The sequence below is a fragment of the Henckelia pumila genome, chromosome 2 (genome assembly GCF_033568475.1).
Source record: "Henckelia pumila isolate YLH828 chromosome 2, ASM3356847v2, whole genome shotgun sequence".
Taxonomy (NCBI): Eukaryota; Viridiplantae; Streptophyta; class Magnoliopsida; order Lamiales; family Gesneriaceae; genus Henckelia; species Henckelia pumila.
Genome location: NC_133121.1, coordinates 128,579,840 through 128,651,928, shown reverse-complemented (window position 1 = coordinate 128,651,928; position 72,089 = coordinate 128,579,840). Strand labels below are relative to the sequence as shown.

The 72,089-nt window shown below is 35.2% G+C and overlaps 5 protein-coding genes and 1 long non-coding RNA gene across 8 annotated transcripts in view; 4 read left to right on the top strand and 2 right to left on the bottom strand.

The window, feature by feature from the left end:
* LOC140883354 (protein trichome birefringence-like 25) overlaps positions 1 to 140 on the top strand; it is a 3,419-nt gene extending 3,279 nt beyond the window's left edge. Inside the window, exon 3 of the mRNA XM_073289787.1 lies at positions 1 to 140. This exon is cut by the window's left edge and continues 864 nt beyond it. The gene's annotated coding sequence lies outside the window, so the exon portion shown is untranslated.
* Positions 141 to 36,297: 36,157 nt separating this feature from the next.
* Positions 36,298 to 37,901, top strand: LOC140883129 (hydroquinone glucosyltransferase-like). Its single transcript, XM_073289475.1, has one exon. It carries the CDS (start codon positions 36,366 to 36,368, stop codon positions 37,764 to 37,766), a length of 1,401 nt encoding a protein of 466 aa, XP_073145576.1. The 5' UTR covers positions 36,298 to 36,365; the 3' UTR covers positions 37,767 to 37,901.
* A 2,145-nt stretch (positions 37,902 to 40,046) lies between these two features.
* On the top strand, positions 40,047 to 43,593 carry LOC140878388 (protein FAR1-RELATED SEQUENCE 5-like). Its single transcript, XM_073281990.1, has 2 exons — positions 40,047 to 42,211; positions 43,407 to 43,593. The coding sequence occupies exons 1-2, from the start codon at positions 40,047 to 40,049 to the stop codon at positions 43,591 to 43,593; spliced, it is 2,352 nt and encodes a 783-aa protein (XP_073138091.1).
* An 842-nt stretch (positions 43,594 to 44,435) lies between these two features.
* On the bottom strand, positions 44,436 to 46,324 carry LOC140885108 (uncharacterized). 3 transcript variants are annotated; one of them, XR_012150808.1, is made up of 4 exons: positions 46,041 to 46,324; positions 45,869 to 45,933; positions 45,217 to 45,315; positions 44,436 to 44,645 (listed from the first exon to the last, which is right to left on the bottom strand). It is a non-coding gene; the product is annotated as an uncharacterized lncRNA (long non-coding RNA). The 3 variants fall into 3 exon arrangements; XR_012150807.1 differs by having other exon boundaries at positions 45,217 to 45,283; XR_012150809.1 differs by having other exon boundaries at positions 45,217 to 45,283; positions 45,869 to 45,930.
* Positions 46,325 to 54,721: 8,397 nt separating this feature from the next.
* On the top strand, positions 54,722 to 56,476 carry LOC140880946 (NADPH HC-toxin reductase 1-like). Its single transcript, XM_073285849.1, has 5 exons — positions 54,722 to 54,961; positions 55,180 to 55,346; positions 55,421 to 55,639; positions 55,715 to 56,085; positions 56,184 to 56,476. Exons 1-5 carry the CDS (start codon positions 54,844 to 54,846, stop codon positions 56,323 to 56,325), a joined length of 1,017 nt encoding a protein of 338 aa, XP_073141950.1. The 5' UTR covers positions 54,722 to 54,843; the 3' UTR covers positions 56,326 to 56,476.
* A 136-nt stretch (positions 56,477 to 56,612) lies between these two features.
* LOC140880945 (probable WRKY transcription factor 53) lies at positions 56,613 to 58,323 on the bottom strand. Its single transcript, XM_073285848.1, has 3 exons — positions 57,728 to 58,323; positions 57,519 to 57,638; positions 56,613 to 57,396 (listed from the first exon to the last, which is right to left on the bottom strand). The coding sequence occupies exons 1-3, from the start codon at positions 58,048 to 58,050 to the stop codon at positions 56,802 to 56,804; spliced, it is 1,038 nt and encodes a 345-aa protein (XP_073141949.1). The 5' UTR covers positions 58,051 to 58,323; the 3' UTR covers positions 56,613 to 56,801.
* Positions 58,324 to 72,089: the final 13,766 nt, after the last annotated feature.

Sequence of the window (72,089 nt, the reverse complement as noted above, 5' to 3'; positions counted from 1 at the left end):
TATATATGTTTTTTTGCACTAGCCATCTTTCAATTATGAAGTGGAGAGGACTGAGGAGTATCTGTATAGCCTACATATATATGATGATGGCTGCATGGCTGGAGAAACAACAATTGTATACATTTGTAAATGTAATTATTGTTCTGTTAAACGTTACATGAGACTGCGGTTCTAAAAACCTTTGTAGCAAAGAAAACTCGTACAAATCTGTAAAGATAGGTAACTAATTATTACCAATAACGTGAATCGAGCCCCATTTTTCGGCCTGAAAAACTAGTTTACTTCAGAATATAGGAGCAAATCGCCCGGATTTAGGCTAAAATAAATACAAATCACAAATTTTTTTTGTAAAAATATTCATTAATTAGAAGAGTATATCATCTATATATTATTTATACTATATTATTAAACTTGAGACTTTTTGGTGCCATGATTTGTCATCGACTCATCGCAATGTTAAATTGATCATAAATTAATTTAATATTTTTTTGATAGCTTTTTAATTACGAAAATATTATAATTTTTTGTGGATATTTATCTTACTTCTTATTATTATCTTATTAAAGAAGAGTAACTATCTTATTAAAGAAGAGCATCACATAGTAACCAAATTAAAATTAATTTGGTGAAGCCGAAGACGAAATATCTAAAATATCCTTCAAAAAGCAAAAAAAAAAAAACAAAACAAAACAAAAAACAAAATCTCTGTCTCTATTTTAAACTTCATTTGTCCATTATAATCTTGATTTGTGATTTTATTTTATTTTTAAATTTAAATTGATTTGAAACAAAGATATACTACATATATACAATAAATAATATTCATATTTTAATCACACATGCAACTCATTGTATTTTTAAATTTAAATTGATTTGTAATAATATGTATACAATAAATAATATTTATATTTCAATCACACACGCAACAAGTGTGCATACGACTTATATATAGATTTGTCATTTTTGCGTTTCACCATTTATTTTTCTTTTTTTTTTGTTTAAATATTGGCTATACAAGCACGTAATACGTGCATCTGAATATTAGTTACTATTATAAATAAGAGCACTTTATAAAAATTTCTTTTGGTGTACTCTCAAAAATAAAAACAGAAAACTCTTTTGGTGTAAAAATGTGAATTTCGGGAAATACCCTTCAAATTTTATTAAAGAAAAAAGATAATATATATTTTGTTGGCGGACGGGTTTGTTGGGCTTTAATCGTACACTTAGACAGGTTAACTCGGCGGCACATATGCTGGCCCAATTTGTTTTTTCTAGTCCTAGACTTATCATATGATGCTTTCTTGGTTTTTCATCTTGTAACCTTTCATCTTGGTTACAAGATGTTGGCTTTTTTATTAAAATAATATAAAATTTTAAAAAAATATATAAAATTATTGCATTTTTGAAAACTTTATCAATATAGTACAATCCGGGACAGTCTGTCCCAAATTTAGCACAGATTCTGCAATAATTTGCAGACTCTGTTGAATCCGGGATAGTCTGTCTCGGAATCAAATTTGTTTAAATTTTTTTTCCCCGTTGGTAGGCCAGAAAATAGTACTACATCGATAAAGTTTTAAAAAAATGCAATAATTTTATATATTTTTTAAATTTTTATATTATTTTAACGATGTTCAAGATGTTGTAGTTAAAAATTCTGTTATTTAATGAATTTTACTTAAAAAAATATAACATATATTTATTTATAAAATTTATCTTTTAAATTCTCATTCTTATCCATTATTTCAACTATTTTATACAAAAGCTTTTTTTTTTTTTTTAAATAATCTTTCCACTACTTCAAATTGCAACATCAAAATCTTTATCTACTGTTATCCAATATGTCCATTGCTCTTCTTTTTCTTTCCCCCTTATTTTAAAGCAAATTTTGCACAATTTCTTATTTTACAAACAATTTTGGTAACTCATAATTATTATTATTTAATTAAAAAAACCCACGTTACAATTCTTATCGAGGTTCTTGGGAAAAATTTGTGGCAGTGGTGTATTTTTACAAACTTAGGGAAATTCGAATTGACCTTATTTGGTTTGCCGATAAAAAAATCATTAATTTATTACGTTGCTGACACGATAAGTGTGAACAGACGTTAGCAGTGAATGATGTTTGAATCAAACATATAGATATGTAATACCTTGTACAGGGAACCCTAGCTAGTTATCTATTGATGTAAGCAAAGGAAATGAATGAATGAATGAAATTAAACTTTGAATCAAGGTTTGAATTTCGAAACAAGTAGATTGGGCTACTCTATTTAAAAGAAGGCTTACAAGAAAAAGCATGAATGAACTTTAAACTTGGCCCTTGGGCTACTTTTTCAAAGAGAAAAACCCCGATTTCTATTTTAATTTTTTTAAATAAAATTTATTATTAATCAGACCGGCCCTTGTTTTTTATCCTAATCAAACAAAAGCCCTAATCTATGCGGATAGGATTTTCCCCATAATCCAACTATTTAAATAAATTACCTTATGTACCCAAAAATTGATATCACTCGATTGGAGAAAATTTGGATAATACGTGGAGATCCGAGTGTTCAGATTAGTACACGAACAAGTCTAGAGAACAAATTTTGTGGGTTATTATCTGCATCACAAAGCAAAGTGAGAGGCGTCAGGGGTTGCCCGACGAAAACACTCCGACGCTCAAGTAAGTATTTGCCTAATAAAAATTCTAAAGAACTAGAGTATGTGACTATAGAGAGTGTATACCTTAAAAATGAGAGAACTTGAGCTATTTATAGATAGTCGGAGAGTTTCATGAGTTTGAGCCTCTTATGGACTTTTAAGAATTTATAGGCCTTGAAAAAGTGTTCAAATAAATAACTAAATAATATAGGACCGAACTGGATTGAGTCGTTGAACTTGGACCCGCAAGAAAATCAAATTAGGTCATAACTGTTAGGTTTGGACAGTATGAAATCACAAAAACACCAGAAAACTTTTCTAGTGTGTGTTATCTTTCAGTGTTGTCAACACTTCACGATAACACTATGCAGCAGAATAATTAACTAACAGTAAAAGTAAATAACACATATATATTTATGCACAAGTACTAAGTATTTGTACTATGCCTCATGGCGAAATAATCACTAGAAAATTAAATCAGTTTACAAAAAAATAACTAGTGATTGTTTTACGAAAAATCTACTTTTCTCAAAAGATTGAGAAAATAAAAGACTTCCTAAAAACTAGTAAAAACTAGAATAAAACATCAATAGGAAGTTCTAAACCGAAAAATGAAAACCAAAGAAACACTTTTTGAACAACACTTCACTCGTGTGTTCTTCAGTGTTTCAAACACTACTCGGCAACACAGTGTAGTAGCGATGAACACTTCAGAAATTCTTCAACGATTGATCTTCAATACTTTAGAATTTCTGCAGTACTTTCTCTATGTATTTTGCTCTCTATATTCACTCTCTTAATTCTTGATTGTCCTCTTTGATCGATCCTATGCACTCTTTTAAATAGAACTTCAAATTGTTTTCATAAATAAGAACCTACATATCAGGGAAACAAAATATCATTAGATATTGAATATTTCGTATCAGATTTAATCAATATTACCAACTTTAACACTTGTCTAAGAAAGGCAAAACTCCAAAGATAGAAATCGAATGTAATAAAAAAATAATTTAAAAGACATGTGCACAACATGATCTTTCAAACTCCCCCTTTTTGCCTTTCTGAACAAAACACACAAACAAGTGCAAATAGCTCCCCCTATCTTTATGCAACTAATGCTCCCCCTGAATTTAAGCATCTCAGAAACAGTGTTGTGTGGTTATATTGTCAACACCGACTCTCAACACACAAGATCAGAGTATCAGATAGTGCATTAGCATATCAGAGATTAATAAATATTTTCGAACTTAAAGCAAAATAACAAAGTAATAGATAAGGATAAAAAAAATCTTAAAACCAAATATCTAAACAGCTTCCTCTTCAGCTTGATCAGCACTTGATCCTACTCCCCCTTTTTGTCCAGAGGGCCCTGGTAGTCCAAGTTTAAGCCTGTACTCAGCCATTAAGGCTTCATAATACTCGAGATCAGCTTTGGCTTGAGCAATTTTCTGTTCAGCATGAGCCATTTGAGAGCGAATAGCAGTAGAATTCAACATAATCACAGCAGTGTTATGAATGGTCATAGGTGGAACAGACTCAGTGTTGGCGACACTGGGTACAGCACCAGTCCATGGTAGATCAATCATCCTATTTCCTTTCAGCAAACCAGGTGCGATCTTGATAAGCTCATCTCCTCCAATCAGCTCTTCATCATACTCTTTCTGAAAGCCTTGAGATTCCAGCATACCATAGATCAATGAAGGAAACGGAAACTTAGTTGTTTTCCAACCACCTTCTCGAAAGGTCATAATATTTTCAAACACCAAATTACCAAAGTCCAAAGGAGCTTGAGTACCAATGGAAAACAGCGCAAGGGCTTGTGGCTTAGTTACCACTGTTGTATTGGTAGATGGCGTCCAATTCTTGATCGCAATTTTGAGAAGCACAGAAAAGAAAGAAGTGAGCTTTGCAGCTGACAACCTGTCTGGGTGCAGTGGAAATTTTTGAACCATGCCTTCAGTGATCACTTTAGTGACTTGATCAATATCCTCAGTAACTGCATCATCATCGATATCAGGAGTATTGTAGTGCTCATTGATCAAAACAGGAGTAAAATCTTACACCTTTCCTCGGATGTACACTCTTCCAAACTTAAATGATTCTTCATCTCCAGTCTTCATGTTCAGATTGCAGTAAAATTCTAACACAGCTCTTTTTGAAAATGGTTCGGCAGTGGTGACAGTAGAATATAAATTTTGCTGTTTCAAGAAAGTCACCAAGTTCTGCTTTTCGAAAGACACTTCATCAATATTTCTTTCTTCCAAACAGTCCTTTCCAGACAGACTCTCCCATTCGTCAGCGGACTCTTTTGAATAAAACTGAAGATTGTATGCTTTATCAGGATCAATCTCAGAGTCAGATTCGGCTGTAGTGTTGTCATCAGTGTTGGCAACACTATCATCAGCAGCTTGTTCCTCAGAACTTCCAGATTCATCACAAGCAGCATCCTCATAATTTTCTTCTTCAGAACTTGAAGAGGATGGACTATCAAACTCCTGGGGCCGGTTATTCTCAAATTCCTTCATCATTTCATAATCTGGTTCATCATCATCAGATGGAACCTGTGAAGATGCAATGGGTTTAGCCTTGGTCTTTCGAATATTCGCCATGAAAGTGGCCAGTAAAATTTTCTCATCAGTAGACACTGGAACCTCTGTTGTTGTCTTTGTGGTATCATCAACAACAGCAGCAGTTGGCTCTTTGTCACTCGAAGCCCTAACAGTAGAATCTTCTTTAAATGAATCATCACTCGTTGATGATTCCTCATTCTTTGAGTTGGCCTTTGCAGCAACAGAAGGTTTTGGTATGGCAACCACCTCAAAGTCTTGATCTGCAGAATCATCTCCAGATGAAAAATCTGGATCATCTACAATAGGACGAGAAGTCTCCCCCTTTCCACGAAATCTCTTGGTGGTAGTAAAATCGGGGTTGAATCCCGCTTGGCGCTTTGACCTCCTTGCTATTGGCTGTGTTGGAAACACACAATTCAACACTGAGAAATCAGAAGGATTCTCAAGGTCGATTTCGTTCCCTGGTTCTCCTGGAGCAATTTTTGCCAAAGGAATAGGTTGAATGGCAGCATGAACAATCGCGAGAGTGGGGTTTTCAGAATGAACCTCTGAAGGTTTGTCTTCCTCTTGGTATCCCATCTCCGATCGTATATCATGCGAATCAAAAAGCTTTGCCTGCCATTATACACAATTTAGAGAGTAAGGGTTTCAGAAAAGTTTAGCAGAGAGAAAATTAGAGAAGGTTGAAAACGATAAAAGCAATTTCTACAGTAATAGAAATATATAGGGATACGAGGTTCAAACGGTAAAAAAATCAAACGCCCCTATCCCTCAAATCAGACTAGGATTCTCCCCCTAACGGTAATAATCCTCAACGGGTAAAAATTTCTTAATTAAGAAAATTCAATTTGATTAATTAAGAAAACTCTGAAAACTTTTACTTAAGAAAATATCAATAATTTCCCAAAGTAAATAACTCCACATCGAGTTTTAACACCACTGAAACATGTTCAATCACAAACAATTTCAATTTTCAGCAAGTTGGGCAATTTTTTCAATTTTTGTTCGTCTTTGAACTTTTAACCCTGAGCTCGATATGATCACAAAAATGCAAAATGCATGACCTAATTTATGTCTAAACAGAATGTAATGAGATTAGATCAAAAATGTATGCAAAGTGTGTGCAGTACGTGTTAAGCACTAGTGTTGGCAACACCTTCCAACAATACTGTAGTCTTCAAAATACTTTGAACTTTTTCACACTTCCAGAGCCATGTTTTTCTTCTTTTTATTTTGATTCAGAAGTGGTAGCCTGCACACTAAAAGAACGGTCTTCATTGGACTCTTTTAGGTAGCTTTTTCCAATTTTCTTCCGATTTTTGTTTGATTTTCAAGACATTGGTCACTGAAATTTTATCAAACCATGCTTTTAATTTTTAAAACCACTTTTCACATGGGACAAGATCATGGAATACACGAACATCCCTCAACTACTTTGTGGTTTAAAGCACTTTTTCATGGCACGTGTGATCTGAAAATAACTTTGGCAGAAGAACTACAAAGTGTTAGTCAGTATTATCAAACAGTGCAAAACATTGAACATTATGAATATGCAGTATGCCTAAAGTCCTAAAAATGCACATGCATGATTGGTATTGTCCTTCAGTGTTGGAAACACTTCAGGACAGCAACTGTGAGTTCTTATAAAGAACACATGTTGAGAGATTTATTTAAACTGGAGAATCTCTCAAAGTTTAATGCTTTTGTAAAAATATCGGCCAGTTGATTATTGGTCTCGACAAACTCCATTTGGATCATGTCCTTCTCAACTAAATCTCGAATGAAGTGATGTTTTATGTCAATGTGTTTAGTTCGAGAGTGTTGTACTGGGTTTTTTGATATATCTATAGCACTTGAGTTATCACAGTACACAATTGGTGTTTCACTTTTAAGACCATAGTCTTGCAGCATTTGATTCAACCAAATTAATTGAGAACAACAACTTCCCTGTAGTAACCCAGATTCTTTTAAGATAATAATATGATAAACATGATTAAGGGTTGGTAATTAATCAATTTCGGAGTGTTATTGGACTTCGGAAGAGAATATGGGCTTTTGACTTTGGGCCGGATCGGAAGCTCCGATCCCAGCCACTTCGGAAGCTCATCGGAAGCTCCGATCCTGGAACGGACGTTCCGATCTCCGGCTGCCAGCTTTACCCGATGACTCAGCCACGAGTTTTGACAAGTGTTGATCGGAGGCGAGATCGGAAGCTTCGATCGTCGGATCGGATGTTCCGATCCCGGCGTGTCATGCATGCAAGGCGTGAGCTGGATCGGAAGCTCCGATCCCGAGATCGCTGGTTCCGATTCGGGCCGGAAATTTTGCCTATAAATAGGGCTTCCCAGATTCATTTCTAAATATGAATTTCCGAGGTTTCTTTTTCAGTTATATAGTGTGAGATATACACTTGAGGGCCCTATCGGTTATAATAGAGGTTCTGGAATAACCAAGTTGTGGTTATAGTCATCCAGGACTAGCGTCTCCAAAAGGCTATCTACGGACGAAGGTATGGTCCGGGAATCTATTTAAGTTTTGGGAGTACTTATTAGCTTAGTTAAGGCTTATAGAATTTATGTAGTGATACAGTGAACTTTTGAATATAGGCTTGGAACCTAGAATCCTACTATACTTGAACTAGCCTAGAGGTACGTACACATTGACTAAGATTGCCAGTGAGTATACATGTTTATATGTTGCATTTATTTGGCATTATTATATGGCATGGTATATGATTTACCGCTTTCTATATTCATATGTCATGTGCATATACACGTTGAGCCTATACCTTGATATACCTGACTATAGAGCCGCTCAGCTCTATACTCGATAGTCTGTCACGGAGAGTACCGCGACGGCGGGGGCATTTATGTCTGTCTACTCTGGTGTACTAGACGAGTGTGGTAGCACCCAGAGGTTGATCCGTGCGGTGGCAGCACTCATGTGGCGCCGGTACTGAGCATAACTTTTCAGATGACCCTTTACCAGTCATCATGTTGCATGCATCATATTTATACGTATACTCATGTTTATGTACTGGGCGTTAGCGCTCACGTCCTAGTTGTTATCTTGGACACTGATAAGTGCAGTTTGTATGCATTAGTTTGTGATATTTTTATATATATTTTTGTGTGCATTCATATTATTTTTATGTGTTTTTATGTGTTTTAGTTCATGTGTGTGTATTTCACTTCCCCGGTTAATTTTGTAGGAAATTAGATTTTTGAAGAGCGAATAACGGAGCAGCCTTGATCTAAAAATCATATTTAATTTTTGAGAGATCCAAATCTGATCTCCACCAGTCAGAATGAAGTTCAAGATGTTTTGAAGCTACAGTCCAAATTTCAGGTCAATCCGACGGCTAAAACTCAAGATATGAATTTTTCAAAATCGTCGCTCGGAGTAGGTTGAAGGTTGCGCTGATGATGAGAGTTGTTGCGCGTTTGCCCTTGTCTAGGCGCTGATAAGCATGGGAGAAGCGCTAACGCGCTGAGAAACAAGTTGTTAGCACAAGAATTAGCGCTATCGCGCTTTATGGCTGTGGTTGGCGCAAGAAGCAGCGCTATCGCGCATGTTCAGCAAATAAATAACGCGCGCGCGTGAGGGAATTATCTCGCGCGCGCGCACAGAAGAAAATTCCAGAGATTCGTGAGTGGAGCGCGCGCGAGCGGGACTATTTCTCGCGCGCGCGAGAGAGGAAGTTTGGGCCACTGTTTTATATAATTGCGCGCGCGAGGACTCCAAGGCGCACGCGCGCGTGTCGACGGGCCAGAAAATTCCAAAAATTATATTTCAACTAGGAAATTAATTTTTAAGGCTTTCCAAACACTATAAATAAGAGTTTTTATTATTTTACAAGGGTTCCAAAAATTTTCCAGAATTTTAGAAGAGATTTTGAGAGGCGGCTACGGCACAGGCTTGGGAGTTTTTTCTCCTCTCTTTTATTTTATTTTATTTGTCAATTCATGATTAAAACTTGGTTTTGAATTATAAATTGTGAGTAGTTTTTATTTTTCGATCAAGGCCACGTGATTGGGCCAGACAATTTATGTAGAAAACTCGTTTGTTTATTTGAGATTTTTAGACTTGATTTGATTTTATTAATTATCGAATTTATATTTGTCCTATAAATTTTTTGGCCAGTTATTTGTTTGCTTGTTAATCGATTCCAAGTCGACAGAGGAGGTCTCGATTTTGATCACTTCGATAATCAACATAGTGTAAAACTGACTAGAAATAGAATTCGGTTTCATTATGCGGTTTAGGTTTTTACTGAATTTTCACAGCAATTTATGAATTCAAATTTGATTAGAATTACGAAAGATTAGTTCATCAATATTTGAATAGGTTTGATTGTTCTAGAAATAGTCCTTCGAATAAATTAGAAAAATTCCCGTGAATTACGATTAAGTCTGATATCTTAGATTGACTGCTTGTTACACGAATTTTCTGGTACCTACGTGTGTCCTTGATCGAAGTTTTTCCCAAATTTTAAGTAATCCAAAGTTTTCTGCTGCGTTTTTATTTAATTTAATTTTATTTGCAATTTTATTCATTAGTTTAAAATCTGAAATCATCCTTTTTCATTAGTCTAGATTAAGTAGAAATAAATAGATTTTGGTAATCATTTTTATACAGTCCCTGTGGGTTCGACACTTGGACATTTGTCCACTATATTATTACTTGACCTAGTACGCTTGCCAGTTGAATTTATTCACACCGATTAACGCGGTCAAGTTTTTGGCGCCGTTGCCGGGGACTGTTTGATATCAAAATTTTTATTTCTCGAGATTAGACTGTTTTTTTTTATTTATCTACTTTCTGAATTTTTTTTATTTTATTTGTGTTTGTCAGGTACTCATCTGCTAGTGCATGCATCGATCTCGACTATTCAAAAATCTCCTACCACTCGATTTGGAGATAGAACGCACGCTTAGTAGGATTTGGAGAGCTAGGAAAGATCTTAATTTGGAGCTTGATTCTGAGTCTGAGGAAGAAATGGCAGAAGAAGTTGACAACCGCACTGTTTGGGATCTTATTAGGCCTCCGGTTGAAGGTTATGGATCCAGCATCGTTCGCCCCGCTGTTGAGGCGAACAACTTTGAGCTTAAACCCTCAACTATTCAGATGATCCAACTTCAAGCACGATTTGGAGGCACTTCTACTGAGGATCCTTACGCTCATCTGGAGCGATTCTTGTCGATTTGCGACACATTCAAGTTTAATGGGGTAACCTCTGATGCAGTGAGACTGCGGTTATTCCCATTCTCTCTACAGTGCGAAGCCTTGGAGTGGCTTGATGACCTGCCGACTGGTTGTATTACTACTTGGACGGGTCTTGTCCAAGAATTCCTAAAGAAATACTTCCCTCCTACGAAGATGGCTAAGTTATTCTCTGATATTATATCTTTCAAGCAAAAGGAGGGAGAATCTCTACATGAGGCGTGGACCAGGTTCAAAAAGATGTTGAGGACATGTTCTCAGCATAATCTTACTCAAAGCCAGCAGACCCAGACGTTCTACAATGGAGCCGATCAGTCGGTTCGATCTATGCTGGATGCTGCCGCCAATGGATGCTTATTCAGGAAGACGCCAGCTGAAGCTTGGGAGATCATTGGCAACATGGCAGAGAGTAATATTGGGTGGCCGGATGTAAAGAAGGAAAAGAAGGGTGGAATTCTAGAGGTCGATGCTTTGATGGCCCTGAACGCTAAGATCGACTCTCTAACACATCAAGTGGCACTCATGAAAACAGCGCCAACACAAGGGAATCTGAAAGAGGATCTGCAGTTGTTTGAAGTTGATGCTGTAAATTTTATGGGAAATCAAGGACGGCAGCCGTACAACTCCTACAACAATAATTATAATCAGAACTGGCAGTCCAAGCAAGAGGAGAAGAAGCCGAGCTTCGAGGAAATAATGATGAAATATGTGGCGGGTACTGAGGCTCGTTTACAAAATCAAGAAGCTATGATGCAGAGGTTGGAAAGTCAGATGGGTCAAATTGCTTCCCAATTGTCAAATCGTCCTACTGGATCTCTACCGAGCAACACTGAGCTCAATCCCAAAAGCGTGAATGCAATTATGGTAGTGACGAGATCACAATCTGAACAGTCTGAGAAGCAACCGGAAGACGAGAAGGCTGTGGAAGGGCCAAAAATTGATGAAGAAAAAGAGGAGGTGCGTACAAAAAAATCCTCCACGACAGGTAAGAAAGGTAAGACTTCAAAATTTGAAGTTAATAAAAATGTTGATTTATCTACTTTACCTTTCCCTCTTAGAGCTAAGCAACTATTATTTGATTCTCAATTAAGAAGTTTCTTGAAATTTTCAAGAAACTGCATATAAACATACCTTTTGCAGATGCTTTAGCTCAGATGCCGAGATATGCAAAGTTTCTGAAAGACTTGCTGAAAAATAAAAAGAAGCTGAATGATCTTACGCAAGTCACAATGAAGGAAGAGTGCTCGGCGGTGTTGCAAAAGAAGCTTCCAACAAAATCTCAGGATCCAGGGAGTTTTTCTATACCCTGTCATATTGGAAGTTTGTCTTTTGAGAATGTGTTGTGTGATCTTGGGTCGAGCATTAATTTAATGCCTTATTCTATTGCTCAAAAATTAGGAGTTGAAAATATAGAACCTGCTGCTATCTCTCTTAAATTTGCTGATGGTTCTATTAAATATCCAAGAGGAGTAGTGGAAAATATTCTAGTCAAGATAGAACACTTTATATACCCTGTAGATTTTGTTATTCTTGACATGGATGAGGATTGTGAGGTTCCACTGATTTTAGGGCGTCCTTTTCTTGCTGCTAGTAGAGCCCTAGTTGATGTTGAGAAGGGAGAGTTGGTTCTGAGATTGAACGATGAACAAGTAGTTTTTACTATGTCTAAGTCGGCTATTGAGAGCCCAATTTTGAAATCTTGTTCTGTTATTCGTTTGGTTGATGAGATGCATGATGTTGGTGCATGTCTGCAGGTGCAGTTGTCTACAGGAATTAATCCCTTGCACAAGTTTTTTAATGATGTAGCATGCAAGTGCAGGACTGATTCGAGTTTTTCATAGACGGTGGATAAACCACCTTGAATTTCACCACTCAAAGAGGAGTATAGTCGGGCTATAGACTATAAATTTAGCGCTGACTGGGAGGCAACCCAGTGTTTTTGTTTTTTTATTATGTTTTTGGTTTTTATTTTTGTTTTTATGTGATTATTGTTTTTTTTCCATGCCAGTTGATCGTGCCCGCCGATAATCTAGACTACTGATACCGTCCCAGAGGATACTGTCAAGAAGGAAGAGAATGCATCGAAAACAAGGGGAGTGTTATTTTTGTTTTTCATTACATTATGTGTTTGTTTGCATTCTGTTCATTGTTGTGAAGCATTGAGGGCAATGCTTTGGATAAGTATGTGGGGGGGGGGGGGGTAGACTAATTTATAGCATTTGTGTGTTTGTTTTGCATTTGTCGTGTTTCGTTTTTGTTTGCATATAGTGTGTTTTTGTTGTTGTTTGCATTGCATGAGTAGGATGAGTCATGATAGCCAATGATGATGAAATTATGTTGAAAAAAAAAAAATTTTGAAAAATTTTGCTCTTGGCTTGACATGAGAAACTGTAGGTTGAACCGTGAATATTTTTAAGCACTAATGTTAGACCAGTGGACTGTAACGAAAGATTTGATGAAGTTTCTATCTGTTTGACCATTGCACGGCAATAGATGGTTTGTGGATCTTGATTGTGTTCTTTGAATTTTGATGAGGCTCTAGTTTACACTTATGATCTTGGGCGCACCTAGAAAAAATTTATATACAATTCCATCCGGGCCTTGAAAGGATTAAAATCCTAAAAAAAAATAAAAATAAAAATAAAAAAAATTAAATTTAAGGCTAAGTATGCGGATTCAATGGGATTGATGCTCCATCCGGGCTATAGACGAGGGGATTAGAAAGAAAAAATAGAATGATTTTTCGTATCCTAGCCAGTTATAGCTAAGTCAGCGGGTAATTATTGGGGCTAATGCAATACCGGGTGCAAAATCCGGAGGTGTGTAATTCATTATCTCAAGGGAGGTGGGTATGTCTAGAGATCGTTGGAATGAATGGACACTTGAAAAGTGAAACTTGCACTGATTTGGCATAGGTTGCTAAGCAGATTTGAGACGAATTCGGTCTAAGTTGTATGAAACTGGAATGACATTTCACACACACACGTTTACGTAAAACCGAAAGTGTATTATGAAAAGTTGAGAGCATGTCTGTGATTTTTGTTGGTAATTGAACTTCTCAGAGACTGTGCACATTCATGACTTGTCCTTACTTATGTTTTTGTTTGCATTTTGTTTTTGCATGTCTTGCTCGAGGGCGAGCAAGAGTTAAGTATGGGGGTGTTGATAAGTGCAGTTTGTATGCATTAGTTTGTGATATTTTTATATATATTTTTGTGTGCATTCATATTATTTTTATGTGTTTTTATGTGTTTTAGTTCATGTGTGTGTATTTCACTTTCCCGGTTAATTTTGTAGGAAATTAGATTTTTGAAGAGCGAATAACGGAGCAGCCTTGATCTAAAAATTATATTTAATTTTTGATAGATCCAAATCCAATCTTCACCAGTCAGAATGAATTTCAAGATGTTTTGAAGCTACAGTCCAAATTTCAGGTCAATCCGACGGCTAGAACTCAAGATATGAATTTTTCAAAATCGTCGCTCGGAGCAGGTACGCGCCCTTGTATAGGCGCTGATAAGCATGGGAGAAGCGCTAACGCGCTGAGAAACAAGTTGTTAGCACAAGAATTAGCGCTATCGCGCTTTATGGCTGTGGTTGGCGCAAGAAGCAGCGCTATCGCGCATGTTCAGCAAATAAATAACGCGCGCGCGCGAGGGCATTATCTCGCGCGCGCGCAGAAGAAAATTCCAGAGATTCGTGAGAGGAGCGCGCGCGAGCGGGACTATTTCTCGCGCGCGCGCGAGAGAGGAAGTTTGGGCCACTGTTTTATATAATTGCGCGCGCGAGGACTCCAAGGCGCACGCGCGCGTGTCGACGGGCCAGAAAATTCCAAAAATTATATTTCAACTAGGAAATTAATTTTTAAGGCTTTCCAAACACTATAAATAGGAGTTTTTATTATTTTACAAGGGTTCCAAAAATTTTCCAGAATTTTAGAAGAGATTTTGAGAGGCGGCTACGGCACAGGCTTGGGAGTTTTTTCTCTTCTTTTTTATTTTATTTTATTTGTCAATTCATGATTAAAACTTGGTTTTGAATTATGAATTGTGAGTAGTTTTTCTTTTTCGATCAAGGCCACGTGATTGGGCCAGACAATTTATGTAGAAAACTCGTTTGTTTATTTGAGATTTTTAGACTTGATTTGATTTTATTAATTATCGAATTTATATTTATCTTACAAATTTCTTGGCCAGTTATTTGTTTGCTTGTTAATCGATTCCAAGTCGACAGAGGAGGTCTCGATTTTGATCACTTCGATAATCAACATAGTGTAAAACTGACTAGAAATAGAATTCGGTTTCATTATGCGGTTTAGGTTTTTACTGAATTTTCACAGCAATTTATGCATTCAAATTTGATTAGAATTACGAAAGATTAGTTCATCAATATTTGAATAGGTTTGATTGTTCTAGAAATAGTCCTTCGAATAAATTAGGAAAATTCCCGTGAATTACGATTAAGTCTGATATCTTAGATTGACTGCTTGTTACATGAATTGTCTGGTACCTACGTGTGTCCTTGATCGAAGTTTTTCCCAAATTTTAAGTAATCCAAAGTTTTCTGCTGCGTTTTTATTTAATTTAATTTTATTTGCAATTTTATTCATTAGTTTAAAATCTGAAATCATCCTTTTTCATTAGTCTAGATTAAGTAGAAATAAATAGATTTTGGTAATCATTTTTATACAGTCCCTGTGGGTTCGACACTTGGACATTTGTCCACTATATTATTACTTGACCTGGTACGCTTGCCAGTTGAATTTATTCACACCGATTAACGCGGTCAGACACCCTATTTCATGGGGCAGGTCGCAGGATGGACGGAGCTGGTGGTTCAAGGCAGGATTAGGGAGCAGGCCTTGAGGAGTTAGTTAGACAGCAGAATTCGATATAGCTGTATAATGTTTACTTTTAAGTATTTTGATTTGGTTGTATCACTACTGATAAATAAGCTTGCCACTTTATACTAAGCTGATATGTAATTTATGGTTATATTTCCGCACGTTTTACTCTGTTAAGTTATTTTGTTGTATTAAGTTTAATGCATGCTATTAGTTGCCAGTTAGTAGGTGATACCATGCAGGGTCACTACATTTTTGGTATCAGAGCATGCTTAGATTTTGGGATTAGTACTTGGGATTTAGAATTAGTTTTGAGTGATTCTTGCGCATTTGGGATTTTAATGTGCAATTCTTTTCAGGATATGGCTGACGAGAGTCACGGTAGTGTTGGCCAGGGAGGTGGTAATCATCATCATCATCACCGCCATCATGATGATCAACATCGTCATCATGAGGGTAGACGTCGCTACTCTATCAATAAATTCATGCAAGTAGGACCGAAACATTTGGTGGGAGGCGAGAATCCTGAACAAGCAAGAAGTTAGATGTCTAAACTCGAGAGTACTTTTCGTGCTTTCGATTGTACTGAGGATCAGAAACTGAAAGTTCTAGAATTTGTTCTAGAGGATCGAGCACGTTTTTGGTGGGATGCCAAAGCTGCTCAGGCACGTACTGAGAGAGGACAGGTGACTTGGAGAGATTTCTGTCAGCAGTTCCAGAAACTGTATTTTCCTCCAGCTGTTCGCCAAGCATGATCAATGGAGTTGCTTACTCTGAGGCAAGGATCAATGACTATTGATCAATATCAGCAACGATTTCTTGATCTGCTACCTTTCAGTCCTCATATTAATGAGAGTGATACATCGAAGTATGATCTCTTTCTACAAGGCCTGAACCAAGATATCTACTCACAGGTTGTTGTCTGTGATGACCCAGTATCTTATGAGACTTTGGTGAACCGTTGCCGTCTTGTGGAGACCAGCAACAGGCGTGCACAGTTGTTGATTCCAGCACAGAATAGTGGATCATTTGAGACTAGAGCTCAATCTGTTGTGCAATCTGGACCTACGTCTTCTTCTACTCTTACTACTTCATCTGGATCTCGTGGTTCACGAGGTATGTTCCGTTTTGGGAAAAAGAAGAAGAAGGAGGAGTTTTGTAGTCACTATAGAGGGAAGCATCCTGCAGCTTCATGTCGGAGAGCTACTGGTGCTTGTTATATTTGCGGTCAGCAGGGACATCTGCGGAGAGATTGTCCTCAGCGCATGGGTTCCGCTAGTGGATCGGGATCACAGGTTGGATCTCAGGCTTATACTTTTTCACGAAAGCAGCCAGCACCACAGAGTTCTTCTGGTTACCGTCCCCAGACTCAAGGGCAGGTATTTGCTCTGTCTCAAGAACAGGCTACCGAGGGAAGCGATCGCATGTTGGCAGGTACCTTTCTGTTATGTGGTATTGTGACGCCCGGGGCTGAAGAGGCAAGGAGTGATCGCCGGTGCCAAGAGGTTGCACGGACAATGAGCGGCTCCTGGTAGGCTTCTAGGCGGAGGGAGACATGAATGAACCGATCCCTTGCCGGAATAAGAGGGATTCTGAGACTGTGTAGGTATGGGACTACATGGTTGAGGAGGGCTTAAAAGATTTCATATGTATTATTCATATCAAGAAGGTGCATCTTCTTTTCGGGAGCTCATCACATAAGAACTCCAAAGTTAAGCTTGCTTGACTTGGGGAAATTATAGGATGGGTGACCCCCTGGGAAGTTTCTCAGGGTGCGTGTGAGTGAGGACAAAAATACACTGAAAAGACCCGTCTTGATACAGTGGGTCGTTACAGGTATTCCTGCACTTGTTTTAATTGATACTGGAGCATCGCATTCCTTTATTTCTAGTCGCTTTGTTAAGAGACATAGATTACCTTATGTATCATTAGATATGGATTTAGTTGTATCTACTCCGTTGGAGCAGAAGATAGTAACTAAGCATCTACTGATGGGTTGCCTTCTAGAGTTTAAGGGTAATACGTTATCGGCTAATTTGATGATATTAGCGATGGCAGATTTTGACTGTATTTTGGGAATAGATATACTGACTTTGTATCATGCTACTGTGGATTGTTATCAGCGTCTGGTACAGTTTCATCCTGTTGAGGGTGATAGCTGGTATTTTTATGGTGAGGGTGCGCGACCTCTGATGCCACTTGTTCCGGCTCTGAAGGCATGTCATGTCTTGGAGTCAGGTGGGAGGGCTACCTTATCTATGCAGTTGATATGTCCATGAGTAGTACGGGTATTGATCAGTTACCGGTAGTCAATGAGTTTCCTGATGTATTCCCTGATGAGATTCCTGGTTTTCCTCCGGTGCGAGAGGTTGAATTTGGTATTGATTTAGTACCAGGAACTACGCCTATATCCCGAGCGCCTTATCGTCTGGCACCGTCAGAGATGAGGGAATTGAAACAGCAGTTACAAGATCTGCTTGATAAGGGATATATTCGTCCGAGTGTTTCTCCGTGGGGAGCACCTGTTTTGTTTGTCAAGAAGAAAGATGGATCGATGCGATTGTGTATTGATTACAGGCAGTTGAATCGTGTCACCATCAAGAATAAGTATCCTTTGCCGCGGATTGATGATCTATTCGATCAACTACAGGGTACTTCTGTTTACTCCAAGATAGATCTGAGATCTGGATACCACCAGATGCGGGTACGAGACTCAGATACATCTACGACTGCTTTCAGGACCAGATACGGGCATTATGAATTTCTGGTGATGCCATTCGGTTTGACGAATGCACCAGCAGTCTTTATGAATCTGATGAATCAGGTATTTCGAGAATATCTGGATAGATTTGTCATCGTCTTTATTGATGATATTCTTGTCTATTCTCATGACAAGGATGAGCATGTACAATATTTGAGGATTGTTTTACAGACGTTACGAGATAAGCAGCTGTATGCGAAATTGAGCAAGTGTGAATTCTGGCTTGATCGGGTAGTGTTTCTCGGTCATGTGATTTCTAATGAAGGGATATCTGTTGATCCTAGTAAGATAGAGGCAGTGTTGAATTGGTCTCGTCCGACGACGGTTGCTGAGATTTGTAGTTTCTTGGGTCTAGCTGGATATTACCGTCGGTTCATCGAGAATTTTGCACAGTTGGCCAGACCTTTGACACAGCTTACACGAAAAGATGTTGCCTTCATATGGTCCTCGGATTGTGAGGAGTCATTTCATGAGCTGCGTAGACGTCATACTACTGCACCTGTGCTAGCTCTACCTTCTGGATCAGGAGGTTATGTTGTCTATACTGATGCCTCTGGTCAGGGGTTAGGATGTGTTCTGACACAGCATGGACATGTTATTGCCTATGCTTCTCGACAGTTGAAGACTCATGAGAGTAATTATCCAGTACATGATCTCGAGTTAGCCGCCATTGTATTTGCACTCAAGATCTGGAGGCATTATCTTTATGGCGAGAAATTTGAGATATTTACGGATCACAAGAGGTTGAAGTATTTATTCACTCAGGCGGAGTTGAATATGCGACAGAGACGCAGGATAGATCTCTTGAAAGACTATGATTGTGAAATCAAATATCATCCAGGTTCTGTTAATCTTACTGCTGATACCTTGAGTCGGCAGGTGAGACTTTCTGCACTTCAGACTAGTGAAGTATCTCATATGATTCAAGAGTGTTGTTCATTGAGTTTTACGCTCAAGCACAAGAAAGGGAGAAATGGGATTCGATTGTATACTATTTTGTCTGAGCCAACATTGTATTCTCGGATCAGAGATGCTCAGATATCTGATGTTAAGACTCAGCGTTTGGCACGTTTAGCCAATGGAGTTAATACATCTGGATTTTATTTTCAGGCAGATGGTTTATTGTGCTTATCTAATCGAGTGGTTGTACCTAATGTTGCGGAGCTTAGGAACGATATTCTATCTCAAGCTCACAGGAGTCGATTATCAGTTCATCCTGGAAGCATGAAAATGTATAAAGACTTGCGAACTAGATTCTGGTGGAAAGGGATGAAGAGGAGTGTGTATCAATTTGTTTCGAGATGTTTGGTTTGTCAACAGGTCAAGGCTGAACATCGACGACCAGGTGGATTACTACAGAATCTTGAGATTCCCGAATGGAAGTGGGAGCATGTAACTATGGATTTTGTTACCCACTTACCTATGACTTCACGTCAGTGTGATGCTATCTGGGTCATTGTTGACCGTTTGACGAAATCAGCACACTTTATTCCTTATAACCGGGAGTATTCTTATGATCGCATGGAACGTTTATACATCCAGGAGATAGTGCGTTTGCATGGGATTCCAGTGAGCATAGTCAGTGATAGAGACCATAGTCAATGATAGAGACCCGCGATTTACCTCACATTTTTGGGGTAGTTTTCAGGAGGCGTTGGGTACCACTTTGAGTTTGAGCACTGCATATCATCCGGAGACTGACGGACAGTCAGAGCGGACGATTCGTACATTGGAGGATATGCTACGTTCTTCTGTCATGGATTTTGGCTTATCTTGGCAGGATCAGTTACCTTTGATCGAATTTGCCTACAATAACAGTTATCATCGTAGTATTGATATGGCACCTTTCGAGGCATTGTACGGTCGACGATGTTGTACTCCGTTATTCTGGGATGAAGTCGGGGAACGACAAGTCGAGGGTCCTGAATTGGTGCAGCAGATTGTAGACAAGGTAGATTTGATCAAGTATAGGATCAAAGTTTCTCAAGATAGACAAGTCAGTTATGCTAATATTCATCGCAGGCCACTTCAGTTTGAGCCTGGTGAATATGTGTTTCTACGAGTATCACCTTTCAGGAAGGTGATGAGATTTGGCGTGAAAGGCAAATTGTCTCCTCGTTTTATTGGACCTTTCCAGATACTGGAGAAGATCGGAGATGTTGCATATCGTTTGGCTTTACCGCCAAATCTTTCCAGTATACATAATGTTTTTCATGTGTCGTTACTTCGACAGTATATAGCTGATGAATCTCATGTGATTCAGTCTACTGATATTCAGCTAGAGCCAGATCTGTCTTTTGTTGAACGATCGATCCGTATCTTAGACAGAAAGAAGAAAGTTCTTCGGAACAAGACTATACCACTTGTGATGGTACAGTGGCAGCACCGAGGCATTGAAGAAGCAACTTGGGAAACTGAGAGTCGTATGCAAGCAGAATATCCTGAGTTGTTTGCTTTGTATTTTTTATTACCATGTAGTTGTAATTACAATTGTTGTAATAAAACGTGGTTTGATATTTCATATTGTTATCTTAATTTGTCTTTAGATGTTATTTTGCGGACAAAATATCTAAAGGTGGGGAGAATGTAGTAACCCAGATTTTTTTAAGATAATCATATGATAAACATGATTAAGGGTTGGTAATTAATCAATTTCGGAGTGTTATTGGACTTCGGAAGAAAATATGGGCTTTTGACTTTGGGCCGGATCGGAAGATCCGACCCAGATCGGAAACTCCGATCCCAGCCACTTCGGAAGCTCAGCGGAAGCACCGAGATCGGAAGCTCCGATCCTGGAACGAACGTTCCGATCTCCGGCTGCCAGCTTTACCCGATGACTCAGCCACGAGTTTTGACAAGTGTTGATTGGAGGCGAGATCGGAAGCTCCGATCGTTGGATCGGATGTTCCGATCCCGGCGTGTCATGCATGCAAGGCGTGAGCTGGATCGGAAGCTCCGATCCCGAGATCGCTGGTTCCGATCCGGGCTGGAAATTTTGCCTATAAATAGGGCTTCCCAGATTCATTTCTAAATACGAATTTCCGAGGTTCCTTCTTCAGTTATATAGTGTGAGATATACATTTGAGGGCCCTATCGGTAATAGAAGAGGTTCTGGAATAACCAAGTTATGGTTATAGTCATCCAGGACTAGCGTCTCCAAAGGGCTATCTACGGACGAAGGTATGGTCCGGGAATCTATTTAAGTTTTGGTAGTACTTATTAGCTTAGTTAAGGCTTATAGAATTTATGTAGTGATACGGTGAACTTTTGAATATAGGCTTGGAACCTAGGATCCTACTATACTTGAACTAGCCTAGAGGTACGTACACATTGACTGAGATTGCCAACGAGTATACATGTTTATATGTTGCATTTATTTGGCATTATTATATGGCATGATATATGATTTACCGCTTTTTATATTCATATGTCATGTGCATATACACGTTGAGCCTATACCTTGATATACCTGACTATAGAGCCGCTCAGCTCTATACTTGATAGTCTGTCACTGAGAGTACCGCGACGGCGGGGGCTTATGTCTGTCTACTCTGGTGTACTAGACGAGTGTGGTAGCACCCAGAGGTTGATCCGTGCGGTGGTAGCACTCATGTGGCGCCGGTACTGAGCATGACTTTTCAGATGACCCTTTACCAGTCATCATGTTGCATGCATCATATTTATACGTGTACTCATGTTTATGTACTGGGCGTTAGCGCTCACGTCCTAGTTGTTATCTTGGACACCCTATTTCATGGGGCAGGTCGCAGGATGGACAGAGCTGGTGGTTCAAGGCAGGATTAGGGAGCAGACCTTGAGGATACAGCAGGATTCGATATAGCTGTATAATGTTTACTTTAAAGTGTTTCGATTTGGTTGTATCACTACTGATGAATAAGCTTGACACTTTATACTAAGATGATATGTAATTTATGGTTATGTTTCCGCACGTTTTACTCTGTTAAGTTATTTTGCTGTATTAAGTTTCATGCATGCTATTAGTTGCCAGTTAGTAGGTGATACCATGCAGGGTCACTACATTCCCGCTGCTACATATTCGGATTCAGCAGTGGAAAGTGACACACAGTTCTGTTTCCTATTATACCATGACACCAAGTTGTTACCCAAATAAAAACAACCACCCGTGGTGCTTTTTTTTTCATCAACATCTCCTGCCCAATCAGCATCACTATAGCCTACCAAATTAGTATTGGTTTCATTAGAGTACCATAGCCCCAAGTCTAAAGTTCCTGCAATATACTTCAAAATTCGTTTTACAGCCTTCATATGTGTGACTTTAGGATCAGATTGATATCGGGCACACAAACACACACTGAACATAATATCAGGTCGACTTGCACTTAAGTACAGCAGACTTCCAATTATGCTTCTGTACAGAGTGTTGTCAACACTGTCAGCAACACTGTCTTTTTTCATTAGTTTCCATTGGTGTTTTCATATGTCTAACATGATCAGTACAAAATATCTTTATCAAATTCTTAGCATATTTGCCTTGACACAAAAAGATTCCATCACTCATTTGTTTCACTTGTAAACCTAGAAAGTAATTCAATTCTCCTACCATGCTCATTTCAAAGGTAGCAGTCATGCTTTCAACAAAATCATTCACAAGTTTTTGAGATGAAGCACAGAAAATTATGCCATCAACATAGATTTGACAAATAAGAATTTTACCTTGTACTTTTTGAACAAAAAGTGTTTTGTCTACCTCACCTCTTTTGAATCCAATGTCAAGCAAATATTCCGTGAGTCTTCCATACCAAGCACGAGGTGCTTGTTTCAATCCATATAAGGCCTTCTTCAACTTATAAACATGATCAAAATGATTTGGATCTTCAAATCCCTTTGGTTGTCTTACATAAACTTCTTCATTCAAAATTCCATTCAAAAATGCGCTTTTTACATCCATTTGAAAAAGTTTCATCTTCATGTGACAAGCAATAGCTAACAGTAATCTAACAGACTCTATTCGGGCTACAGGTGCGAAGGTTTCATCAAAGTCCACCCCCTCAACTTGTGTATACCCTTGAGCTACTAATCTAGCTTTGTTTCTTACAATATTTCCTGATTCATCAGTTTTGTTCTTAAAAATCCACTTTGTTCCAATGATATTACTATGATCAGGTGGAGGAACTAAGATCCACACATCATTCCTAACAAATTGTTCAAGTTCATCATGCATAGTATTGACCCAAAACTCATCTTTTAAAGCTTCACCAATATTTTTTGGTTCAATACTAGACACAAAGCAAGAATGTCTTACCTGAGAGTATGCGGAAGTCATGCACACTAACCCGCTCATCTTTCGATAATCAACTTTTTCCTTTCTTCGGGTCTGCATCCTTCCTTGTGCATCTCCTATGATTTGTGAAGTAGAATGGTTACATCATGTCCAACATCTTGTATTTCATCTTCAAAATCATCCTGATCTTCTGTATTATGTTCATCCATAGTCAGTGTTAGACTCAGTGTTGTGCTGGGTGATTTTTCAGATGGGACAACACTCTTGACAACAGTGGAATCAGTCTGTGGAGCAACAGTATCTAGCAGATAATCAATATGGTCTTCAATTGTTTTCCCTTTCAGACCTTTTTGACAGTCTCCACACACGTATGGAACTCCAGAAGTCAAATTTGGCATCCCACGAATAGCTTCATACTTGCTCAGTTTCTTCAGAGTTTTGAAGTTAGCATGTCCTAACTTTTGATGCCACAAATTCAAATCATCAACCTTGGTGAATTTACAAGCAATTTCTTCTCCAAGTTGATAGCAGTTTTCCGATGATCTAGTCCCTGTCAAAACACAAGAGTTACTTTTATCAAATACTTGACATAGATTCTTATCAAATTTAACATAAAGATCATCATCACAAAGTTGACTAATGCTAATAAGATTAGCATTTAATCCTTCAACATGTAGAACATTGTGAAGCTTAGGCAGTCCTTCTACATTCAATGTGCCTTTTCCAACAATCTTTCCATTAGCTCCTCCTCCATAAGTCACTTTTCCTTTATCCTGTTCAACATAGTCAGAAAGATACTTCTTCAATCATGTCATGTGGCGTGAACTGCCACTGTCGAAGTACCAATGACCTGCAACATTAGTTTTCAAGGAAGTATAAACAACATTACAACTGGATTTAGCTTTTGGTACCCAAACCTTTTTCTCAGTATTTTTCCTCCTGGCAGTGTTCTGGTTCAGTGTTGGCAACACTGATGACAGCTCTTGCCTGGAATTCCAGTACATATAGTCATACCTGAGTTTGAAACAGTAAGGCTTGATGTGACATTGCTTGTGACAGTAATGACAAACAAACCTACGCTTCCTTTGATTTTTCCTCTGAACAGGAGCTTGTGTCTTCAAAGGAATTGTTTTTTTTTTTTTGGAATTACAGTTGGATTCTTAACAGAGTTATTGTTCTCCTTGACAAAAATAGTTTTTGATGACTCCCCTTCTTCAAACTTGCTATTATGAAAGCCTGGACCAGCTCTATCATCTTTTCCCATCATCAGAATTGAATCCAGCTTGGTCTTGCTCGAATTAAACTTTGCAAGAGTTGCATTGGCTCTTCCAAGCTCTTCTTTAACCTTGCCAAGTTCTAAATCCTTCTTGCTCAGAATAACTTCAAGTCTAGCCACTTAAGCTTTTAGTTCACTGTTCTCCTTTGTTAAAGCAGAATTTGACTTGTTCCTTACTATCCAATCATTATACAATTCTTCATACATCTTCTGAGCATTATCCCAAAAAATTTCTACTTCACCAGCTTCCTGATTTGAGTCTCCAGAAATAGATGCATTCAGACAGAATAACTTTTGGTCAGTGTTGTGACCAAGTGTTGGGACACCTGTGACAACACTGTTTTTCTGCTGTACCAGAACTAACAGTGCATTGTGAGTCTCATCATCTCCTTGTTCTGTACCCTCCTCATCTTCATCATCACTTAGGGAAGCACTCATTCCTTTGAACCGAAGTCAGTGCACTCATGACACTTCACAGACTCAAACCTCTTTGAGTTATTCAAGGTTTTTCCTTCATTCTGAAATCGATTTTGACTCTTTGATGGGATGGTATTCTGTTCTGGTCCACCGATTCTTAAGGGTTTTCCAACAGCAGGAGTATTTAAAACTTTGGGCTTCTGACCAAGTTTCTTTGAATCTTTCATCCTTTTCAAATAGGTACCAAATTGTTTGATAAGAAAGGCAATGGAATCATCTCCTAGATCAGACTCGTTTACTCCCTGTGTCAAATCAACAAAATCATTATATGAGTCGTTAGAAACTTGAAGTGCAATAGACTTACCTTTGTCCTTTTTCCCTACATTCATCTCCAACTCATATGTTCGTAGTGAACTCATCAATTCATCCAATCCCAGAATTGATGTGTCTTTTGATTCATCAATTGCACAAATCTTCATTTGAAATCTTTCAGGCAGTGATCTCAACACTTTGCTCACAAGTCGTTCATTCGAAATAGCATCACCAAGATCAATTTCCTCATTTTCAATCTTCCTCAAGCGGCGTTCATAATTATCAATCGTCTCACTTTCTTCCATTCTCAGATTTTCAAACTGAGTAGTGAGAATCCTTCTTTTGGTTCGACGCACACTATCGGATCCTTCACAGTGCATTTGAAGCTTTTCCCAGGCCTGTTTAGCACAAACACAATTAGTGACCAGAGAAAACATATTAGAATCAAGAGCAGTGAAAATAGCATTAAGGGCTTTGTTGTTCATATTCGAAGCAGCAGTTTCTTCGGCATTCCATTCCGTTTCTGGTTTGAGTGAAAAGTCTCCTTCTCCATCAGTTCTTCTTGGTGGATTCCAGCCTTGTACACTACAACAAATATGGTGATAGACAACACTACAAAGACAACAGTTTTTTGTCAAAACTATTGTCTTTTACTTTTTAACAACGGTTTTTGAAAACCGTTGTATTTGAGTGGTAAAAGACAACGGTTTTTAAAAACCGTTGTCTATTAGTGGTTTTTTTTATCTACGACAACGGTTTTTAAAAACCGTTGTGTATGAGCGCGTATTTTTATTTGTCCAAGACAACGACTTTAAAAAAACCGTTGTCTATTAGCTTGCTTTTAAGTATGTATCACAACAGTTTTTTTAAATTGTTGTCTTTTATTATTCTTTTTTTTTTTTAAAGAATTATTCTTTTTTTAAAAAAATAAGATAAACTTCATTATTTCTCATCGTCTCCACCATCTCTCAGCCGATTTCTTCCATTTTTTTTCTTCAACCAAAACCGCCACCTTTGACAGGCCATATCTTCGCCGTCGGTACTCGAAATTTAGATCCGAGAGTAGATTTGGAAAGCTCTAGGCAAGGGATATCTTTTACTACCAATTTTGTCCACTTTAATGGCAACCCTCGTTGACCCCATTTTCTTCAGCCGTGCGATTTTCACTCCATTTCCGTCGCCGACTGCAGTTCAGCCTAGGAGGAAGGTTGTTTAATAATTGAGAACTCGATTTTGAAGACTTGAGGTATATTTCGAAAATTAAGGTTTTGAAATTTGGGGTTCGTGGTTCATTTGAATTTATGTTATTGATTTGATGGAGAGACTAGAATTGGTAAGACGACCCTTGCGAAAAGGATTTACTCACGGTAGATTCAGTAGCGGAGAATTAATTCCATTTTCGGATCTTTTAAACTCATCAGAACTAAAATTGAAGAGTATTTGATCAATTTTTTCTCGAAATTTGTCCAAGGATTTTGCGATTGTGCTGCAGAGTGGTGACTGTTCCTTCGATGTGGAGTCGGCGGTGGCTCTTCGATCTCAGACCATAAAGCACATGGTCGAAGATAAATTCCCTCTGCCTAACGCCACCTCCAAGATACTGGCCAAGGTGATCGAATACTGCAACCACCACCTCGTCGAAGCCGCCGACCATGACAATTTTGATTCGGAGGTCATCAGACGCTCTTTGATCTTATTTTGGTATCTCCGTCGAAGCCCTCTTTCGACTTTCCTCTTTTTGGATGCCTTGGCTTGATTCTGAGTTGCCAATTGCACGAGTTCGTTTTGAGTTCTTATTCAAGTCCTTTTGACCTGGGAAAAATCACTAAATTTGCCATGTTGTTGCGTTAGGTCTTAAATCCATTTAGCTTGCATTTGAAATGTATAGTGGTTATTGTGCCCTTTCACTTGTGCAACCTATGGACGATGTTTAATTAGCTCGAGAACTTGAAGTGTTTTGTGTTTTTTTTATACATACAATATATAATATAATACTATGCCCTGTTTTCTTTTCAGGTTGCAGACTACTTGCAGATCAAGAGCCTGCTTGAGCGTGCTTCTCAGACTGTGGCCGACATGATCAAGGGAAAGACGCCCGGAGAAATTTGCAAAATGTTAAAAATTTCAGATTGCTCTACACCAAATTTTGAAGTCCCTCTACAGGTCATGGACGCAACACAGGTAGTGTGTATATCTATATAATGGCAGGAGTAATGGTGAGTTCATTATGTCAGCGAGTTTGTTATCGATCTGGAACTAGAAGAAAAGCCTTGGCCTTGAAAAATGAGAATTTTATGTTAATCAACTTCTGATGGCTGTCCAGCATAGGAACTCAATATAAGATGTCATTATCCCTGAAGTCAGAAGTCCTCTATTCACCTGTCTTGAACATGCAGAACAACTATGAATAAGATTCGGAATACCGAATACCGAGAACAGATCAATCATGAAGATGTGTAAACACAGTTGTTTTCTTTTCTGAAAACTAGATATGTAAGTTTTAAAAAATATTCAAGTTTCACCTCTTTGAGGTTTATCAAGTTTCGGTTTTAATCAAGATTGTAGATTCTTGAAACATTTCGAGAATATTGTTGATGGTAAATTATGAGATATAAATGTACCTTAGAATGCAGTGATATAACCATCATCATGATGAGAAGAACCGCGGTCCAAGAGATGAAAAATATGTTGAGAGACAGGAAGTTTTGGAGGCATAAAATACATACATCACCAGCATCACGATTGGAAGAACCTTTGGATTCTTCTCCATTATTAGTGCAATATCTAATTTCTTTCTTATTATTGCACGTAACTTTATCCTACGTGCAATTATGTTATCTTATGTGGGTGTGAACCCATGTGTTCTCGAAGAGGATACAATCAGTCAATTATATTATTTTACATGGGTTCACACCCATGTGTTATCATTATTGCATCTATCTTTATCCTACGTGCAATTATATTATTTTTTTAATTGCAGCTAAATTAGCCGTTTGTAATTGATGTAAATTAAAGGATACAGTTTTTTCGCGGATGAAATAGATATGATTGCAGTTATGGTTTGCTCAAAACCATCAATCTAATATCTGGAATAGAATGCAGTCCAGGGACATGGAATAAGGTTAGTTTTGATTACCCTTGACAAGTACGAAACCTCTTTGTTCTTTATGATATGTTAAGTACGAAACCTCTAGTCAAATCGTTGTTGATGAGAGATGAGTGGAAAAACCCGGTGTTTGTTTTGGTATATAATTATCCATGCTCTTTGTCAACTTATTGATATTGTTTGTTTTCATAGCTTGTTGCTGTGATGTTAGATTCCACCTTCAAATATATTAAATAACCGGAGAAGAATTGATAAAAAAAAATTCAAGTTGATTAGTATGATTGCAGAGTAGTGTTGGGAATCTAATAACTTTATCTAGTAACTAATATTTGGAAACCATTTGATAAATATTTTGAAATTGTTCTCTAAATCCATGTCTCCATTAATCCATGATTCTTACTTCCTAACCATTCTCTTATGGCTTGAGAATTAACGTTGACCCAAATGCAACAGAAAGTGCAAAGCAAAGTAATTATGAACTGGTAAGTTATGATTTCATTAATTCTATTATTTTTTAGTGCTACAAATAAACCCGAGCATCTTGTATTTGCTTGTGCCAATCATTTTAAATTGTCATTATTATTTATCTTAATACATCTATGACCCCCTAACCAAAATTTAAGTTTTACGTCTTATTTCATGATGCACAAGCCATAAAAAAATTTGTTTTGTATCTTGTGCAAGTGTGCTGTTCTGGACATGGAAATAATGGTTTTCTCAGTGTGCTTCAACAATCAATTCGCCCAGAAACCATAACTCAGGTGTGCATGGACACTAGATTCTAGAAATTTTATGATTCATGGTTTTTTTGAAGCTACAATTCATTGCGCAGAATGACTGTCTATGGTGGGTGGTTGTGGCACTGGTGATCTAAAGATTAGGTATTGCAACTTAAGATTTGACATTTGGATTCTAAAGTTTTATTGGATATTTCATCTTAATACTATATGTAGCAACAATTATACTGTTGAATATTTTTTGGGATTGAATATTTCAGCACTCTTTTTCTGGGATTTGCACTTCAGCATAAATCATGTTTAGCTTTCTAGAAAATTCACAGTAATTGAGGATTGTATTATCAAGTGGTTCAAATATTTGTTTTTCAAATATTCTGGATAAAATTGGATCAGATATGTTTAACACGTGCAATTTATCGAATAATATATGCATACTCTTTAAGAAATGTGCTGCCAACTGTGTACACGTGGAGACAATTTTAAAATTTACTCGTGCATTTCTATGAACTTGAAATTTATGTCTAGCTCTAAATATTTCCATCGTATATTTTGTTTTTTTGATCCAACATTTTTGTTGGTGATTGAAGGTGTTGGAGTTAGCTGGAAATTGTGCGCGTGATAGCAAGAACAGGATAATCCCGAGGCACTTGCTGTTGGCCATGAGCCATGAGGAACAATGAAGAGCTCAAGAAATTGGTGCAACTTGTATATTTGATATTTGGGTGTTCCGATTTGTATTGAATTAGAATTCTAATTTCGAGTGATTTGTAATACTAAAAAATTGTATATTAAATTTTATTTTTGAAATTTTAAATTTCGGTTTATTTATAATATTGAAATTTGTATATTATTTTTTATTTTTTTTAATATGGAAAACGACAACGGATAAAATCCGTTGTCGTAGGGGGTCTAAAACTGTTGTAACTGATGGTATTGTTAAAAGTACGCCCTTACGACAACGAATCAAATCCGTTGTCGTTTCCCTCAAAGACAACGGATTCGTGCTTACGACAACGGATAAAATCTGTTGTCATTTCCCTCAAAGACAACGGATTTTCGACAACGGATAAAATCCGTTGTCTTTGAGGGTAACGACAACGGATAAAATCTGTTGTCGTAGGGGTGTACTTTTAACAACACCGTCAGTTACAACAGTTTTTAACCCCCTACGACAACGGATAAAATCCGTTGTCGTTTTGCGTTTTTCTTGTAGTGGTAGCACACGTTGCCATGCCCTTTCATCAATCGATTTGATGTAAACACGCATCCTGACTTTTCAGATAGCATAGTTGGATCCATCCAAGGTTGGAGGACGTTGAGCAGTTCCTGAATAAGGTATTTCCATTGTGATGTCCTGTCAAACACAAAAACAGAATCACACTTAGTATCGTCAAGTGAATGTCTCTGACGCCACTTGTTAGGTTTGGACAGTATGAAATCACAGAAACACCAGAAAACTTTTCGAGTGTGTGTTATCTTTCAGTGTTGTCAACACTTTACGATAACACTATGCAGCAGAATAATTAACTAACAGTAAAAGTAAATAACACACAGATATTTATGCACAAGTACTAAGTACTTGTACTATGCCTCATGGCGAAATAATCACTAGAAAATTAAATCAGTTTACAAAAAAACAACTAGTGATTGTTTTACGAAAAATCTACTTTTCTCAACAGATTGAGAAAATAAAAGACTTCCTAAAAACTAGTAAAAACTAGAATAAAACATCAATAGGAAGTTCTAAACCGAAAAACGAAAACCAAAGAAACACTTTCTGAACAACACTTCACTCGTGTGTTCTTCAGTGTTTCAAACACTACTCGGCAACACAGTGTAGTAGCGATAAACACTTCAGAAATTCTTCAACGATTGATCTTCAATACTTTAGAATTTCTGCAGTACTTTCTCTATGTATTTTGCTCTCTATATTTCACTCTCTTAATTCTTGATTGTCCTCTTTGATCGATCCTATGCACTCCTTTAAATAGAACTTCAAATTATTTCCATAAATAAGAACCTACATATCAGGGAAACAAAATATCATTAGATATTGAATATTTTGTATCAGATTTAATCAATATTACCAACTTTAACACTTGTTTAAGAAAGGCAAAACTCCAAAGATGGAAATCGAATGTAATAAGGAAATAATTTAAAAGACATGTGCACAACATAATATTTCAATAACCTATCATTACATAGTAAAACAAAATGAATTGAACAAGTGGAGATATTTTTTTAGGAAGTCACAACAAACATCATTTGAAAATTATTGTTCTTTTATCGATGAATCGAACAAGATGATTTATAACTCATATTGAGATTAAATCTCAAGCTTAAAATGAAATCTCGATATTAAAACCAAATTATAACAAACATGCATCTCCACCAAATCATAAAAATAAATAAATAATTGCTCTTCGTGTTCCACAATATCAACGAATCGTGAGTCGTGACCTCATTTTATGTCCTACTCTATTCGAGGAGGAAAAGGAGTTGTTTCCCACACCACATGTTTACTTTTATAATCAAAGCCTAATATGATTTTCGAATGGCTCTCCTCCGCTCATTAAATATAAATCAGGCTTGCCCATTTACTTACATACTTAAATTATATTAATTAAAACAATAATTTTGCTTATATTTGAAACTTCAACAAATCTAACACGAAACATTTGTGTTATCGCGTCATTTGTTAAATTAGACAAGCATATATAAACTTTTTATATGTTTATATCTATTATCGAAAAATGTTTGTCGACAGAATAATTTAGACTTAGAGTAATTTTATTGCAAATTATTGTGTAATAATAATAGCTAAGTTTATGTTCTTTTCAATTATTATAGTAAATGCAAAATATGACAAAAATTATAGAATATGATGTTCTTTATTTAGTATGTGGCTCACGTTCCTTGTCGATTTATAGCATGGGTTTTGTGGGACAATTAACTTTTGGCACAATTCTCAATATAATTTTTTAAAATGATTTTTTGGATTCGAATCTAATTATTCGGCCTTTATGTGTCTTTTCGAAATCCAATTCGCATCGTTGCAAGAGTAATTATGTATTGACCAAATACAAATTAAACAAACATTTTTTTTATCAAAACACATACGATTATTTTAACGAAATCTTTCAATAGATTCCTGATTTTTAAGAAGATTAACAATTTCCTAATCTATTGAGCAATGATGTATGTAAATACGGGGAATAAATATCCGGCATTTGATTACAGATTATTGTGCTTATTGAAGTATTATAAATTTATAATTAATTAAGACAAATCAACAAAGAGAATATTTTTAATGCTCGATTTCATCGTATAAACAATTTCCTTGATATGGAAAGAAACAACAACTCCCATTTATTAATTATATAATGAACATAGTTTACTTGTGGTTATTTCTAGCCGAAAGAATCAGTTTTCGAGGAAGAAAGGACTAACAGTCATGTATATATAATCAAATTTTATTTTTATTTTTATTTTAAAAAAAACACATTTCTGAATAAAATAAAATAAAAAACCAGTTTCGTGTAGTAACTACGTAAAAATTACAGCTGAGCTAACACAATGCTGTGGAAATGTGAACAATTTCAAGGTCCAGTCTATTGTAGTCTATAGATATATATATATCGTCACCATATTTAACATAATTATATATATATATAAAAAAAAACTTAATTAATTGATATTCTGAATTCAAATAAAAATATTGTGAGCTTCCAATCGACGTTCTTATGTAAAATCAGCTCAAATATAGGTTAATGAGATCTTATTCCATGAGTATTATACCCAAATCATGCATTCGATAGTCAATATTTATACACATAAGCATAATTAATAAGCATAATTAATGGGATATTGTTGATATGACAAATCATAAAACATTGAATTTATATTTCCAATAAAATCCTTAAAATAAATTCAACTCTACCCCAAATATAACACGTTCGGTGTACCATCTATTCACACCCACTGATTTTAAATAATATTGTATATAATTAATGTACCTAGCCACTACTCTCAAGGATTCTTCTTCTAGAAGAAATTGGTACCCATTGGTTGCAACACACGTTTTTGCAATCGGAAATCAAAAGTTACTCATGCAGCCACATGCGTCCAATTAATTATTGTTTCTAGAAGGATTTAGTGAACGGCAAATTCAATTCTCACTTTGCTCTTTCGAAAAAAACGAATCATGAATAAAAATATATTTGATCGATAATTTGTAAAATAACGAAATATAAAATCTAGCTAGTTTAGGAGGAACACCGATATATATTGTGTTAAAGTAATTAAAGCTATTCTAATCAAACAACATAGGAGTTGATACATAAGATCGATGTTTATAATATTTTTTAAAACAATTTAATTAATAATTAGATGTATTTTATTTCATGTTGAGTCTATGTTTAATTCTTCATAATTTATTAATAATATATGAGGAAATTACGTCAAATACGCTTGTAAAATTCATGATGTGCTAATATTTTCCTCTGTAATGAGTTTGAGCATCTTAGTCCATCTTTTATAATTTTTTTGAGCATGTAGACCCCTATCCATATAATTATGAAAGCATGTACGCATAGCGATTTAACTTCGTGTTGTTTTTTAGATGATAAATTCTTAATAAAGCCTCCCGTCTCTTTATTTTTGGTGCTCATTTTTTTAATCAATTGTTATGCAATTAATTTATACAATACACAATTTAACTACAAATTAAAAAAATACACAAATAAAAAACTTCATATTTTTATTTACTTTTACCGGTAGAATAAATTAAACATATATTATATTTTAATATTTTTAGTGAAAAATAATTTTTTTTTTATCAAACATCTATTCTTTGATTTTTTTTGGTATCATTGTTTTTAGATTTTCTAGGGATTATGCTTTGACATAATGTCATTTATAATGAATTTTTTTTCCTATTAACACTTTTTAGATAGAATATATTAAATGTACATTACTAAATTATTAGTTACACATTAACTAAAAATATTAATAAATGAATCGACTATTGCATAATATTCATTTCATTATTGTACTTTTTTTATTTAAAAAGAATTCATATAATTGGTGAGATTTATATTCTTTTTAAGTGATAAAATAAAATAAAATAAACTATTGTATTTTTAAAAAGAATTAATGAGAATGATTGTTCTTAAATGGAGGGCTTTTTTGTCATTTGATAAATTTATGAGACAAAAAGTTAAATTTGGGGAAAGTGTGTTAAAAAAATTATAACACATGGCTTGAAATGCTTAAAATTATTGAGGAAGGTATTTGCTCATCGAGAATTTCACATAGATATTTGATGCAATTTTCTCATAATCATAGCCGGCCCAAGGAGGAGGCCACCTAGGCGATTGCCTACCCCCTAAGTGGGGCCTCAAAAGAATTTTAAATTATATATATATATATATATATATTAAATTTTGTATTCAAAACTCTAGATAGGTCATGAGCTTCTAAATATATATTATCATGTCATTTTTTTTTATTGAATTTGATTTTTATTGTATGTTTGTGTATTGTGGTTAGTGCTTTAAATCTCATATCAACAATCAATTTTTGTTAATATTTAAATTATTTTTTTTATTTGTTTTTTTAGATTTGCATTGTGAATTATGACGAAAAAATAAAATTTTAATTTTTTTATATTTACATCATGGGTTTCCTAATGTTTGGATAATTTATAGGATATTATTAACCATACCGGTTACGGTAGCTTCTGCTGAAAGAAATTTTTCCAAGTTGAAGTTGATAAAAAACTAACTACGATCAATTATGTTACAAGATAGATTGAACGGTTTGACAATATTGTCTATTGAAAAATGGTAATTAATCTTGATTAGGATGATTTAGTTGATAATTTTGCACAACAAAAAGCGCAAAGAGTTTGAACATTTTGTTATTAAATTTAGTTTACATATGTTATTTTTTATACTTAATAAATTTATGTGCTATATTGGTATATTAAATTAGATGTTGGTGATCATTATGTTCGTTTTATTATCAGTTCGTACGCAATATTTTTATTTTTTTAAAAAAAATTTATATTGACAGTAAGTTAGTCTAGGGCCTTTAATTTTTTGGAGACGGCCCTGTTCATAATTAATATATAGAAGCGAGGTTTATTATTCTAGAGTTTTTCATATTAAGATGCAAAATGTACTTAGAGATTCTCACCAAATCTTTTCGCGTGTATCAGCATCGTATTTTTTGTTAGGTTCGAAAGTGATCTTCACAAGGGAAAAATGAAAACAGAAGAAGTAAACTAATTGAAAATGGACAAAGACAGTGGACAAAGACAGTCACGACCACACAATTAATTGTTTTGGGAAAATAATTTCTTTAAGTCAGATATGGTTGTTACTTTGCGATTTCAGTTCTTTATATTTTAAGATTTTTAGTTTTATTCCGCTATCTTTATTTTTTTAATAATTTTAGTCATTTTTTCCGTCGTGACGCTGACGTGGCACCAATTCAATGCTGATGTAGAGCTGACGTGTACAGTGCCGCGTAAGCATTTTCGAATAAAAAAGATCGAAATTACCAAAAATCGGAACATGCATGACTAAAACTGAAATATAAAAATATAGATGACCAAAATCGCAAAGTGACAAACATACATAACTAAATTGACAGTTTTTCCAATTGTTTGAGAAATTACTTTTCAGTTATTTTTTTTAAAAAGAAATTGAGATTTTTTAAAATTTTATTAAGGAACTATCGAAAATGCTTCCTAAAAACTATGTCAAACACTAACATAATCTTGGTAAGAGTAAGTAAATCCAAAAAATAAAAAAAAAATAAAAAAAGCTTTTTTTAAGTTGGGAATAAGACAAACACTCCCATGAGACGGTCTCATGGGTTAATTATGTGAGACGGGTCTCCTATTTGGATCATCCATTAAAAAGTACTACTTTTTATGCCAAAAATATTATTTATTATTGTAAATATGTGTATGATTAACTCATCTTACATATAAGACTGTCTCACGTGAGTGCTACTAGTGGAATAATTAGTACAAATAGCATTTTCCATTATCAATTGAGGCTAATACAGTAGTGGATAAGAATGTCCCCAGCGATGCAAAATCCTTGCTATATATGAAGAGCCCATACTCTGCATCTTCTTCACAACTCATCCTTCCAAAAAAAAAAACACACACACACACTGTATATATTTTTGCTACCATGGAGAACTCATCACCCCTGCGCATCGCAGTAGTTCCAACTCCAGGCATGGGCCATCTCATTCCATTAGTTGAATTCGCCAAGAAACTCCTCCACCGCCACAACTTCTCCTCCACCTTCTTCCTCCCCAACACCGGGCCCCTCTCTGATTCTCAAAGATCCTTCCTTTTCGCCCTCCCTCCTGCCATAGACTACATCCTCCTCCCTCCGATAACCTTCGATGATTATCATGGGAATATCAAACCCGAGACCCGTATCGCACTCACCATCGCTCGCTCCGTGCCGTTGGTTCGCGATGCTGTACTTGGGTCCTTGAATGGTGGGAGCAACAAGTTTGCTGCTTTTGTTGCTGATATGTTCGCGGTCGATACATTGGATGTGGCTCGTGAATTCAATATCCCTCCTTACCTTTTCTTCCCATCTTCTGCCATGGCCTTGTCTGTTTTCTTTCACCTGCCACAGTTGGACAAAACTGTGTCGTGTGCTTATCGGGATCTGCCGGAGAAGTTGCAGATTCCGGGCTGCAGCGTCCCGATACATGGAAGAGATCTTTTTGATCCAGCGCAAGACAGAAAAAACGACGCCTATAAATGGATCTTGCATCTCGCAAATAAGTTTAAAACGGCGCCTGAAGGGGTTATAGTGAACAGCTTTAAAGAACTGGAGCCCGGTGCATTTGAAGCTTTACAGAAAAAAGAAAAGGGGAAGCCGGAGATTTATGCAATCGGCCCATTGATTCAATCTGGTTCAAATTCTGAAGTTCAGAACTCGGATGTGTGTTTGAATTGGCTGGATGAACAGCCGATCAGCTCTGTTCTGCTTGTTTCATTCGGGAGCGGTGGGACTTTGTCTCATGCTCAAATCACGCAACTTGCATTGGGTTTAGAGATGAGTGGCCAAAGATTCTTGTGGGTGATTAGATGCCCGAGCGACAAATCTCCCTCTGGCCCCGAAAATCCATTGTCCTATCTACCTGACAAGTTTCTCGACAGGACCAAGAACCGTGGCCTAGTGGTTCCAATGTGGGCGCCGCAGGCACAGATCTTAGCCCACGTTTCCACCGGCGCGTTCCTATCGCACTGTGGTTGGAATTCGACACTGGAGACAATGGTGAGTGGGTTGGCATTGATTGCGTGGCCCCTGGACGCAGAGCAGAAAATGAACGCCGTGTTGCTTCACGAGGATGTGAAAGTGGCGTTGAGGCCTAAAGTGGGCGAGATTAATGGGTTGGTGGAAAAGGTTGAAGTTTGCAATTTGGTGAAGAGTTTGATGGAAGGGGAAGAAGGGAAAGGGATTAGGAGTCGAATGCGGGTGCTTAAAGAGGGAGCCGCCAGAGCTCTGAGTTGTTCGCCGGGGTTGGATGATTTGGCTCAGAAATGGAAGACTCATGTAGCTCGATAGATAATATATATGCACATTTTGTCTAGGTTATGTAGACGGCCTTGGCTCGTTTTGTCTTAGTTGTGATTGTATTTGTGATTGTGATTGTGATTGGTCGATGTCTGCTTGATAATTAAATGGATGAATTCCACCGGAGCATCTCCGACTCAAATATCTATTTTTTCCATTTCAAATCTTTTTTAACCCATAAAATTTCATGCTTTTCTATATTTTTTTTCATTCACGTCCATTATATATATATATATGGAAAATTAAATAATTACAATTAAACCGAACTCAAATATATTTGACTTGATTTTTTCTGGTTTAAAACACGCAAATTGACCATTAAATTAAAATAGACTAATATTTCAAAAATTTTCTTCTTTTTATGATAATAATTCAAATTAATTTACTCCTCTTACAAATGATAAATAAAAACATCTCAACATGGCATGCAAGAAACTCTTAAAGTCGTCTTCTAATGTGCTCGTCTTCAGTGTATCATGCAAAATAATACATGTTGTCATGATAGCATGCAACCCGCTTATGCTCCAGACTCATACAAAGCCAGTGATTATGTTGAAAATTAAATAACAGAAAAAAAAAATTACCCTCTCGCCAAAATTAGGGTTGGAGGTCTCATATTGTTTAGTAATTAAAATTCAATTATTGGATTTCCCAAACCAAGAACGACACGATAAGGAAAAATAAATTACCCGTCTCTATATGCCAGCGAGTGGAACAAATTTGTGCAAACTTTTGGTGGAATGACAAGAATGGAAAAAGAGGAGTTCATTGGTTAAAGTGGTCGAGTCTTTGCCAACTGAAAGGAGCAGGGGGATTAGGATTTCGGAATTTGTCAGCATTTAACAAAGCCTTATTGGCGAAACAAATCTGGAGAATAATCCAATCCCCAAATCATTAATAACAAAAATTCTTAAAGGCCGTTACTTCAAAAATTCAGATATCATGGACGCAAAATTGGGGTCAAATCCCTCCTATATTTGGAGATCATTATTATGAAGTCGTGATTTAATCCGAAAACGGTTATGTTGGCGCGTGGGAAATGGTCAGAATATATTGGCCAAATCGGACCCATGGATTCCAAGATTACACGGTTTTAAAAGCTGCTCTTTTCAGTCTATAGAAACGGATTTTATAGTGGCAAATTTGATTACACCGACGGGGGTTTGGAATGAGAACTATGTGCGACAGGGGAAAGTCTATGCTGGCCTTTGGGCTGTGCCCCAATCCATTTAATTTTTGACACGTGGCATAAATTTTTTAAACTCAATAATGGTGAAAATCGTGTTTTTTTTAAATTACAAAACTGATTTGCTTGACCAAGGTTAACTTTGGTGAGATAAAAATTTAGGATTTTTGTTTTCTTAGCGCTAAACTCTGATCTCTCATCTCTCATCTCTCCCGCCTCACTTTCAAAAAAAAATTTGGTTCTTGATCTTGGCTAACACACCCACCGTCTCTCGTCATCCCTCCCGTCGCCGTCCGGTCCTCCATCTGCATCCTCGGATCATTCAATTTTTCAAAACTCTCCGCATAGCTTGGGAAGAAGAACCCCATATTTCAAAACTCTTGGCATCTCTAGCAAAGAATAATTCTAGATTTCTATTGAGCGCTCAATCCACAGTCATCCGTGAACTCCAGAATTTGTTGCTCATAAAAACACAGTGAGTGTGGAGTTTTTTTTTCTCTCTGTCATGATTTTCAAAGTGTTTCTTGTTTTGTGATTGTTCTGTGATTTTGTAACTCATCGTGGTGTATGTATATTGTGATTTGAGCCTTGCTTCTTGTGAGACCCGGACGCTACAACCAAAACCCAAAACGATTCGGGGGCATAATTTTTTTAAAATATATAGTGCTCAGTTGCGCATCAATGATGCGCGTTCGCGCATAGCTCATGCGCTGTTGAGCACAATGATGCGCGTTTGCGCATGAGCATGCGCTGTTGGGCATCATTAGCGCATGAGCTATGCGCAAACGCGCAACATTGATGCCCAACAGTGCATGCTCATGCGCTAACGCGCATCAATGTGCTCAACAGCGCATGAGCTATGTGCAACACTCATTTTTGCAGAAATCCTAAAAACAATATAAATTAATATTATCCAACCTTAAGTATTGATCGATTCTTTTGAAGAAAGTGGTGATTAAGCTATGAGAAAGGCAACTTGATTTTGTTCTACACGATCATTTCTAATTTTTTTATAACTTGACACATAGCTTTGATTCATTATTATTTTTATTTACATTTGAAAATTTTGTTTAATTATAGGCTTGATGGTAGATAACAACGAAGAGTTTGAAGTTGCAAATCTAACTCCTGAAAATGTCGAGGTATCATCTACCAACTCTATTGCAGATGAATTGGAGAGTAAACTACTTGTTGGAGAAGTAGTTAGAAGTGTTGAAGATGCTTATTTACTTTATTGCAATTATGCACATGCTAAAGGGTTTAGTGTTAAAAAAGGTGATCAACGTTATTTTCCTGGAACAACTGAATTGCAAGCTAAAGATTTTGAGTGTTCATGTGAAGGCAGTAAAGATGAAAAACGCTCTAATGAAAAAGTTCCTGTTTACTTGAAGCCAACTAGTAGAAGTAAATGTAAAGCTAAACTCAGAATAACCAGGCAAAAAGGGGGAGAGTGGAAGGTTGGTAGGTTTGTTGTTGATCATAATCATGACATGGTTGCTGTTGATCAAAGGCATCTGCTGAGATCTTCACGTAATATTTCTCATGCTCAAAAATCCACTTTAGAAGCAATGGTAAATGCGGGGATATCTGTGGCTAATGTTGTCTCATATATGGAAAATGAAGCCCAAGGGTCACAAAATTTGAATTTTCTCCGAAAGGATGTATATAATCACCTTAGTCGTATGAAAAAGCATACAAAAGTTGAGAATGGGGATGCTTCTGCGCTACTTCATCATTTCATAAATAAGGCAAATAAGGAGTCAAATTTTTTTTGGAACGTGCAGTTAGATGATGATGATAGGGTCATGAACTTCTTCCTTAGGGATTCGAGATGTCAAGTTGATTTTGAGTATTTCGGTGATGTTTTATCAGTTGACACCACATATCGAACCAATCGTTACAACTTGATCTGTGCTCCTTTTGTTGGGATTAATCATCATAAGCAAAGTGTGATGTTTGGTTTGGCATTCATGTCAGATGAAACTGAGAGTTCATTTGAATGGTTGTTCAAAACTTTTCTTGATTCTATGAAAGGGAAGCAGCCTGAAATAATTTTCACAGACCAATGTCAAGCTATGATGAATGCAATTGAAACAGTATTTCCATATTCTCACCATCGGTTATGTCAATGGCACATCAATCAAAATGCTCCGTCACACTTTGGGAGTTTGAATGGTGATTCGAGATTTAAAAGATTGTGGAATAAATGCATGAGTCATTGCGAATCGGAGGAAGAATTTGAATCTACCTGGAGGATTATGAATGAAGAATACAATCTTAGTGGCCATAAGTGGTTGAATAATATGTATGCTTTAAGATACAAATGGGCTACTGTATTTAGCAGTCATAGGTTCAGTGCTGGTCTTTTGGCAACTTCTAAAAGTGAGGGGACAAATGCAGTGCTGAAGAGAGTGGGTAACAGTGCCATGTCATTGTATGATTTTGTGCAGAATTACGAGAAAGTCCAAAAAAGTTGGCGTGAGAGAGAAAAAGTCGAGGATACGCGCTGCCATCACATGAAATCTCCAACGATGCTAAAAAATAATCCATTGCTGAATTCTGCGGCAGATGTTTATACACTCAACGTGTACAAGCTTTTTGAACTAGAATTTATTAATTCTTTGAATATGCGGTTGATTGAGATGCCCTCCGATTTGAGTGAAGTTTCTCTCGGGTTTAAAGTAAAATCTCATGATGAGAGTTCAAGGGTAAGACACGTGTTATTTAACAAGCAAACGTTTGAAGTAATATGCAGTTGTCAAAACTTTGAGTCAATGGGAATACTTTGCAAGCACATTTTGATGATTTTCAATTTTATGAATGTGAATTTTCTACCAAAACAATATTTGAAAAAGAGGTGGATGAAAAATGCAAAAAACAGAGTTAATGACTTTTTTCTGGATGAAAGTCGAAGTGGAAGCGGCAGTGGCTGTGGTTGTGAGTCGGAGACTGTTTTTGTGAACCAAATCATAAGATCAACATATGCTCTGAGCATGAGATGTAAATTTAATGAAAATTCCAGAAATATGTTGACAAAAATTCTAGATGGTGCGAGGGAACAAATAGATTGTTTGTTTGAAAATCTGAAGTTGGAAGATCCGAAAGTTTGTGGCGACGAATTTGTTGAAGAAAATATCCTGTTAGATGACATACTCGTGCTTAATCATCCCCGAGTGAAGTCAAGAGGAATCACAAATAAAAACATACAACGTCATTGGGATGTTAAAAATAAGAAAAGGAAAGGAAAAAGGTGATCGATCAAGTAAGTTAAGTTGTAAATTGATCTTTCTTATGTGTTTAGTTCTTTTATGTTTAAATTATTATTTTGTATGATATAGATGCAAGGGAAACCAAAGGCAAAGGTCAAAGTTCACAACCCTCTCAAAGTACAAAGTGCCAACGACGTCAAAATGCTATTGTCCCACCTTCACAAATCAATATTAATCATCCCTTTGATTTTGCATCAACTGGATCTCAATTTCATGTCAACCAAATATATCATTGGATTGTTACTAACTTTTGCCTTGGGTTAATTGAACACCTAACTTTTTTTAAAGGATGGGGAAGCGCTTCTGCTGCGCATATGGAGTGCTGATGCGCTCTATCTAAAGCACACCAGTGCTTTTGGTTCATTATGATGGGTGCTGCTGCGCTCTAATTCTCTCATCATCTTACATTTATTTGTGTATTTCAAATGCAGGAAAGTGATACAAACTTAAATTCACATGGCCAAATGAATTCATTCTCATATCAATTTTAGAATCTTCATTCATTCCAAGTAAGAAAAATTGCTAAAGAATATTTAAATTGTTTATAAATTTATCTCATTTTTTAAAAAAAATATTTTTAGGGACACAATGATAGTAATCATAATAGCTCGATATAAGAGCTGCGATGTCTCGGCTTCTCAAGGTAATTTTTTTGCTTCTTTATTTTGTATTTAAGCTAAAATAATAAAGATGAGGTGGTGTAAAAGATTTGTTTTTGCTGTGTTGGTATTTTCATAATTGTTTTCGTGAATTATGGTATTTTGCGCTAGAATGTATGCCAGTTTCGTGAACTCTGGTTTGATCTTGGTTTTGAACAAAGAATCAGTGGGCACATGATGATCCTGCATTTGTTGTCATATGTAATCTCCTTTTGTCAGTTGCTACTGCTGGTTATTGTGTTGCGTAAGTGCACTGTTTTCATGATCTTGGTTTTGAACAAATTTGTGCACCCGAGTTGAAATGTTCAACATAATATTCTTTTAAATGATTGCAATACATGTTTTTGTGGTTATTTCAGTATTGATTTTTCCATTTCCTTGTGACTTTGTTTCCTCACTGGAATTAGTCGGTTGCATGAATTCTAGTTTTTTTGGGAGAAGAGATTTGAAACCAATTGTGTGACTTTGTTTCCTCTCATTTGAATTGATATCTCATTTGATGTGTTGGTCTTTTCAGAATTGTTATAGTCGCGAGCGTTTTTTGGAAACTAGTTGCTTTTGTGAATTCTGGTTTTTGGGAGAGAATGGAGATGTTGGCAGCTGGCAGGAGAGCTGATAATAGATCAAGAAAGGAGAAAGAACAGCAGCTTACCCACTGTGGTGCTAAGCAGTCGTCTCGTCGCCAAGAACATCCTCTTGTTTAGCAAGAGCATTTTTGGATTCTTAATGGAGAAGTTGTCAAAAGTTGGTTAAGAAATAGTTGGAATTGTATGGGATTTATGTTCTGGAATCCAAATGTCTGTTTTGGAATTTACTTTTATAAATTAGTTGGAAGTGTATGGAATTTTTGTCACTCCAATTTCTGTTCTGGAATTTGCAATGAAACAAAGGCGTGCATTTTCCAATTTTTTTCAGTCCAAATGTATGTTCTGATGCTGTGTTGTATATAGGTAAAGAAATAGCAAGAACCCAACCCAAAACTTCCCAGCTCTCGAGTGAGAAAAGAAACTTTATTTAGCTTGAACCTTGACTTTCTTTTGTTGATTTTGGGTGAGGGAAACGGTTGTACAGCTTACTTTCTTTTGTTTCTGGTAACCACTATTGAATTCGAGCTTAATCAAAATGTTTAGACCATTTTAATTTTAAATTTGTGCCGCTTTGTCTTGTAGTCACAATGCTTTTCTGGATCAATTTTTGGTAACATCTTAAATACAAAATCATCGAACACAAGGGGAGCATTAATGAAGACATACAGAACCGATAATTATTTTCATTTTCCATACGGGCATACAATCCCAGAACTAATAAAGCCGCAACATTCTGCATAAAGAAACCATTTAATTGCAGATCTTCAGTTGTTAAAGTACAAAGCACAGCTACTTAAGCTTCTGTAAGCATGAGAGAAGCAGCAATTGGCTTGGCTTTTGCTTCAGTTTTGTTCATTTTACAGAGCACAACTACTTACAAATATTAATTAATGAGTAGGACCGAATTTATGCATTGCAAAATTGATAAATAATTTTGGGATTTGAAATGAACCAATATGATCCAAGAATTCATTCAACAAAAATCCAATACACGGACGTGAATAAACGGCTAGCTAAAGAAAATAATATCAAAAGGGATCATATTTCTTGACAAACAAATTATATTACAAATCTCTCGGCTCTTCTCATTTTGAACTCCATTGGATGTATCTCATCATTGTCCTTCATTACCAACCGCTCCGGAGTATCCAGTCCTCGGAGATGCTTACCTTCAAACAGGAACAAAAAATATACTAAAAAAAGTGTCGCAGCAGAGTGGATAGGAAATTTGTATAGTTCCAGAGCAGTTTGGACACAAATTTTAAGAGTGAAAAATCAATACAAGCGAAAAAATGAATATATATATATATATATATAGCTTTGTGATTGGTAACCATCAAGGACAGAAAAAAGAAACATGATACACAATCTACTATCTAGATCCACAAAAAAGGAAACAAGATATACAATCACAGTGAAAAATCAACCCATATAAATTGGTAACCGTCAAGGCCAGAAACAAGATACCCAATCTACTATCTAAAGCATGAGTTGATACTGATCCAATTCGAATAAATAGAGCTTATGATTCAATCAAGCTAAACTTGAGAGAATAAAAGAAAAAAAAGAACATTCTAAATGCTCAAGTCTCCTAGTTGTATTGATAAGTATTGTTACTATCTATTTGTTGAAAGGATGTTTTAAAAACATTGTATCATATTTCTTCAAATCAATATCATTTGGTTATATACTCCAAGAAAACTATGACAACGAAAAAAACATAGAAGTCCAGAGAACTACCAGCACGATTCAGGACCATCCGGCGTGATTCAGGTCTCTTTTCGTTTGATGGAAGGAATATCGAAAACTGTCATTCCGGCACCAAGAACAAAACTTCAACTAAATACAAAATGTTTGATAATATATTAATAGTTAATATATGATATCTCAAATTAAGTTAATATATATATTGTAGACATCAATATATAACTATTTACAGGTAAGAATATGGAAAGAAAAATTAATATTGAAAAAATAAACTCACATTCATTATAAAACACAACCATTCTGTTTGGAAATTGAAATGCATCGAGTGATCTTTGAAAAAATTCTAATCCATCACAAATTTAGTCACAAAATTGGTGAAACTAATATAGAAAATAAATTATTTTCATTTAACCTATTCAATATTGTTCAACGAGAACTAATAAAATTAAGATTTTTGTATGGATGTGTTGGAAAAGGTCTACTTATCAACATATTAATTAATTTATTTAATGAATTTTGAGAAACAATAAAGACAACCATGTGTGGTAAAAAAAACCGACATTATAATGTGAAGTAAAAAATCAGGTGTGGAGATATTTCTTAATTTTCAAGTAAAATTAATACAAAATTTCATACATAATGAATTCAACTGATTAAAATGAGAGATATCTTTCACATAAAGTACCGATGGTGACAGGAGACGGTCGGTGGCGGTGAGACGAGGGTGGGGCGGTCGGTGGTTGGCCGCTGCTGTGGTAAAAAAAAGAGACTTTAAAAATGTGAAGTAAACATGCCTAGATCTAAATCTGAATGGAGGGATGAGGATCTGAGATATGACGAATCACATAATCAATTACCTGAGCTCAGATTTCTTCAGGGTTTCTTCCCTTCCGGCGTGGAAAAAGGGAAACGAACCAGGCTTTGAAGCGGCAATCGAATTCTGACCCGATTTCTCGATCATGGGCAACAAATGGGATGAGAAATCTGATTCGAGTGAAATGCATCATTAAAAGTGAATAAAGCTGTAAATGAACTTTGTTGTAATTCCATCGAAGGCATTATTCCAGAGCAAGATCCTGAAATTATTTTTGGGGAGGTGAAGCGGGAGGAGGGGAGATGAGCTGTGAGCGCTATAAATGAGAAATCAAAAGTTAGGTCTAACCCAAGAGCACCATGGTTAAGGAAATCTATTTATTTATTTAAAAAATATACACGATTTGCATTATAATTCATTTAAAAGGAGGTTGACATGTGTCGCACAGTGAATGGAAGAGGGCACAACCCTTTGGCCAGCATAGACTTTCCCGTGCGACAGGTGTTTCCTATTCATGAAGCGGAAGAAATTCTTAAAATCAATCTCAACCGAAGAGGAAATGATGATGTACGAGTTTGGATGGGTACTAAAAATGGGAAATACACTGTTAAAAGTGGTTATCTTTGGGAAACAAGTTGTTTGACTCTATCACCTTTTCAATCGAGGCTGACCGATTCTTCTTGGTGGAATTTTGTTTGGAAGCTTCATTTACCTCCTAAAATTCGAATTTTCTTATGGCGAGCCTCTAAAAATCTGATATCTACTGCTGGAAATCTTATGCGGCACCATGTCCCGATTGATGGTATGTGTCCTTTATGCAAATTTCACTTTGCTTCAACAAGTCATTGTTTGTTGTTTTGCTCTCGTATCAAAAAAGCTTGGAAAAATACTGCTTTTTGGTTTCATTTGAAGTCTCATCGCGCAGCATCGTTCTTTGAGTGTGCCGAGTATTTATCTAAAATTGTGAAGTAGGGGGATTTCGAAGTTTTTGTTATGATTGCCTGGGCTTTATGGTCTCTAATTTGCAAGTTTCTATATGATGGCTCAGTAAAGTTTTTTGAAGCTGATATTTAGTTGGGTTTATAATTTTCTGGAAAGTTATCGCACTTGCAATAGCCTATCTGTTGTTCCGGCTGTTTTGGATGGGATTTCTATGTCCGATATATCATTGGCAGCCTCCGATTTCAAATACTTTCAGATTGGATGTTGATGCTGATTATAATTTGAGAAATAATAGATTCAGCGTGGGAGCTGTGGTGAGAGATGAATTTGGAATGGTTAGAGGGGCTGCTGCCAAATGCATAAAGAACCCAGGGTCAATTAAAGGGGCAGAACTAGTTGCAATCAGATTTGGCATGGATTTGTGTTTGCGATTAGGATTGGAGAAAGTATGTATTTTTTCAGATTCCTTGGAAGCTGTGCAAGCAATCAAATTCCTAGACGAAGATCGGAGTTCAGAAGGCGTGGTTGCTTTGGAAGTGCATTCAGTTCTTGAGCCTCCTCAATTTAATTCATTACAGAATATGCGACGCTCGGCCAACAAAGTTGCTCATCTTCTTGCTCATAAAGTTTTATCTAATTCTTCGGGCTTTGATTGGGTAGATGGTACACTACCGGTTTGGCTTTATGATGTTGTAACTCAAGACCTACTATCTTAATGTTCATGTTTGTTTCTCTAAAATAAAATAAAATAAAATAGACTCTTGTAATAGATTGACTTACAAGATCGAAGACTGGTTCAGTGAAATAAACCCAATTTGGGTTGGAGATGGCTACGTCACCTCACCTCACAAGTCACATCACCAAAGTTAATAATGATGTTTAAGTTTCAAGAATGTTACGTCACAAATGACAAAATATAATTTTAGTTTTTATTCTCTTCCATTGAACAATATTTTTTTATTTTATTTCTCCCCAAATGGGATTTGACGAAGATTTCTTTTAGTTTAGTTAATTTATATATATTATGTTACGTTATGAAAATCATTCTTCGCTTATGCAGCAATATTTGCCAACACATAAATGGGGGCTTTTTTATTAAAATAATATAAAAATAAAAAATAAATATAAAATTATAGCATTTTGAAAAAGTTTATCATTCTATTGCAATCCGGGACTCACTGTCCCAGATTTGCCAGGCTTTCTGCCATATTGGCAGAATGCCAATTTATATATATATGTATATATATATGTATTTATTTATTTATTTTGTATTGGTTGTAACTGAAACAAGCCAGTTTTTTTGTTAAAAAAATTACGATAATTACCTTTCAATTGCGTGTGCGTGTGAAGTAAAAATTTTAATATAATTGAGCAATTAGTTAATTTTTTGGATATAAGAAAAATTGATTAAATGATATTGTGCTACATTTATTGTGATAATTAAGATTAAAATTAAGAAAATGATGTTAATTATCCTCTATTTATGATATAAAAAACACATATAATTTTAAATTTACGGACTTTGAAAATTGTTGTTTTTTTAATAATTTGTGAATTTTTATAATATTTTTATAAAAATTCATTGTTATTATAAATAAAAGAAATAAGCCGACCGTGTTGTATGTATTTCGATTTATATACAATATGTTGTTTTTAGTGAAATAAAATAGGATTAGATGACTTTTTTAAAAAAAAAAACTAATATAAAAATTATAAAATTAATGCAGGTGTTTGAAATTATAGTAATTTGAGACAGATCAAATTTTTATAATTTTTATTTTTGGCCAATAAGTGACCCGTTAACCAAATTAATCGATTGAAACAAGACATGTTAAACCAACCATTTTTTCAGAATTAAATTTACAAAAATAGAATCCGTCTGAATTAAGTAAACAATAAATATAATAAAAAAATAAATATAAATTTTATTATTATATATAAAATCAAAAAATAAAATGTTAACGATTTAAGTACAATTATCTTACTATCTTATTAAAGTAGAGACCTTTTAATTAACAAACTTTCAATTAATTGGTGAAACTTGATTTGAAATTACCATTATCTCATAATTTAATTTTCAATAAAACCAAAATTATTAGGCAAAATAGTCATTTTATACGGTTTCCTCTTTTTAATCCATTAAAAGCTCATTTTGTGCCCTTTAATATTATTTTTTTTACAAAAATGACACTCATTTTATAAGATATGTATATTTTTTAAATATTTGTTTAGAAAAACGTTATATTTTTATTATTTTTTAATTTACAATTTATTATTTATTTTTTTCGATAAAAAATTAAATGTTGCGTGCATCGAAATACTAGTTTCAAATTAAATATCAACAATTATCTAAGTGCGATTATATTTTGATTTGGTAATATCTCGATTATTAGTTTGAAACATGTATATATTATATTATTTAAATAACTACAAATTTAAAAATTTAAACGAAAAATTAAATTTATGTAATTTTTTTAACAAAAAAAAGTGACTTGTTTCGGATACAAATCATACAACCGATACAAAATAAATAAATAAATATATATATATATATAAATTGTCATTCTGCCAATATGGCAGAAAGCCTGGCAAATCCGGGACAGTAAGTCCCGGATTGCAATAGAATGATAAACTTTTTCAAAATGCTATAATTTTATATTTATTTTTTATTTTTATATTATTTTAATAAAAAAGCCCATAAATGGGCACCGAATTAAAAATCACAATTTCAGGAAAAAATAACATATATATACGTGCCAATGCAGTACTTCTCTACAAATCCAATCACACACACACATATACACATATATATATATATATATATATATGTGGGAAAAAAGTTGCAAATTTAGTTCTGTATGTTTGTCATTTTGCGATTTTGGTCTTCTATGTTTTTAGATTTCAGTTTTAGTCTTGCATGTTCTGATTTTTGGCAATTTTGGTCTTTTTTATTCAAAAATGCTTACGTGACACTGTACACTTCAGCTCCACATCAGCACTGAATTGGTGCCACGTCAGCGCCACGTCGGAAAAAGGATTAAAATTGCCAAAAAAATAAAGATAGCAGACTAAAAACTAAAATCTGAAAATATAAATGATTGAAATCGCAAAATGACAAATATACAGGACAAAAAAGCAATTTTTCATATATATATTGTTGATACTAAAGATATAAATTATATAATACATTTAAACCAAATAACTTCATTTTTTTGAGTGGTCAATTAACTTCATCGACTTGCACATGCAGTTAAATAATATGCAATATCTATTTAATTTCTAATTTTTTTTAAACGAGTCAATTTTATGAAGCAAATTTTTTATTTGAGTCACCTATTAAAAAATATTATTTTTTTATTGTAAATATGAATGTGATTAACCCTTTTCATGGATAAAAATCCGTAAAACTAGCTGCCTTACACGAAGCCTACACTATTTATTTTTTTGTGACATATTATCTCTTAATTATTTTCTTTAGAATACCATTGACCTCAAATATTTAATTCAAATCGAGCATATATATATATTAATTGAGTTTTAATTGATTTTATGAAACCGTATTTTTGCTCAAAAAAAAAAATTCCGACTCAAATATCTATTTTTCCAATCCAAATTTTTTTTAACCCATAAAATTTCATGCTTTTGTATATTTATTTATTATTTATATAAAAAATTAAATAATTACAATTATAAACGGAACTCAAATATACGTGGCTTGATTTTTTAAAAGTTGTATTTATTGTCATTATCTTGCGAGTCGCACACAATAATAAGGGTGAGCTTGGTACGTGTGATGGGATAGTTAATTGATACCAACTTTGTGTGATTGTTATAATTTTATGAAGGGATATTTGATACTTTTATAATATATGGAATTTGTTTGGTATGTTTCTTGTGTGAAGGATAAAAGTGTGTATAAATTTTTTTGTTACGGTGATATTTCCTTCGCCGAAACCTATATCCAGTTTGCGTGGCTTGTCGGGTGCAAATAATGGAAGGGTGTGTAGCAGAATTTTTTGTTTAAGTCGAGGGAGAAAATGGTCATTAATACGTCTACTCTCGGGTACTGTTCAAAGCGGGTTTGTCAATACCTGGTCCAACAAAGGATTTATTTTCCCACAATTTCCCGTGCACATGGAATTTTAATAACGGGCTTTCAGTTATCCTTGAGTAGGCAAAAAAACGAGTTAAACGGCGGAAAATTGAGTAAATCTTGCCTAATCCTATATATCAAACAGGGCCTAAAGATACAAACATAAACTGAGACATTTATAAACGACTCATCTGGTTTAAAACACGCAAATTGACCATTAAATAAACTAATATTTCAAATTATTTGTTTTTTTAAAAGATAATATTCCAAATTATTATACTTTTCCTACGAATGGTAAATAAGAACATCTCGACGTAGTATGCAATAAACTCTTAAAATCGTCTTCTCATCTCACTCATTTTAATGTATCATGTAATATAATACATGTTAATTGTCATGATAGAATGCAACACACTTCTGCTAGCTCGTACAAAGCCAGTGATTGTGTTGAAAACTAAATAACAACATAAAAAAATTACCCTCACACCAAAATTAGGGTTGTATGTCTCATGTTGTGTAGTAAATTAAAATTCAATCATTGGATTTCCCAAACCAAGAACGACACGATCAGGAAAAACAAGTGACTCATGTAACTTAAGATATCGTTGGTTTGGTTTGAGTGATAAGATAAATAATACATAGATAAGTAGTATAATGCAATATAAAAATTAATAATTTCTTGAAAAATTTCTTTAAACAATTTTATTAAAAAACGGTAATAAATTCAAAAAAATTCTTTTGTTCTCAGCCAATAATTTCAAACCTATCCCAACTTAACCAAATTTTACGGCGGAATTTTTTTTGAAAAAAAAAATATAAGAGAAAAAATCTAATAAATGTGAATATAAAAAATAGAAACATGGTAATCTAAAAAAAATAAAAATTGAAGCATGGTTTTACTCAATTTCATTGTTTTTTGTAAGATTAATAATCGAAACCAAAACAAATAAAATTTGAACAAAAATCACAAACCTACGAGCCCGACGGTCCATTTCGTAATACCCTTCTCGTACATGAAATAATAGATGTTTCAGAATTATACATATATCATTAATTTTTTTTATAGCAATTTAGTCATTCAATTGTTTTGAAAAAAGAAATTTTAAAATGAAACAGTACAAAAAATGAGTAACTCTTGGCTCATACTGGAGTATTAAAAAAGTGAAAAGAATTCTTCGACTGATTAGTCACATGAAAATTTTTAACTTAATGACAAAAATATTATTTTTCGTTGCAGGCATGGTTTGGATTGATCCGATATCATCTCACATGTCACGAGAGACACAAATCATAAGAGACCTATTCGACATGGAAATAGGTATATTTAGTTTGATTTCTTTTGCGTTTAATAGTTAATCACAAAAAAAATTATTTCTAAATAAGATTCACCGCATTTATCAACTAATTTTTTTTATTTTCGTGTTTATAATCTTCCAGAAAAATTACTTAGGTATAAATTAAAAATTTATTATTTTGTTTACAAATTTTTCGATCAAAATCGCAGCCTCATTTTCGGTTCAATTTTTCCATGTAGTTTGAATTTTTTTTCTCACAATCAAGATTCCCCCCTCGAACGCCGACTTGCTCTTCCAATTATGACTGTACACAAGATGCTCGAGGTGGTGAAGGCTGCCGCTGGGATAGTCACGACAATGGCCATACTCGCACAGGTCATTACCCCCTTTCGCTAGGACGGGCCACGGGTATCACGCCTCTTCTCAAATTTGATGATTTTGAAGTAGAATGTCTTGAATTGTGCCTTCAACTTCTTGAATATGACTTGAGAGAAAAACTCTTGAATTCTTGTACTCTTTTGCTTCAGTTTTCTGTGTTGTGTCTTTCGTTGGTTATCTGCCCCTTATTTATAGCTGAATGATGCAGATTCTTATCATTTCGATTTGATGAGATGTCGCAATTTGATTGGCTTCTCATGATTCATTTGGTGATTATCTTCCATTAATCACAAGATTTGATTTTAAATACTAAAATTATTAGTATTTCTTTTCATTTGATTCAAAATTTGATTTGAAATACTAAAAATATTTGTATTCTATTTCAATTGATATTACAAAAAAACATTTTAGAATAGAGTAGTTAGAATAAAATCTTTTAAATTTCCAAAAATTTGTTAAGAAACGAATCAATTTTATGAAATAATTTTTTTTATTTGGGTCATTCATTAAAAAATATTAAATTTTATTGTAAATATAAATATGGTTAACACGTCTCACGGATAAAGATTCGTAAGACTAGTTATCTTACAAAAGACCTACTCTATTTATTTTTGTGTGGCATATTATCTCTTAATTATTTTCCTTAGAATACCATAGACCTCGAATATTTAATTCAAATCGAGCCTATATATATTAAGAGTAGGAAAATGCTATATATACAAATGAGATTACAAGTTGAGTTACAAAATACAATTGAATTGACAAAATTATCCCTACTTTTGTGAGACGGTCTCATCCGTGAGACGGGTCAACCCTATCCATATTTATAATAATAAATAATACTTTTGACAAAATTGTAATACTTTTTATTGGATAACTCATATAAGATATCCGTCTCATAAAAATGACCTTTGAGACCGTCTCACATAAGTTTTTGTCATATATTAATTGAGTTTTAATTGATTTTATGAAACCGTATTTTTGCTATAAAAAATAAAAGAAACCGTATATAAAAATATAATTATACATTGATTATATAATTTTACAGATATAACTTTTTTACATTCCTAAAATAGCTTCATTCATAGCTTTACTTATATTTTTAAATTCAGTCCTCAAGAAATATTATATGGTATTAATGATTTATAGATCGTGACATTAATCATTCTAGGTGTCCGAAACTTAATAAAATGACACATATATATAGATATATATACTAACACGTAATAATTACTCCATTGAAATGCTATCATATTCTTGGGTGAAACTATGCTCCACCAGATGTGCTAAACTTGGTGGTGGAGCTAAGCCCTTGGATCAAGGGAGGGCCCACATGATAACATGTGGATTCCACATATTTTCATGTGAGCCTTATTGATCCAAAGGCTATGCTGCACCTGGAGAAGAGCATAGTCTCACCCCATATTCTTATACAATATGCCAATTTTAAAATAAAAATTGAACTTTAAAAATGATTAAATTTATGTAGCCCCTGAATACTTCGTATCCAATAAACTTTTTCGTAATATAAAAATTTATTTCGAAGTAGAAAATAGAAACAAATAAAATAAAACCATGAAACTTTAGCAAGCAGACGAGGGTTTTCTTTTAAAAAAAATAAACACAAAAATTCACGTGAGACGAACGATTTTACGGATCAATTTCGTGAGACGAATTTTTTATTTGGATAATCCATAAAATATATTATAAAAATAAATAGAGTTGAATCGTTTCACAAAAAATTTACTCAAAAAGATATTGCAAAACCCGACCGGTTTTATCAATATATTGCAAAACTTGGATGGATTTTTTCTTTTCTTTTTTTCCTCGGCCGGTTCAGTTAGACCGCACGGTCAGCTGATTGTGACCATTTATTTCTTTTTTCTCTTTTATTTTTTTAAATACTGGGTCCATTAATTTCGATTTCCTAGATTATTACGGCACTAGAATCAAAGGCCTACGCTCTCAAATTGAATAGAGGCAACAATAATTAATTATATAGATCTGACTTTTTTTTAATATGTTAATATTTTAAAAGAGAAACTCTTGTGTCTTCACTGTGTCTTCACTATCAGACGTTGGACTGGACTGTACAGTAGTGCGTGGCACAATTGCAAGCACTGAAAATTAACCAAGAGATGGAGGAGGCTACTTGTACAGTCTGTGTGACCGGAGGAGGGGGTTTTCTCGCTTCTGCCTTGGTCAAGAAACTACTCAATGAAGGCTATACTGTACATGCAACTGTCAGGAAATTAGGTGATATTTGTTAATTCTTTTTTCATGTTGGTGTTGGGACACAATTCTTGATTTCCGGGAACATTCACACACACACAGACACACAGTCACAAGCATGTATTATTGTATACGCTGTCGGAATTCTTTATTTTGGGAGAGACACACTCAAACGCACACATGTTTTTGCCATTTTGGTCAAAGTTCTAATTAATGTTACGAATGGAATATTCGATTCATAGATGATCATCCTAAGATAGACATCTTGAAGAGCTTTCATGGGGCAGCCACAAGATTGAAGCTTTTTGTAGCTGATATTTATAAACCGGAGGAATTCGAGGAAGCAATCCGAGGTTGTGAGTTTGTTTTCCATGTTGCCACACCTTTGCTCCACTCACCGGGATTCAAGGTCTTCTCTTTTCGATAGATTCAATATCCCATTTCGTTCAATAGAATTATGATTGATTTCAACAATAAAAACAGCACGACAATACGGTGGATGCGACTGTTGCTTCAGCCAGGAGCATCGCAAGTCTTTGTATCGGTTCGGGAACAGTGAGAAGGCTTATCTACACTTCCTCTGTGGCCGCTGCTTCGCCGTTGAAGGATGATGGGATCAGTGGATACAAAGAATTCATGGACGAAACCTGTTGGACCCCTCTCGATTTGACCTCCAACCCTTACACCAATACTTATGTTCAGGTAGATGGCTTGTTACAGAAGTACGTTTGAGTGAATCAGGAGGAATATATATAACCGAAAAGTTTTAATTTGTAGGAATACACCAAGTCGAAGACATTGGCTGAGAAGGAAATTTTGAGATCCGGTGATGGCAAGATAGAGGTAGTGACGCTGGGATGTGGCCTTATTGGTGGCGGAACTCTAATGCCAAGCACGCCTGGAAGCGTACTGACAATCTTGGCGCTGCTGACAAATGATGAATCTGCATACAACGCCCTGAAATTCTTACAAGAGTTGCTTGCAAAAGTCCCCATCGTTCACATCGAGGATGTGAGTGATGCCCACATTTTCTGCATGAAAGAGGACTCCATCAGTGGTCGGTTTTTATGCGCTAATGGATATGTTTCCATAGCTGAAATGGCCAGCTACTACCAGACCAAGTACCCAGAATTTAGTATCAAGAAAGAGTGCGTATTTGGGCTTTATACTTCTTGTTTTCAATCAACAGGTTAAATAAGGGATCGAGTTTCTGTCACGCTGAATTATTTATCTGTTCTGTTTTCAGCCGATTTGAATGCCTCAAAAGAGAAACCAAGTGGGTTTCTACGCTGCTCTCGGAGAGAGGTTTCGAGTATAAATGTGGTTGGAAAATGGTTTTGGATGATTGCGTCAGCTACGCAAAGGAAAAAGCAGATCTTGGGCTATAATAGGGTTCATATATGTGTTTACTTGCTGATCTTGTCTTTCTTAATATTTCTCTCAAGTCTCAGCCATTGGCCCATTGCTGTAGGTATGTTAGATTACTATTTTTATTTTGTTTTTACATTCAATATAAAATATTCCATAGCTTGCTAAATTTGTTCAAGAATATTATGGCATCCCAGAAGGGCTAAAAAACAAGACTCGCAGCAAAAGATTAAATCAAGGCTTTTTTTATTTACTGTCAAAGCTCACTCCTCAACAGGAAAGGGTCCATACATTTTCTTATCCCATCTAATAATTATCAAAATTCCAATATCTTACAGCTAAACATAAACAATCATATTAAGGGAAAAATAAATAAAACCTCTTTGGTTTCAAGAGTCAGAGATGACTCCACAAGACAAACGACTGAATGAGTATCATCGAATTCTTGAAGTAGAAAAGAGTGATATCTTCGTCAAAGTCACGGTGAAGCAGTAAACTATGTAGCATTCTGGAAGCAATCAAAGGCATCGAGGAAAAGGGGCGTAGGGGTGTCAAAATCAAAAAAGTTGATCAAGAAATCCAAGTCCCCGGGTGGGAAATCCGCCAGTGGAGTTGGATTTGAGATTATCTCCGTAAAATCTGATTCCGAACTCGGTAAATTGTGGTCGATCCCAAAATCGTTCATCTGCCTTGTAGACAACGAGAAATAGGACTCTGATGTTGCTGGAGTCAGAAATGGAGGCGAATAGCTCGATTCGATGAAGCTCCCAGGCACGGTACAGAAAGGTGTTCCCATGTTTTCACAAGAAACAGGGGTGGTAGGAAAGGAAAAATCAAGAAAATTCTCCTCCTCCTCCTCCTCGTTGAACTTCTCTTGAATTTCGACTTTAAAGGCCGGTTTCGTGCTCTCTTCTTCTACTTCGTGTTTCTTTCTAAAATCGATATTACCACTGTGCTTCATCATCTCATGCTTACAGGTGTGTTTACCTCTGTAAATGACATCAAAGGTTGACGGGCATCCATCGATTTGTTGAACTTGTTTCGTTGCCAGGCATCCTTGTGTATGGCGATGGGTACATCTAAAATATGCCCTGCAATTTTTCACAACTTTGCATCAGATGCCATCACCAAGTATATCGAATAAGGTCCATCGATGTAATGTTTTTTTCTAAATTATCTAAGAAACAAATGGATTTCAATGTCATAATCTCACCTTGGATGGCTAGTCCCCTGAATATCTTTCTGCCCGTATTTCCTCCAATTATAGCCGTCATTTTCAACTCCTGTCCCGGAGCACACACGCAATAGTTCGCTCGATTTCGGCGAAGTCTTTCTGCAAACACCCAAGAAACGAAGTCAAAATAAAGATATTAATTCAAGATTGATCCAAACGCCAATCCCCAATAACGAGTCAGTAGCTACCTTTTCTTGGAAACGTGGACTTGATCCTTAGAATCCGTTAACGATGCTTCACTCCGGTGGTTACCCTCGAACGAAACACGTGGGTACAACGTATTGAAAACGGGAGTTTTTGAAGGGTGTTGTCCATTTCCAAGTAAAGCCATGTAATCGAGCAGAGTCAGAGCATTATCGTATGAAGAAAGTATCCTCTCAAGTAAAAAAACACAGGCCTCTCTCGAAGTGGCAGCGGGATTAAGCTCCTTCTGCAGCTGGTTCGCGAATTCCCTCCCTCGAGTTAGCTCACTGATCACAGTTTCTTGATCCCAAGTTCCCGCTTTCTCCATTTCAAATAACCAACAGAAACAAATGATCAAGAATTAAAGGTCGATATTTGAAGCAAAGGACTTTCCTGAAACTTTCTTGATTCCAGATTACATCAATGATAAAAATGAGAATACAAATTATCTTGTTTCCTTTTTCTTTTTTTTTTTTCTTTTTTTTTTTGCCAAAAAATGTGGGAATCGGGAGTGAAGATGGCGAAAGATTTTTCTGAGCTCGAAAGAGGGGGGAAGGTGTGATTTTATAAAGAAGAGAAGGTGTGGAAAAAGGAAGGCCTTAATTGGCTTTTAGTATGAAAATGGTGGTGGGAGAATTTTGGGACCGAGATATTAAAACGGACTACTTCAAAACGCCACCGCATCTTAGCTTTGTGGTTATCCAAATTGTACCCTTCCTTAAAAAAATATATATTCACAAAAAATTCACCCAAGCACATAAATTTATAGGCCATCACACGTAAATTAAGATTGCATTTGCATGAAAAGTCTCTTCTTTCTTTCTTTGGTTTAGAGAAGCAGGGCCGTTCCTATTTGGAGGCCGAAGAGTCGTTCGACTCGGACCCATTTTTTTTCGGGGCCCATAATTTTGAAAAAATATTTATTATATAAAAGTGTAAATTGATCCAATATAAATTAATTATTCTTGGGCTTTTTTCGTTCATTCAGGAAATTATTTTTTCTTTGCCTACTCCCTAATATAAACTTTTTTTTTTTTTTATCATTTATGGGTTTTTTAATAAATTTATTTATGAAGTTTATTATTCCTATGTCTCTTGATAATTTTTTCAAATATAAATTATTTTTCTCGTGCTCAATATAAACAAAAAAATATTTTATTCCCTAAATTTATTATATATTAATGTAATTTGACCAATATAAAAACATATTTTCTGACTCATAAGGGATGTTCTGATATTAATGAGCACGATTTATTTTCGGAGTTGACATTCTTGAAGTTCTCATTACCAAGAGAAACAAAATCGACAATGGATGTAGTGAATTACTTGAAAAAAAATTGATGGATATTTCTCAAATACTCATATTGCTTATAAAATCTTGTTGACTATACTTTTTACAGTTGTAAGTGCAAAACAAAATTTTTTAAATTTAAAGTTTTTCAAAACATTTTCTCAATAAATCATGTTATATGAAAAGATTGAATGAATTGGTTATGCTATTAATTGAGAAAAAAAAATTCCTGAACAATTTGATCAATATTGCTAGCTCTAAACTGCTAGACGAGTTGTTTTATAGTAATCATTGTGTACATGTTTGATCTTATTACTCAATTAAAATAAAAATATTTTGACTATTACACATTTCTTAAATCGAAAAATTTGTTATTAGTAGAAAAGATTATGAACACACATTATGATTTAGGGTCCTCTTTTAAAAGTTAAACTCAGGCCCAAAAATTGTTAGGATCGGCACTGTAGAGAAGATTATAGCTTCCTAATAATTTTATAATCTAAATTCATGGATTTGAAATTATTTCATTCAAGTGCAAATTAACAGGATTTATTAAAGAAACTATGTGATCGATTGACAATTAGAGAGATTTTATGTTTTGAATACACTTGATAATGGGACATTTTCTTGGCAACTCATAGATATACGTGATTTCTTAGCCTAAAATTTCAAAGAAACAACACTTGTGTACAACGAGAAGGGGAAGCTGTTTTTTGATTTTTTTCATATTGGATCTATAAAACCAATAACGATATATAGTTTATAAGCATAATCATCCTTTTTAAATATATTCGAAATATACATATGTATTTAATCTTAAAAATAAATTTATCCCTTTATTAAGTTTTGTGGGCAGACTGTTACTATAATATAGTTTTATTTTTATTTTTTTGTCATTTATAATAATAATACAATATGATTCTATTGCTAAGGGATGTGGTGGTGCCGAGGAAGTCAACCTAACGAACCATTCAAAGATTCTTTTAACCCTTGGCTTCCGCGTCATAACACACCTGTATTCATTTTAAAAAAACAAAAAGAAAAAATTAAAAGAAAAGAAAAAAATAAAACAAGACGTTGCTGACGACTTCGGATGATGTCACCGAAGTGATGGTATTATTTAGATCCAATCATATTTTAGTATTTTAATTCCAGATAAATTCACTTCCCAATATATCGTGCCCCGCTCGTAACCATCTATCCAATTCATGTCCCTGCATGAATTTGGACCTTTTTTTTTCTTTTCATTTTTTTTCCTGATCTCAAATCCGAAGAGTTGATAATTTCTGTAAAATTTAAATTGTAGTATTAAAAAGGAAGTAATCAATAAAAACAACTGCAACAGGAATACACTCGATCATTTAGGAATTTGGGAAATTATTACACGACACAAAATTTGAAATTCCTACACCAAAATGATTCATAATGAAAGGGCCCATGTCCTGATTTAATATAAACCGATATTTATTCATACATATTTTTAACACACAAATTAATTAACATATTAAAATCGGGTCCTTACAAATAAAACCATCCGAATATATCCCATAACAGTTCAGATATAATGAAGGTTCTAAAAAGCGTAAAGCGTATCGAAACATGGGAGCCAAGCTTCAAGATTTTTAAGCTTAAACGCGATTACTGCGAGCTACGTAAAAAAACATTTTTAATTTAAACTATAATTTTAGTCATCTCAAACAAATCAAGTGTAATGCATTAATTTTTTGTGAGATTCTAATTCAATTTATTTCATCATTCATTTCATATTTCATGTCATTGAACATATATAAACTAAATTAATTGGTTTAATTTAAAATATTAGCTCTAAAATCCCTCAATATGTTATGCATTCACATCATCGCTATACTTGGTCATACAATATTATACATTTCTAACATTGCTAACAACCACTCACTAGTAAAAACACTAATTTATAATCTATTTTTGTTTTATTAATCAATTTTGGCTTTTAGAAAAATCACATTTATGCGTATTTAATGACACTTGACATGGTCAACCTATGTCTGACCGCATTTTTTTTACCATTTTTTGGCCGAAGCAAAGCGTTTTAGAGACGCTTCAAGCTTAAGCGAGATTAAACGAAGCTTAATGAAGCTTTTTAGAATATTGGCTCTAATTACCCTTATAAAACCTCAATCAACATAATTTATTTCATCTGTTTTGTTAAACAATTGCATTGCTAACTATTCATAAAAAGACATAATTTTTTAATTGAAAAATGGTGGCTACCAAGGACGCAAAAGGACAATTACCTGATCTGTCACGTACAAAAATATGCCGTTTATTAATTAATGAATATGCATACCTCTTGAGTCCGATAATAATTAATGTTAACAAATTATTGGAGATATATTTCTTTATTTATGTGTTTGCCATGAAGACTTTTCCATACGCATTGAAATTTTTACAAGAAATTACGCGGACCCGTTAACATGAAGCTGCTATATTCATTGAAATTCAATTGAAATAATAAATAAATATTAATTTAGCCAGTTCACACTTCACAGTCATATGGCTCTTTCTAATTTATTTGTAACATCATAATTATCTTTCCAGAACTGTTCAATGAATTTGGACATATTATTAATGACATTTTCAATTACATTACACAATTTTTTTTAATCAAACCTGCTTTCTTACTCAAAACATTTGAAACATCGAAACAGCCTTCGTGTTTTTTTAAAATCAATTGAATTCTTCTAAATTCTTTTATTGAAAATAAAAAAATCAAAGTTTACATAAAAAAATGAAACGTATTCATAGGAGAGTTGGCCCTTGAAAATTATAATATTCATAGGTAATACCTTCCATAAGAATTATCTGAAACTGCATCTCAATATTTATAAGATAAATGTTTACTATTGACCTTGAAGATAAAATATCCGCTTTCTTTAGAGACATCCTTGAATGTTGTGTTTGGTTGGATGGATGAGATCAGATTATTTCATCAAAAGCTTGGTTGGAATTTCATGTGTTAATTATTTATCTTAAAACAATTAAATAATAAATTATTTATCTCAAATTAATCAAATAATTAAATGAATACATTTCTTGTGAAACGATATCATAGATCTATATCCGTGAAATGGGTTCACCCGACACATCTACAATGAAAAGTAATATTTTATTATAAGGATGACAATGAATCGGGTCTAAACTCGACCTCATATATATATATATATATATATATATATATACTAGTAAGTAGCACGTGTCACGCACGTGAACGACGTATTAATTTATTAAATATAATATAAAATAAATTTAAATTTAAATTTATTTATATTTATAATAAAAATTAAATTTTCAATAATTAAATTTTCAAATAATCTATAATTTTTTGATTTTTTTAGATGTATTAAGTTTATAATAGTTGTTAAATGTCTTATACTTGAGTCTTAAATATTATTTCTCTAAAGACATTTTTTTACTTTTGTTCACAATTTTATACATAGAATAGATTAGATACGTAAATGAGATGAAGATAATTTTTTCCTACTCAAACATATATTCACTTTTATATATCATTTTTTAAAAGATTTTCTAAGAATTATGAAGATGCCCATTTTTTTTTATCAACTAAAAATTAAACATATCATGTGTAAATAGATGATAAAAATGTTAAAAGATGAATTTAGGGTGATTAATGACATAATTAATAACACAATTACATCCAAATAATTTGACTAACAATATTGCTCTAATTTTTATCATCTAACTTCAAAAAATAATCAATTTTATTTTTCAATTGTTAATCAATCAATGTAGTATATTAACAAGTCATAAATGCATAAATTAAACCACATTTTTTTTCTTTCTTTTATACCCCAAGTACCCAAATAATATCTTAATTTTACATTTATATCCCAAACTATTTTTAATCCAATAAAAAATAACAAAAATATAATCATGAAATTACTAAATTATTTAAATTCTAATGTTTTATTATTTCAACTGTATTTTAACTCTCTTTTAATAAATTTTTCTATAATGAATTGTTAAATTACAAAAATACATTTCTCAAAAAATAAATCCTAAAGAAATAACCAGATAAAATTCTAATTATAATTATTTAATTCAAAATAAAATCCTATAGTACTATAAAATAAGTTTTTATCATTTATTTAATATTCCTTATAAGTAAATGAAATAAATTTTTTTAAATTTTTGAAAAAGTCTAAATTTTAAAATTGTGTCTCTTGGCTTCCCATCACTATTTTAAATCCTAAAGAAATAACCAAATAAAATTCAAATTCCAATTATTTAATACAAAATACAATCATATAGCACTATTAAAATAAGTTTTTATAATTTATTTAATAGTCTTCATAGATAAATGAACTAATTTTTTTATTTTTGAAAAAGTTTAAACTTTAAAAGTTGTGTTTTTTGGCTTCTTGTCGCTATTTTTTTTGAAATATTATAGTAGTAATATAAATGAAATTGAAGTGCAAATACATAGGTAACAATTTTTTTTTAAAATTTTATAAACTATTTAAAAGATGAAATTGTTGATATTTGTTTTTTAGGCTCTTAAAAATCAGATTTGTTTTAAGGGATAAACCAAATTAAATAAATGTAAAAAATGTGCAAATATTTAGTTTAATAGATAATAGATAATGAGTAATAGATATTTATTTTTTAGGCTGTGAAATTCAGATTTGTTTCAAGGGATAAACCAAATTAAATGAATGTAAAAAATATAGATATTTGTTTTATTGATAATTGGTTTTAATATTAAAATATCATTTATTCTAAATCTGTTTTATATTTATTGTTATTATTATATAAAAATAGCATTTTTTTATTGTTTTTTAGCATTTAATAATTTAAAAATAACATTGTATAGGGAGTTGATATTTACACTCCATATTATACGTTATCTACACTCCACTTCATGTGTAAAATATGTGTCCAATTTTGTAGTGACCCTTACCCGGATCACCTACTAATAGAACTTAGGCATGCAATTAACTTAATTAAACAGATATCAGAATAAAACTGCGGAAACTAAAAACATTATATAATCCCAAGTAAAGGAATCTGTAATTTATCCAAATAATATACAACCAAATCGAATAGCTGTATCAACCTCAAAATAACAGAAATAAAACCTAGACGAAGCTCCAGCTGACCAACCACTGCCTAGCCCCTCTTGGATCCACCCGCCTCGTCCAATCGCAAACCTGCCCCATGGAATAGGGTGTCCAGAAACACAGAGTACGAGACGTGAGCATAAAACGCTCAGTACGAGAGTATGAGTATACATGCATTGTTGTGAATTTTCCTCGCAAGCGTACGAGTGTCAAGTTTTAGTATAGTGAAAGAAAGAGTGTCGATCCCACAAGGAGTAAAATAAAAAGATTCAATACTTGTAATTAAACTAGTCTTAATTTTATCTAAAAAATCAAACTTCAAGAGTTTTGCAGAATAACTAAAATAAATAAATAGAAATTATTCAGCTCACACACACACAAATTTTGAGGAATTATCAATCAGAGAAAAATAGTCAAGAGGTTTTGATTTCACTTGGTCTCGACAATATTCAATCCTAATTAATCTATTTTATGAATTTCCTTCGATTAATAACCAAAAACACTTAGAGTATTCTATTCCCCTCTTCCGAGCAATAAATAGAGTGTATCAACTTACAATTCGATTTCAATATCCCTATTAAAAATCTAGATGTAGTGATATGTGTAAAATGATGTTCCTTAAAGGTTCTATTAAAGCTATATACTCACCCGAGCTATATAAACAATTAACAGTGTAGTTCCTATTGATCCTACTCAAAATCCCCTCTCCCGAGCAATGATTCTAAGTAAATATAACAACTCAATTTATGGCCAATAAATTAAGAAGACATTCAATTCTAGAAACACAATTAATCTATAGAAATTCAATTCATTAAAATCAAAGATTCATGAATATGTCTCAACCAAGCTACGTCAACCTCTAGACTAGAAAAGTTTAGTTCATGCTCGAATTCAATAAAAACCAAATCATGTTTAATATCTCAAACATAATTCAACAATCAAAAGAAATTAAAAAGAAGAAACAAAGCCGTAGTCTTTCTTCCGTGTCCGGTCGAAAAGTCTTCGTCTTCGTTCCAAGCAATCTTCAGTTCTTCAACTCCAAAAAACTCACAGAAGTGCTCTCTCGAATATTGTGTGTATTGGTGGCTGATCGATTCCTCCTATGACTCCGAAAAATCCCTTAAATATGACCTAACAATCGTCCAAAAAAATACCAAAGATATCCCCCAAGTTTCCATAAAAAATCGGACTCTAAAATTACAAACAGACGACGGCGTGGGCGCGCCGAAAACAGGGCGGGCGCCCTGTCAACTCGCAAAACATGCTTTTAAAAATTCCTCAACGGCGCAGGCGCGCCTAGTGTCAGCGCGGGCGCGCTCCCAGCTCGACTCTTCATCTCGAATTCTTCATTAGCAGCGCGGGCGCGCCTAAGGATAGGGCGGGCGCGCCTCTTGCTCGAACTCAGCCTTTTTTCTTCACTTTTCCAACTCTTGAATTTCCTTGTAGACTTCCATCTTGTAAGCTTATTTCCACTTGAACACATCAAAGTCCATAACTTCCTACAAACACAAAAACAACAACAATTTCACGCAATATCTACCAATAAATTCCAAAAGTCAAGTAAAACCATATACAAATTAAGTGCACAAAATGCACTTATCAAATTCCCCCAAACTTAAACTTTTGTTCGTCTCGAGCAAAACTAACTCAAACTCCACTCAATTGCAAGAACAATAACCATCAAGAATGACTATGGATTAATGACCTCAGTATGGAATTTCAAAACAATTTAAATCCAATCATCTCTGCCCTACTAACACTTGAACAGTAAGATGTTCAGAAAAGTAATTCAACCTCATAAACTCATAAACTCCGCAACTCACGTTTCAAAATACTCTTCTCTTAACTCAATTCAAACATTCACAAATCATGAGGACTTTCATGGTAAAACATGATCAAATTCAAGGATATATCATCACAACCACACTCAATTGGTTTAATTCAAAGAACATAGTGTGTGCGTGTTTCGATCAAGAATTCATAATCATTTAAGTTTCAATCAACAGTCCATAGGCTAAATTCTCGCAACCCCTTTCCACTAGTATATTGGGCAACTGTGACTCGGTCAATAGGACTTAATAAGCTTATAATGCAAGGCCTGGTTCATGGCTACAAATGAAGGAAAAGAATTCAAATAAGGAGTAATTCACATTTATGCTCAAACTCAATTCTAATTTTGACTCCTTTCATTCACAATTCCACACTTATTTCACTTCACTGATTTTTCAATTTTTCTCACAACTTCTTTCAACTCTCTTTTACAACTTTTCCAACCACACATTTTTTTTTTTATACTACCTCTTTTCATCTTTTCAATTCATCCACCACACCATTCCATTTTTCACAAATAAAGCTAGGAGCATATAACATTTTAGCATTCAAATTACTCCATTAAAGGTAGGAAATAGTGTATAAGCTATTCAGGTAGTCAATGTAGGACCTTGAAATAATGACAAATGGGGGTTTAATCACACGTTTACACGCATGCCATTCGATTTTCAATCAAACTCAAACAAGGTACTAGAGATAACATATATATAATAGGTAGCTTGAAAGGCTCAAAAGAATTCAGAAAAATCGCCTAAATCATTTCTAATCACAGTTTTGCCCGTATTTCGCCTCAAGGGGTGTCCGAACTAGTTCTAGACAAGTCTCAATCCACAATTAAATCATACAAATCTCAATCAGTGCAGAAAGGGATAATTATCAGCAGTAAACGATGATTTTCACAAGTAGTTTCAGAATTATCGTACCTCTAAGTACAAATATGCGTGTAAGCTCAAATGGGCAACTAAGGATGCACTGATTCAATCAAATTCAAGGCCCAAAAAAAACATCCAAACAATGCCTCAATCCTTTTTATGTGTTTTCTGTCTCAAGATTCAGATTCAAGCAAAATCACAGAATATATAGGAGTTCAATTGTTCACTTGGTTCCATTTATTTCAAAATTTTGTCAGCTAGGCAGGTAGTCATGGACTTCAGTTACAAAACAAACAAAATTAACATCATTGGTCATCAATCCATATCAACACAACTACATAAATTTCTCAAAAAATTTTCAAATGCAGCCACACACCAACACAACACAACTCCTAAGAACCAAACAACTAAAATAAAAAAAAACAAAACCAACAACAACTAAATAAAAACAATAAAAGTCAGAATTGACACAACTCCCCCAAACTTAGTACATTCGTTGTCCTCAAGAAATTAAAACAAGAAAGCATAAAGGACATGTACCACAAATGACGACCGTCAGTGGTCGTCGCCATCATCAGCAGCATCATCATGGGACGGATCAGAAGGGCCAAAAGTGGGTGGCCACTGTGGATACATAGGAAATGGATGAGCCGAACTAGCAGCCTGTGGAAACTGATGTCTCAAAGCATCTGTAAAATCCATCATGTAGTCCATAAAGACACCAGTAGTCTGCTGAAATGTCCGAAACTCTTGACGGTGTGCTCTCAATTCATCCTCCAGAATAGCAACACGATCGGGCGCAACAGGGGGTGCTTGAGGTCGGGGTGCAGGGCCGCTTCGTGCAGCTGCTCGCTCATTAAAATCTCGCCTCTCAGCGCGAGTTCGGTGCTCAAAAGCCGGTATCATGCGAAAAGGAGTATGACAAGCAATAGGAGCAGTAGCTTTCAAGAATTCTTCATTTTGGCCCCACTCAACTCCAGCCGCTTCACAAAGATCAGTGATAAGTGCGGGCAAAGCAAACCCGCCAGTCGTCTTACCTGCCGCCACACCCTGAATAGTTGCTTGACAAATCTGTCCCAAGTCGATTGCTTTGCCCTCCAAAATACAATAAACAAGAATCGCTCGTTCTCGTGTCACCTCATGCTCGTGGTCAGTCGGTTCAAGACGAGCACACACAAAGTTGTACCATAGCTTAGCATTAGGAATTAGCTCGGTCTTCTTCAACTTAGAAGGCTGATGATCACGGCCCATGCGCCATTCCGCACCCGGAACACAAATACGGCTCAAAATCGCCGCGTAATCCACTTCATTCGCTCGGTACTCCGCATACTCATCGTGAAATACTGGTGGAAGGTTGTACAAGGTGTTAATAGTGTGAGCATCAAAAGGCACCAGCTGGCCTCGGACAAGAACTTTCAACTGCATGTGCTTCACTTTCAAGTTTGCATAAAATTCACGAACGATTGGGACGACTACATCCTGCGGTGGCTTAACAAAATTTAACCATTGACGCCCATTCACAGCCCTACCAATTGTATGCAAAAACTCATCGTTCCCAAACCCCAATGTCGTGTCGAACCCACGCTCCGGTAATATCGTTTTGCCTAGACAATTTTGATAATGCTGTTCGGCACTCTCATTCCAGAAACGCTGCGGCTCATGCTCTAGATTAGCATGAGAAGAGGATGCAACAGATTTTTGCTTCTTCTTTGGGGCCATGAATCAAACACTTAGTAGGCACCACATGTCACGCACAAATAACCAATTTACCACAATCACAACTTCCCCAAACTTAAATCTACTCCACAATCCACACATAACAACAACCGCTTCCGCAACAATCCAATAGAATTCACACTTCAAATATCGTTTAATCAATTAATAGTTCACGACCCACGAATCGCACGAGTAGAATTTTTGCGAAATACTCACCACCCAAAACAATTGTAGAAGTACCAAAAGAATGACTTACTCCATATGAGTTCAAGAAGAGTAGATAATCAAAAGCTTCCCCAATCTCCAATCCTCCAAAAATTAAAATAGGCGTGCCCCGAATAAAAGTGGTTCGACCGTCCCGCGTCAAAGAGAGGAAGAAAGAAATTAGATTGGGGGGGATTTGGAGATGATGAGAGACACTAGCCGATTATAACAAGAAAAGAGGGGAAGAATTCGTGAGGAGGAAAGTGGACAAGAAATTAGGGAAAAGATTTGGGAGAAAGGAAATAAAATAGTAGGTTAAATAGAAGAGATCGGTGACGGGGCGGGCGCGCAAGAGGTAAGGGCGGGCGCGCCTCTATCTCGTTTTGTGAAATAGCAGGGCCGGGTCGGGTGCGCTGAAGACGGGGCGGGCGCGCCTATGTCTCGAAAAAAATCACAAAATCATTGCAGGAGAGGCGCGGGCGCGCCTAATAGAAGAGCGGGCGCGCCTTCACCTCGAGATTTGCATCCAAAATTCTGAAAAAATCAAAGAAAAAAAACAAATTAATTCCAAAACAACAAAATTAACAGTAAAAACTAAAGAACAAAAATTAAAACGAGAAAGCAAAGACAAAAACTAAAAAATTTGGGTTGCCTCCCAAAAAGCGCTTGTTTTAAAGTCATCAGCCCGACGTGCACCAGTCTTTAGTTGGGATCATTAAGCAATGCGCTGGATGCGGGTGGTACTTCATTGCCAAAGTAGTGCTTGACTCTCTGCCCATTGACCTTGAAAACTCTTCCATCTGTACATCGCAATTCAATGGCACCATGTGGATACACAGTCTCAACGAGAAACGGCCCTGATCATCGCGATTTCAACTTCCCTGGAAATAATTTCAACCGAGAGTTAAATAGCAAAACTCTCTGACCCTTTTCGAATTCCCTATGCACAATAACTTTATCATGCCACTTCTTTGTTTTCTCTTTGTAGATCTTGGCATTCTCATATGCTTCACTCCGAAATTCATCCAATTCATTCAACTGTAGTTTCTGCAACTCTTCGGATGCTTCGAGATCCATGTTTAGCTTCTTGATAGCCCAAAACGCCTTGTGCTCTAACTCCAACGGTAAATGACATGCCTTACCAAAAACCAGCCTGAAGGGAGACATCCCAATGGGGGTTTTGAATGCAGTGCGGTAGGCCCAAATGGCGTCATCTAGCTTGATTGCCCAATCTTTCCGATTTGTCTTAACCGTTTTCTCCAAGATTTTCTTAATTTCCCGGTTAGAGATCTCCGCCTGGCCATTGGTTTGAGGATGGTATGCGCACGCCACCTTATGCCTGACACCATACTTCGTGAGCAAGGTATTAAAAATCTTATTGCAGAAATGCGTACCTTCATCACTGATTATTGCTCGTGGAGTTCCAAACCGCGTGAAGATATTCTTTTGCAAAAATTTAACTACAACACGAGCGTCATTAGTCGAGGTGGCAATGACTTCCACCCATTTCGAAACGTAATCAACTGCTAACAAAATATAAGTGTATCCAAAAAAAGGGGGAAAGGGACCCATAAAATCAATACCCCACACATCAAATAATTCTACTTCTAAAATATTTGTGAGGGGTAATTCATGCCTTCTTGAAATATTTCCCGTTCTTTGACACTTATCACATGATTTCACCAAGGTATAACTATCTTTAAATAACGTAGGCCAATAAAAACCAGATTGTATACCTTAGCAGCAGTGCGGGTGGGTCCAAAATGTCCTCCATTGGGGGAGGAATGGCATTGTTCCAAGATTTCATTTGCCTATTGTCCCGCCACACATCTCCGAATCACTTGATCGGCACAACGTTTGAAAACATAGAGATCATTCCACAAGTAGAACTTAATGTCATGGAAAAAATTCTTCTTTTGATGTCTATTCAACTCTGGAGGCATAGCACCACAAGACAAGAAATTTGCAATATCAGCAAACCATGGAATAAAGGAACTTACCTCAAAGATTTGTTCATCCGGAAACAATTCCTTTATGCTCTCCTCCTCCTTCACGTCTTCTAGCTCCAATCTTGACAAGTGATCAGCAACTTGATTTTCACTACCCTTCTTGTCCTTGATCTAAAAATCAAACTCTTGTAAAAGTAGAATCCACCTTATCAAGCGTGGCTTGGCATCCTTTTTTGCAAACAAGTAGCGAATTGCTGCATGGTCAGTAAAAACAACTACTTTAGTACCAATTAAATATGGACGAAATTTATCAAAAGCAAAGACTACTGCAAGCATCTCTTTTTCAGTGGTAGTGTAGTTTTGCTGTGCGGCGTCCATGGTGCGACTGGCGTAATATATAGCTCTGAAAATCTTATCTCTCCTTTGGCCTAATACCGCGCCCACTGCATAGTCACTAGCATCACACATAAGCTCAAAGGGCTCCTTCCACTCTGGCACAATCATGATGGGTGCTGTGGTCAATGCCGTCTTGATCTTTTCAAATGCTTGCAAACAATCATCATAAAAAATGAATGTAGAATCTTTTTCAAGTAAATTACACAGAGGTTTTGTGATTTTATAAAAATCCTTGATGAAACGCCGATAAAACCCTGCATGGCCTAAAAAACTTCTGATGCCCTTGATATTCTTCGGAGGTGGAAGCTTCTCTATTGCAACCACTTTGGCTCGATCCACCTCTAATCCATTGGATGACACTTTATGTCCAAGGACAATGCCCTCTTGAACCATGAAGTGACATTTTTCCCAGTTAAGAACTAAATTCTTTTCTTGGCACCTCTGCAAAACAAGAGACAGATTATGCAAGCAATGATCAAAGAGGAGCCAAATACTGAAAAGTCATTCATAAACACTTCCATCACGTCCTCCACCATATCTGCAAAAATTTCCATCATACACCTCTGAAAGGTTGCAGGTGCATTACACAGTCCAAACGGCATCCTCCTGAAAGCAAACGTGCCATAGGGACACGTAAAGGTAGTCTTCTCCTGATCTTCCGGTGCTATAGCAATTTGATTATAGCCTGAATAACCATCTAAGAAACAGTAATAGCAATAACCAGCAAGTCTATCAAGCATTTGATCAATAAAAGGAAGTGGAAAATGATCTTTACGAGTAGCTTTATTCAACTTCCTATAATCTATACAAACTCGCCAGCCAGTTACTGTACGTGTGGAGATTAACTCATTATTCTCGTTCTTAACCACAGTAATCCCACCCTTCTTAGGCACCACTTGAACAGGAGATACCCAACTACTGTCAGAAATAGCATAAATCACTCCCGCATTCAACAGCTTTAACACTTCTTTCTTAACTACCTCTTTCATGGC

Excerpts from the sequence above, each read along its gene's own strand:
- LOC140883129 (XM_073289475.1), top strand. The coding sequence starts at position 36,366 with ATGGAGAACTCATCACCCCTGCGCATCGCAGTAGTTCCAACTCCAGGC.
- LOC140878388 (XM_073281990.1), top strand. The coding sequence starts at position 40,047 with ATGGTAGATAACAACGAAGAGTTTGAAGTTGCAAATCTAACTCCTGAA. Across the intron at positions 42,212-43,406 it reads AAGAAAAGGAAAGGAAAAAG|AATTGTTATAGTCGCGAGCG; the intron begins GTGATCGATCAA and ends TGGTCTTTTCAG.
- LOC140880946 (XM_073285849.1), top strand. The coding sequence starts at position 54,844 with ATGGAGGAGGCTACTTGTACAGTCTGTGTGACCGGAGGAGGGGGTTTT. Across the intron at positions 55,347-55,420 it reads TCCACTCACCGGGATTCAAG|CACGACAATACGGTGGATGC; the intron begins GTCTTCTCTTTT and ends CAATAAAAACAG. Across the intron at positions 56,086-56,183 it reads GAATTTAGTATCAAGAAAGA|CCGATTTGAATGCCTCAAAA; the intron begins GTGCGTATTTGG and ends TTCTGTTTTCAG.
- LOC140880945 (XM_073285848.1), bottom strand. The coding sequence starts at position 58,050 with ATGGAGAAAGCGGGAACTTGGGATCAAGAAACTGTGATCAGTGAGCTA. Across the intron at positions 57,639-57,727 it reads GTCCACGTTTCCAAGAAAAG|AAAGACTTCGCCGAAATCGA; the intron begins GTAGCTACTGAC and ends GGGTGTTTGCAG. Across the intron at positions 57,397-57,518 it reads CAGGGGACTAGCCATCCAAG|GGCATATTTTAGATGTACCC; the intron begins GTGAGATTATGA and ends GAAAAATTGCAG.